Consider the following 72,089-nt stretch of genomic DNA (forward strand, 5'->3'; position numbering starts at 1 on the left):
ACCGAGATGCATGGTTGCAAATAATCGATCCCGTGCGGCTCCGTTCGGGATGAAATGTGAGCAATTAAATATTCATTATGTCGCAATACAGTGCTGTGGAAGGCGGCCGTGCAACGGCTGTACAGACACGGGGGTTACAAATCATGTAATAGGCACTAAGAAATGATTTAATTTTCATTATCACTTGGGGTTTAACTACAGATTATTATCAGTTAAGATACTCAGGTATATTACAAAAGTTAATAGGCCAAAATATTCGCAGATAAATATTTATTATTGTGTTCTTTTTAGAATCAATAGTATTCAAATAATTCTGTTTGAATATCAAAATTTCGAGAGGTTGATATTTATTATTCTATAGTTGGAAATGAGTTTGACTAACTTATTAGTGTTTGTTTCTGACCAAAGACAGAATAAGTCTTTTAAGATATTTAGCGTGCACATAATATGAACAATAGGTACTGAATATTCTTTTGGAATGCAATGCTAGTTAATAACACTTCCGTATCTTCATCGATACAACCCGGACACCTATTGATGATAGATAAAATGATTCGTTTGGCATACCAAGTAGGCCGGAAGGCCACTAAATACTATCTATAATGTGTATACGGTAGAGCCACGGGGTGATAGTTTGACCTAAACGAAGCAAGAAGACTGGCGAGCAACAGGGATTCTTCGAGGCGTCGCATGGTGTCCATATGTTCCAACTTAGGGACGGATATGGCCGAAGAAGAGGAAGAAGAATGTTACATTTAAAATTTCAACAATAACTGACAGACCCGTTTGAAGAGTTAATCTGGTGGTTACATAGTCCACGAAGATATTTTCCAGTTTATTGCAAGCTACGTCAACTCTATAGGATTTTTTATACTTGTGAAGAAAACAAGAGAATTTTCTTTCCGGAAAACTTCGATTCGTAACAGAATAAAAGTCATTACGTGCTTCGTGGTACGGTCGAACTTAAATTTTCTTTAAGCGAACGACAATTTCCATTTTATTCACCAAAGATAAACAGAGCATTTTAAAGTGCAGAGTCACCCCTTTGCTGTAAAAGAAATAAAAATTTGTTAGTTAAAGCATTTTTTAGTCTCGAGAAATAGGTTTTTAAATAATATATAATAATATTTACTTACTATTTATGGTTATTATTATTATTATTAAGTAATATATCGTCGTTTCCATTGCGAAATTGTATATCCGCAAAATATGCGATTTTACATTTTCGTATAATTAAAACCGCAAAATCGCCTTTACACACAAATAACACAATTTACATAAATTGCATTTTCGTTGAAATTATGAAAACCTTTTTTTAATTGATTCACGCCATACATTTTTAAACTGTTTTTATGTTCCCCTGAAAATTTGAGATTTTGCAGATATACAATTTTGCAATAGATACGACTATATATTATTATTAAGTCACGTTTTATTTTGCATTGCGTTGCGTAGCATCAAAGCTGAAATAATTCTAGATACTAGGATTTTTTTAACTCTGTCGACGCATCGTCCTCAAAGCGTCCCCTGGCCATTTCAAGGATGCATTCCGTAAACCGCATTAGTAGTATCGTAGCAGAGTAATGCAGGTTTAACCAGTACTCCGGAATCCAAAAAGCTGTCCGAGTGTAGAGTGATGCACGTCTATATCCAACCTTTGTCGAATAACTCACTTACAATTCATCATGAGTATGTAAAGTAGCTAGATCCAAAGGCATAAGTTGTTTGTTCTCCTGACCTACTAACCTGCCATTAGTGATGCCAATCGGGAGGACCATAACTCTGTTCAACCAAATCGCTTCGGATATTGATACATTCCACCTACGTGAGAATGAGTATAGGTGGACGGTATTTTATAAAATCTTAAAATAGGGTCCATTTAACTCATTCGGTGTACTTCCATGCTATACCTATTATTTATATTTTTTATTATCCCGGGTACTTCTACTTTGATTTAAGAAACAAAAATCGATTGCTAAAGTAGCTTGATTTGGAAGAGCGCTGATGAGTAGGTATTAAAATTGACCAATAGTTAAAATTTGTCGCAATTAGTATGTCACTGCGTAGCATAGTGGTAATGCGTGGATGGGGCGTAAGCCCGAGAGATGCAGGGTTCGATTCCCCGCCAGGGTGGCTTACTTTTTTCAAAAAAAGATTTTTTCTATTGGTTATAATATATTCTCTCAGAAAGTGTATTTCAAAATTATGTATTTTCAATAATTAGAATGATAAATTCTTAAATCTTGTGAATTATTCGTTGAATAAAATAAATAGTTAATTATATATATTTTTTTAATATTTTTTGTACCTTTTAATTTACTTTTCATACTGTTTTTGTGATACTGCATATATTTATTTCTTTTTTACACTGTTTGCTTGTTTTTAAATGTCATGTTATGAACGTCTTCAATTTATAATTTGTTGTATTTATTGTTCACGGTAAGTATGTAAAAATAAATAAATTTGAATTTGAATTTAGTTGTCTACCTCATTATCATAAAAAAAAACTCTCACATCTCACAAATTGAATGAGTATATCTCTACTTTTTATTTTAGTATTGCGTTTATATGATTACCCTGACAAAGTAGTGGACTGTAGTGTTTTATAGTGATACATACCTTTGAGATATTGGTACAACGTATCATGAAAGGAAATATTGTGGGTACCAAAGATGTCGTTAAAAATAAGTTCGCTCTCTGGAAAACTGCAGTATGACATACCTAAGGAACCCAAGGAACACTAAATTGATATCGGGCTTTTTTTTCCCTAGATGCTTTTATGGATACCTCGCATTTACTATCAAGGTTTCTTAAGGACCTTGGCACGCAAACTACTCTACTTGATGCTAGTCAAATGAAAATTGTGCCGGCTGAGAGAATATGCCTTATTGAAAACTATTCTTCTACCCGCATCGGGTATTGCTAATTTGAATTCGGCCAGGGTCTATGAAACCGCCTTGCAAAAACCCTGGAAAATTCTTTGTTGCGCAAGGCGGTGGTGATTGTTATGAATATTTTGTCGTATTCATTGGGAACTGAGGACTTCGATTTGTAGCCGAGTTTTTTTCCCGTGGTAAAAGAAATATTGCATAGGACTGAGATTATGAGCATATACTTATCCTATCTTATATGATTGCAGTCACTGGATCTGAAAGGCTAAAACCGAATGGATGATATAATGATGATTTTAGTTTATTCACCAACCTTGGATGAAAAATGACAACCCACGATGAGGCAGAAAAATTGGAGAATTGTTTCTTATTTTGTTATATCTACTGAGCTATACGATAAAGGAAGAAATTTCTTCAGCAAAAAACCTTCAACATTCCCAAACCGCTTTGCAAAAATCCTCCAAGATATTTTGAAACGTTTTGTGTACTTGGTAGTTTTAGCGGTTCACATACTTGAAGGTTTGCGTTCATACGGTAACTACACCAGGCAAGCTCCTAAGAGCATAAATCTTCCGTAAGTTGGTAAGATTTACCTGCCCCATATATGATATACGAGGGTGGTCCGATAAGGGAGGTTTATTTTACGATATTGAATATTGACCGGTTATTTATGCATCGGTTTATTTCAAAAGAGTACTGGATAATGTACAAAGTAACTGCCTACCTAAGAGTGAGTGTAATAATATTATGTGTTAGACAAAATTACTATAAGTACATGCAAATTATATAATTGTTGATCGAACATAATTAAAGAAAATAATAATAATAATAATAATAATGCATTCTAAGCTTTAGCAATCCACTGATAGATACAGTCGTTTCTAAACCGATTCTTTTAATGAAACAAATATGAAAAAAAAAAGAAAACATTAACTAAGATAAAAAGGAACGCTTTTTTAAAAATGAGACACCTCCTCAGTAATTGAGAACTTAACATAGACCCAACACTGCCTATGGTTTGGTATTGTGTTCTCCTAATCCTTTTTGACGGCGTGGAGGTATGGGTGTTAAAGCAGTAGATATATAGAGATAAGAGATAAGAGAGAGAGGATAAGAAAATTAATCACATATAAAGATTGTTTTACGACATATTTTTTTGTCACATGATGAGGTTTACCAACCATCAATAACTTAAAAACACCAAATAAAATGAAAATACATTAATACCTACTTTAATGATTGATTATTTTTTTATCAATATTGCATGAAAATCGAGAAAACTTCTAGCTGGAAAATTATCAAAAATATAAATGCTTAATTTTGTGGAGCGTTCTCAGATTAATATGGTTAAATACAAGCACATTTAACTTGACAATATAAAGAGGGCTTTTTTATGAAATTTAAGTATGGTTAATATTCATATTTTGTAAGTTGGCAGATTTAAATTGAAACATGGCGTCTTGATTATATACTACATCTTACAAAATACAACATGATCTTTTAACATACATAACTTGAAAACACCTCAGATATATACCACCTAGAAAAAATGACATTTGAAAAATACGACGCCGTACGATACGATACGAATCCGTATATTCACTGGTATCACGCCAATATGCCTTAATAAATTAAGCTACAGGCTACAGGCCTCCTATCTAATTACACCTCAGATATATACCGACATATTCTTTGATTTAAAACACAAAAACCGATAGTCAATAATAACGCAATTTGATAAGCATTTCATGTAGGACGTACTAGTTTAAATTATCGTAATTAGGTAGGAGGCCTTTAGCTTAATTGATTAAGGCATATTGGCGTAATACCAGTGGATATACGGATTCAAATTTCGTCAGAAATATGATTTTTCTAGATCCGAGGTATATTTCAAGTTATTTTCGTTCAATATAATATGGAATGTTACATTCTCAAATCTTGTGACTTATTCTTTGAATAAAAGAAATGGTTTATTAAAACGTAAACTTTGTTATTACTAAGTTATTTATATTACTTACAGAGTATACAATATGTGAAAAAATATAAAAATAAAATCACTTTAAAATTATATCACGTGACCCTCTTTGAATGCAGGTAGAGTGGTTGGTTTTTGGTATTTTGAATTTAGCTTCTTGTGAAGTTACATTTGGGAAGAAGAACTAATTCAGACTATTTCAGACGTGGAGTCAGTTATGTGATGAGCTAAACCTGAATAGATTCATGCAGTTCATAATAATTATTTTACAACATTTCTGATGTTGAATTAGAGTTTCCTACTAATGCTTACGTTGGATGTTTATTAGTAGGCACTTAATTATGTACGTAAGTTCTGTCAATTAGCGGTGAGTATATTAAACCAACCATGTAGTTACATAACAATTTGATGTATTATTAATAAACTCATGTGAAGTAATGTGCTAAATTTTAACACATAGGTACATATTATTATTATTAATACATGCGATAATATAAAAGTTTATTTTTCGGTTTACTAGTATAATATTTACATAATATAATGAGTATCTAATAATTGTATTAAAATTTACATAATTTCCGACTATAAATATTTCTGTTGTCACGCTATTGATATTGGATTAACGAGTACCATTATTAGTAGCAAGATATATTACAACGTTTTTCTTAGCTCGTATTCTTATTTTTTGGTGGGGGTTCTTTGTCCGGTACAAATCTTGCAATCGATTTTTAACTAACTTTCCGACTAGCTAGACATTTTTGAAACTTTTAGAATATATCAGAACACGATGCCAATGCATTTTTCCATCTTTAAGTAGAATTGAATTCATTTTTAGTTAATTTTGTTTTGTAAGTGATTTCGACACCATTATTGGTTGCTAGGGGTCTGGGGTCCTAGCAACTAGATTATTAATATATACGTGCGTTACTATGGAAATCAATATGACATGTCAAAATGACATTTTAGTATTATTTCTATCAAGTACAAATTTTGTTGATCGTTTAAGCTAGTCAAGTCAAGTTTATTTATGCTTCAACAGAAAATTATTTAAAAACGTTGTATATAAAAAGTTCTTTTTATCTTGTAATTATTTTTGATTTTTTATTTTTAATATTATTGTTTTCCATTATTCTTATTTCTTGATGGGAAAAATAACTATTTTTCAAAAATTTATTGAACATGATGTAAGTCGAAACAAGAAAAACTGTGAAGAAATTGTTAAGACGATACTTGTTTCGTGATGGCGACGGGGGTATTAATTCTTAAATCGTGTAAAGATGACTAAAAACGTTACCCATTTATTCGAAAAAGAAAACATGTCAATGAATATATTATTATTGTTACTAATAGAACAATAAATATAACATTAAATGGACGCATGTTGGATTTATATGACAAATTATATTTCGTTTGGCACGCATCATTTGCACAATCCGCGCATCGCCTAGCCACGATCTTTTTAGACCATGCCTCAACTAAGGTATAGCCTTAAGTAGGATTTTGTGATGGCACTCTTCTGAACGCTCGCCACGTGCTATCAGTTATGATACCGATTCACCACGTATTTGAGTTTACGTTTACTTCGGATTAATTTCCCTTGTTTGAACTTCGAATGCTGCTTTTCAATTCAGTGTCAATAAATTTCACTAAGACGCTGTTTATACTGAAGCAATCGCCCTACCAAAAACATTCCACCCATCTCTCTAAAGACTCCTCTCCATAATCGTCCGGGACCAAAAGGCGGTTTGTTAGTACCTACCTACTTTGATTAAAAATATAGCAAGCAAGACATTATATTTGTTTTTATTTTGTCTTAATAAAGTTTGAATGAATACTTGTGGAAATACAAACAATCAGAAAGGCTATCGACTAAAAACAATTTTATTGACTTATAAACTTATTCTTATTTAATATTGTCAAATAAAATAGGTACAAAGAATGGATGTTTCCGAAAAAATATTTGAATTGGCAAAAAATGCCCATAAATTTCACAGGATCAAAATGTATCAGGAGCAATTGACTAGAAAATAAATGAATAATTAGTTTTAAAATAGCAATTAGTAGCAAAGAATAAAACGTTTAGTGCAGGTCCCCAAAACGTTAATTATTGTTAATGACACCGTATAAAAAACGAGCAAAGGGACGTCAAAAAATGGTTGGAACGTTTGCCTGGATGAAAATTTGTATATTAAGCTGAGAGTAAATATCTACAAAAAATGTAGAGCCCAGAAAGAAGAATAATTAATAAATCGTAGTACTTTAACTTAAAATAAAAATAAAACTAATTATAACAAAAATCTCATGAAGTTGACATAAAAGCCAAAGAATAAGTGGCTAGAATTAAAATGCTATTTTGATTGCCTCCATTCAGAGATGTAATGAACTTGATAACGCTTTTAATCAAAACCGTATTTTGTTTTAGAGACCATAAACATAATAAATCATTCCATTTAGATACATTGAATATTCCGTTTGAGGCAAGTGTATGCCAGATATGTAAATTTTCTTTTTATTAATAATATACATTTTTTACTGCCATACTTTAAAATGAAATTTACGACATGTCATAAAAGGCACTATGAATATTTCGTTTTCAAAACTCCATAAAAATTACACTTTGGAATATGTTTTCAATATTATAGAGCAGTGATTCCCAATCTCATCCTGCAACCTCGTGTCCGTTTCCTAAATTTACATTTTTTTTTAAAATAAAATATTCAATATTTTTCCGTGACCAATTAAACATTTGTTCTAATGGATTCAAGCTCTGTACTATTCCATTTAAGTCGTTTCTCGCGACCCGGGTTTCGCCTTTCGGCATCTTCAGGCGTCGTGTACACTCACCAAAGGCAAACATTCACTGACAACGAACACTCTTGACTCTACCTTATATCGTAAATCAATACAATAAAGTAAGTAAAAACTCCATTATCTACCTATCTAGTCAGAGGTTACAAAAAAAAATAAAAATTAAAAATACAATAAACAAATTATGAATAGTTGAAGTGTCAGTAAAAAACCTAATTCGTAAAAACCCTATCTTATTAATAATAATACACTGGATAGCATATTATTATAATAATTCGTGAGACCTAATAATAGGTCATTATTCTTTATAAACAATAAAATACTACACTCAAGAGGTGTAAATCGTCAATTCTAAGAAAAATAATTAATGGAGTTATCTAATGTGATATTAGTCTTAAATAATACTCTTACATGGAGTATTAAAAACATTGGTTTTTTGAATTTTAGCTTTGTGAGATATTCGCGTGATTGAATAATTTTACACAAACAAATATTCATTCACATTCTTTTATATATTCTATTAATTATGTATAAAAATCTATAAGTAGGTACACAAAAATCTTTCACAATATTTATTTATACCGAGTATGCTTTACGTAAAGTGAAAAAGTTTGTTATTTCTGTATCCCTGTCAAGTCTAATGTCTGCAATTCTTCAAGATTTAGAAAATAAATATCTTAAGGATCCCTGTAATCAAAAAATGTTACGAATCACTGATATAGAGAGTAGATATTTCGAAAGATCACAACTTTATTATTATTATCGGAAAACCTATCAATAAATATTTACGTCCAGACATTTCCAAGTTTTGCTTTTAATTAATAATATTTTTAAAACATTCAAATAATGTTTAAAGTAGTAATTGAATATAATTGCAGCAGAACCAAATTTTTTCATAGTTTAGAATGTAGGTTCTTTCTGGAGTTACAGCATACAATCCTATATAGCAGGGGTTGCAAACCTATGGCACGCGTTTGAAGAGAAAAAAATACCTATACTAATAATAATAAATGACAGATCGCTTTGTATATAAATTGCAGGAAAATACTCTTCAATTATAAGCATTACGTTTAATTTAAAATATATTATTGGATAGGTTCCTCCTAAGATTTTATGCGCCACACTCACACTATCTCATCAGGCGGCGGAGGATGTCGCGACGCGAATCTCTATCTCGATCGATTTACAATACCACTGTAGCGAGAGAATGCCCTATCTGATTAGAGCAATTCTCGTGTCAATTTGTGCGATAAGAACCAAACTAATTAATATATTAACAAAAAATTTCATTTCTACCCACAAAAAATGACTGCTCCAAATAAGAAACAAAAACTTGGTGAAGTAATAGTAATTCTGGCAGACAGTTTCAAAATTGGTGGACCAAAATGTATGGCGTAATTGAAAAAGGTGATAAAGCTATATGTTATATTCTGTGAGAGGTATCTAGAAAAAATATTTGTTTAACAGAATTTTTTAAAACTATTTTTTCCTCGTGAAAAAAATCTTGGCACGTCAGGGGTTGAAAAATTATATTTGGGAAATTTTGGTACGCGTACATAAAAAAGTTCGCCAACCCTGTTATATAGTTTTCGCCGTCTCGGCCTCCTCTAAACCTGTTCAAAGCCGCGTCGCTCCAGTTTAGGACGCCAAATTTCCTTAAATCCAGTGTGTGGATATTCATATTATTGTTGACTGAAGCAAATCAGCGTACACTGAAGAAGATTGATGAAATTTCATTGTAGTGATCACCTACCCCAGTAATACGGATAATTTATGAAAACAATGCTTCGCACCAATAAGTTTTTAGACATCCAAAGAGGTAATGTAGTCGTTATTTTGGGTTAACACATAGCATATGACATACAACTCAATCTAACTAAATCATATTACATACAACATTCACAAAATCTCTATTTAGTGGGAGATTAAAATGATAGCGACGTGATTTTGATTATTATAAACAAATAACACTAAACCTGTCATATATATATATATAAATAGAGTCTAGCCAGCTAATTGACCTTTGGGGCTTTTCATAGAACCGAGAGTGTTTCGGGTAAACGTAAACGATTACAAATTCCACTTTTTAATGTGATTAAAGATTTTCTAGTGTTCATCCTCTTCATAAGCTCTCTATACTACAAAGGAACGCTCTGGTCAGAAAAGCTATTTGATTTAATTTAAAACTCTTTGAAACTTGGACGTTATTTATTAAATATGCTCTCATTTCACACAGAGCCAGATCGAATAATATATTATTTTGGCCAAATTATTTTACTAGTTTGAAAATTAGAACCTAACTTGGAATCGTACACATGCTTATTTGGCGAATCGCAAGATGTCAATCACGCCTCCTGGGAGTGTCCCACTTGTCAATTGAAAGAGAAGAACTACTCGAGTATGTCCAACCGTCAGTTCCACCGATCGATTATTGTGACCTGGTTTTAACTAAGAATAAGTAATAGACAATAGGGAATTACAGTACCATAAGGCAACAAGCAATGTATTTTGTCATCTAGATTCAACCGAAATGACAAAACAAGTTGAACTAGAAATCTTGCACACTAATGCATGCTTTTGATAATGACACATTTTAATGTAGGTACATTATATTACTTATTTGACGGAGTTGTTTAGCAAATGTAATGAATAAATCCACAGCTAAATTTAATTAACACTAAAACTGCTATTTATGCATTTGTCGCAAAACTTCGGGGAATTCAGCCGGTTTCCAACTCAATCCAACTTGAATCAACGATTTGATTATATTATTATCGTCACTGTACAATCAAATTGCAGTAACCCTCACTTTTCACCAAAGTGACATATTGATGGTAATGGACTTATTGCATACTCTTACACGAACTGGCCAAGTATCATAAATCCCGAAAAAATGTTTCATATCAGCATTGGTAACTTGACAAAAATATTCTAGCCAAATGCTGTAACCCTCTCTAAACGTAAGTCACATGGTAAGTACAAAGTAAGCTACTCAATTTGTAATAAAATAATAAATAAATAATATTATATAAAATAATAAAAAAATCCAATGCCCACAGTTCTATTCTCTTCCTGAACAATTTGATATTTTTGAGGGTCATGACAATTGGCCTATACAGTGACGAATGCTTAAAATTAACATACTTTATTGGGCTTTGGATAAATAAAAACAAGAACAAACACATAATGGTTTCTAAAATTACAAGAAAAACAAATAAAAAATCGAAATGCATTTTTTTAATCATATTATTTAGTGCATCATTGCTTCAAAGTAGTTACAAATCTGTTAATTAAAAATGAAATCGATTGAAAATAACTAATATCGTAGATCACTGCATACTGTAAACAAAATTAGAGCCGAGCATTAATGAATCGATGGCAACACACCGGGTTTATCCTTCTCATTAGGATTTATTAAAATGTTATAATTCTAATTCTGTTCTAATTATGTTTCATTTTAATAAATTAGTTTACGTTTTAACCATCTTATTTACATATTTACAACATATTTCGGTACTGTTCGGTTAAAGCGGATACAGCGCAAAACGCATTTTGAAAATAGCCGATAAACTGGATAATTTGTTAGTTTGGGTTAGTTTAGATTAGGTTAGGTTGGGTTAGGTTAGGTTTGGTTAGGTTAACCTAACAAATAGTCCAGTTTATCGGCTATTTTAAAAATGCGTTTTCCGCTGTATCCGCTTTAACCGAACAGTACCCATATTTCTATAATTTATTTCGGTGGTTATTATTATAGATACCTAATTAAAAACACAAATTTGTCACTGCGCCTTTCTGTTTGTTCGCTTAAAGAAAGTAAATTTATAGGAGGGCGTTGATTATTTTTTTTCTTCTGAAAGAGGGTGGTGGGTCAAATGAGTTTGGGAATCTCTAGTCTACGCGATGATCGAACCAAGTGAATAATGACGCTACGGTTTTCTGAATATATTCAGCAACGTAGAGATCCGTAGAGAGACACAACTAAGACAATAACATTGAGTAGATGATAGGAGATTTTAACGGCCCACATGCGCCATGTAGGTGAAAATGGAGATTTTATGGTATTTTCAGAGCAAAATCCTGGACATTCCTTAAACTTTGTAGAGAATCTATTTATATAATTTTGAAGCCTTATTATCCTTTATTTTTATTTTAAACATTTGATGACTGCATAAAGTATTTTTATTACATAGAATAGTATACTTTTAAACCTCTCGATCTAATGTTTGAGAATATAGTCATATTTTAGTACATCCATGTGCAGTGGTGTAAAGATTTTATAGATTTATTAACTTTTAAACAAATTTATAAAATCATTAGTAAAATTATTGTTAACATTATATAGTTAAATATTTACGATAAAAAATTATATTTATAATCTCTGTAATCCCAAATTTGATAAGAATTAGACATTTTATTATTAAAAAAATGGACACGATTAACACATTTGAAGATAGTTCCTAAAGATACTGATTATAAGCTATGTCTTTGACCATTCAAATGTGAAAAAATTCAAAATTTGATGTAATACAAATACTTTATGCAGTCATCAAATGTTTAAAATAAATATAAAGGATAATAAGGCTTCAAAATTATATAAATAGATTATCTACAACGTTTAAAGAATGTCCAGGCTTATGCTGTGAAAATACCATAAAATCTCCATTTTGACCTACGTGGCGCATATGGGCCCTTCAACAGTGTGAAATACGAAAACTTATTATTTCTAAATAAATATTTATCCTAATTCACCTCTGCCAATATTCAGTGTTGCTGTAATTCAAAAAGTTTTCTGATAATGCCATTGCCAGCGCCGGTTTTGGTAGGGCCGCGTTAAAAATGCACGTTTTTCGTTATCCCCCTAACAGCGACCATAAAAATATTATGTGAAATGGGGGTTTTTCTTACCCGCGCACCACCACACCGAAATGTTTGTATAAAAACGTTTGAAATTTTTACTGTCACGATATTCTATTGCTTTCGCATTGGTGGATATCTATAAAAATTCAGAACGATAACACATTTTGCACACGGGTATGGTGACATCAGGTTCACGGAAAATTGACCGTCTGTGCAATTATTCAGGAACTGATGATTAATAATAATTACAAGATAAAAAGAAATTTTGAATCATATAAACTTGACTTGACTAACTTAAACGATCAAAAAAAATTGTACTTGAAAGAAATAATACTGATATGATTTCCATAGTAACGCACGTATATATTAATAATTTAGTTGCTAGAACCCCAGATCCCTAGCAACCAATAATGGTGTCGAAATAACTTTTCATACAAAACAGAATTAACTGAAAATGAATTCAATTCTACTTAAAGATGGCTAAAAGTAATAAAAAATTGCATTGGTACCGTGTTTTGATTTATTCTAAAAGTTTCAAATGTCTAGCTAGTCTGGAAGTTAGTTAAAAAACGATTGCAAGATTTGTACCGGACAAATAAGAATACGAGCTAAGAAAAACGTTGTAAAATGACCCCGCGTTGAGTAGATTTCAAAGTAAGATTGTGCGATTATAAATTCTAAATAATTATTTTCAAAATTTTTGAAACTAGGTGTGGTTCTCAAATGATATATTATTCTTATGGTAAAAATATTGATATTTCTGTAAATATGTAAAAATAATATCCCAATTTTATTCACGGAAAAAACGTAATTCAGTCTTAGGAATATGATCCTTATAACTCTTAATATAAAGCAGTTGAATTCTTTTCAACGCATTATGACCCATAATTTATAGTGTGCTATTTGTACCTACCTACTTATTTAATCCTCACCCCATAAACTATTTGCCGGAGACCAAAACATTGCAATATTTGTATTCCAGGATTTTTTTCTACCATTTATTTATTTACATTTTGGTTGATGCGTAATTTGGTGGATGCAAAGGAATGGATTTAATTGACTGGAAACTAGAATTAACAATAAGTGTTGTGAAATATTGAAGTCAATTCACGATTACTGTATAGCTGTCAGTATATTATTGATCAAACATCTATTTTTAATTTATCAAATTATTCGACGGCAATAATAAATTCCCAGGGACTCATATACCGGTAAACAACTATTTACCTGTGTCGGTAGATTGATTGGCAATATTAAATACGGTATCGCAATGGAAAATTAGTCTAATATCCATTCCCATAGTATCATATTATATTATGACGGTAATAATAAATAAAATTCACAGCAACTCGTATTTAAACCGCTTACTCGTTCAATATAATTATGTACTGGAATATAATGTTTAGGTATTACTTTTGACTGTATAAATTACGAATAATGATTTATCAAAATGTCACTCGAATATACTTTTCCAGTCTGTTACCATCGCAGTCTCTATATCGCTTCGCCCAACATCTGATTGTACCGATATGCGGACCTCGGATCCATACCTACCATAAGTTTAGTATTGAAACATACTAATTGTACCAACCGTTACGCCCAATAAAACTCGCTCCTGCATACATCTTCGACTTCTTCATCATAATTCTCAACACCATAACCCACACATCGAATACCACAACTGTTTTTTAATAATATCTTGGAGATTATAATTGTTCTTCAATATGACAGTAATATTTTTTAATTAAGCTTATAAATTCTATCGGCGTGTGCAGCATTTCGTGTGATAAATGAGCATTAAACAGCAACAGAAAAACAGCATTCTCACTATTATGACGTGAACATAAATCATCCGTATCTGAAGTGATTTACGCGATTATCGCCATTACAATGGAAGAATTCCTATTCTGGTTCCAATATAAGGAAAAAAAATCCCAGGTTTCCAGAGTTCGGTTTCAGTTCCATTTTGAACTTTAGTTAAAACACTTTACCCATATAATAATATGTATATGGTGAAATTCAATATTTTATTAGTAATGCATATTTTATTGCAGGCTTTCATTTGTACATTATTCAGTCATATTTTATTATCTTACATGTGTGAGTGAACGACTTGTTATAATATGTTACATTATTTCTTATCTAGTGCATTTTTCTGTGAATTATGACGTTATAAATTTCTCCAAAGCAAAACCCGCGCGAATACTTAATGGAAATGGAAAATACTGCAGATATAATTTATAACCGTACATAATACCGCTAATGTATGTACAAAAGGAAAAATATGATATCAATTGTGGCTAGAAAATTTAATTTTCACGATGAACTAGCTGGCAACATAGAAAAATGGTTCGAATAAATAATATTCTTTTAGTTTTCCTAGTTGAATACTCGACAGATAAATTTTGTTCATATATAAATACCACAGTTGTTATAACCGCCATTTAAAAAAAAACGTTCCAAACTGGTTTGTTTCGATAGAAAAATCGAATGGGGGTCGGTTCTATCAAACTAATAAAATAAGCATATAGACACGATTTGTAGATTAGATTAGGATTAGACTAATAAATTAGTAAAAAAATATTGTCAGTTATTTAATATAATTATTGTATCGGAATACTCGTATGGAATATGTATATTGAATTAAGTATGAGTAAACGATGATAAAAATAATAGAAAAAAACGTATTAAGAGTTCCGGTCATAATTCCGATTTACAGTTCATTTAGTAGGAAGGTAAGGAAAATAAATGTACCTTACACGTATTATTATAAATATACCAGGTTTACTCCATACCAACGATTACAAATTCATGATTAAATCTAATTTACTAAAAGATTATTCTCTACCTGATCTTTTTCTCTTATTAGATTAATATCTAATTATTTCCTATAATCTATATGGTTCCAAATTCAAAACAGAAAACAAAAAATCCAGCATTCAGCAAAGATGAGTTGTGGAATTATGCCATCAAATCACTGATGTAGGACTAGATTAAAGCTTTGATTATTATTATCAACATTTATTATATAGTAAATATTTAAGTAGGTAATTCCCACAATGGCCCAGCGGTCACTTGTCTCAATGTGTATTTGGACCCAGAGTATGGGCCTGATAGGTTGGGCAAGTGGCTAACACCTATTTCTCGTAATAACAATAATATGTATAATAATACGCCCTCCGCTCTGTGGGGGTATATATTATGATCTTCTTAGATTTTTTATTTTATGGTAAATATATATTATTCTAGTAGTAATAATTGTACATGCCCAAGAAAGCACGTACGAAATACATGTGCTATGAATGATATTATTAACCATTATGTGGTGAGGGTATTCGGTTATGATATGACCTTCTTTAGGCGAGTTGGCCTGTGACGTCAAGCGGAAATTGGATATGCACTTTGACTCTAACATGCAATTAGTGGTAACTTGATTTTTGACGTCCACAGAAACGTTATAGTATACTAAAACTTTCTCATAGTTTAAGCATATCTTTAAATAATCTGATTACGAAAATTTGTGAAAAACATTTCAGAATTAATATTCTAGGTACTAAACCTTCCCAACTAAACATGTTTTCGACCTGAATTCTTTTTAGAAAACCCACTTATATGTATATAGGCATATATCAAATAAATCCACATCAATAACACTCTCAAAATAAAATTCGATACGAGTTTGTTTGTGTTTTGGATTCTAAAAGATATCTGATTTCACCTTTTCCAAAGAACAAAACGTCCTTCAGAAAAAACTTCGATATTTCAATTTATCCTACGTACACAAGACGCCTTTTAAAGTATTTCACAAACTTTTTTGTTACAAGTTACAACATTGATAAATGAAATGTTTTAGATATAAAAAAGCGTTTTTCTTATTTTTATGTTCATATGTGTGTTATTGCAAGCCATTCACAACCAAGATCTTAGAAAGTTGTTTCTAGTACGCCGCCAATGTGACATTGGAGGGCGTTTCTTGTTAGTTACGTTACGGTTTATATTATTTGCGGAGTATGGAGACGTACTAGGTGGTATAAGAAAAGCATATAATATGTTTATTTCATATAGAAACAAAGTGGATCTATTGTTTGGTCCCCGTATCAGTTCAAGTACAGCCTTATGATAGAGGGGCACAAAATAATTTGTTGAGACTCCTTTACTTGACTGAATTTATCTTTATGGTTAGGTATTTACTTTAGTCAAACTGCAACAGGAGGTCTTTATTTGGCTATGTATTTTTTCCGTAAATGAAAACTCTGTCTTTCTTCATAATATTTACATGTGTCTGTGTGTCCCATATAATATTAGAGATCCCAAGGTAGATAACTAACATACTATTGGTAATATAAATAATCACTGACTATTGAATTTATTAATGAAATATATTGTAAAATGTAAGCCTCATAACGGAGAGGATAGTGTAATCTTGCACCTGTTATGACACTATCATAACAGGTGCAAGATTCTCGATTAACGTTAATATAACTGAAAGAGATACATATATAACAGGATTGACTGAAGGAAAGCTGTAGGTAAACGAAGACATTGAGCTTTAGCGCCATAGAAGAAGTAGAATAGTCACTCTAATCCATTTTATAAGTCATTATTGTGTAGATAAATATTTTTTTTTAAATCCGTTCTGTCTTCTCACTATAACAATAATCACATCCGTTTATCATATTGTATGTATATTTAAAAAACATGATATTTTTAATGCGATCATTTTGTTTATTATTAAGTTTACTCAATAAATATTTGTAGTTATTTATGTCATATTTAAAAGAAAAAGTCAGTTTAACCCTCAGAGTAATAATATATAGAGAGGGCATATTTTTAAACAAAATGAAGCCGCGTTTCTAACCCATTTTTGTAGATATATATTTTTTTAAATCCATTTTGTCTTCTTACCATTACAATAGTCACATTCGTATATAATATTGTATATTTTAAAATACTTGATATTTTCACATTGTTTATTGTTAAGTTTATTGACTTTTTGTAGCTATTTATGTCATATTTAAAAGAAAAAATATCAATACTGGTACGGATACCAAAGTCTCGACACTTTTTGACATCGCCACTTATGGTCAAATGCGGATCTGATATCGCCGATATGTAAACTAGGTATAAGAGATTGGATACTTCATATAATTTCTTTTTTGTATTTCAATAGTAGATGTCAGAACGAGCCATAGAAAAATATATAAGGTATGTGTTGACAAATTCAAAATAGCAATCTGTTAGATAATGCACATACATACGTATTTTTTTGAAGTATTCTTTGTGATCATTCATCTCAATATTCAAAATAACATTGGTTTATTGTATAGAAAAACAGTATTGTGGAGTCTTAGTTGCACAGAAAATAGTTGAGTTTATAAATGAGTGAGAGAAAATGACTTACTTATATACTTTAAAAAACGAAAACAATAGCTGTTCGAACTTCATTTTTTGTAAACATCTTAATGCCAGCCATGCAATCAATTCATATAAACAAGTCATCAACAGCAATTCCAGACACTTTGCAAGTCGCAGCTTTAAAGCTCTCATTCACATGGAATATTCGAAAGCTCGAGGCAGTGTGGAAGTTTTAGTGGGTAAGCTCTCGTAAGCGGTTTGGGGAACATATCCCCTGGGACTAGAGCCCGGACTTGTGAGTATGAAATATGCCACAGATTAAGGATTCGCAAGAGAAAAGAGATTATACCATATCAAACAAACAAACAATCGCGCCGGTGTCTGTGACGATTTTGGGTTTATAATGATTATTCTTAGTTACACTATATTAAGCCATCTCAGTCTTTCCATATTCATTTGGTGAATGATGCAAAATTTTGATCTTCTTATTCGAATAGTAGATTACCAGACCGTAAAATTTAATAACCCGTTGTTTAATAACACACAACCAATAAACAAACAATCGGTATATTTACTTCACAAATTATTAAATGTTAATGATTGACAAATTTAAAAAATAACCAAAAAATATTTGAAAAAATTCAATATATATAGAAATAAAAAATTATACTTAATAATAACACCTTATATAAAAATTTTAACGATAGAAACAGGGAATATATTTTTTTACTTTTACAATATTGAAATCTATATCTGAAAATGTAGAATACTATTATGAAAATTTAACTAACTAACTAACACGCATTTAAGCATTTTTTTATTTAAAAACTTTTTATTTTGATAGGGGGGTTATTTTCCGGGGGGTTAATGACTAGAGAGGGTTTGTTCAAGGGATAATTTTATTGTCCTGTTAGCATGGTGGTTGCCATATTGCTTCTCCTTGATTTAATCTTTGTTTTGTACATTTTTTACCCACGCATGACGTGATCATTGTTTTTTTTAATATATACATACCGTTTTAACACTATATTTTTATTTTTTCATCTCATGTTGTGAACGTCTTGAATTTTTCATTGTTAAAGTTTGTCAATATGTAAATTATTAAACACATCGTTATAAATGATGAATAGTTATTCGTTTATCGCACCTGTGATGGTCGGTTAAAAATAATAATTAAAAATAATAATATACAATTAGTAAAGATCGAGTTGCAACTTATTACTGTGCCAAAGACTTACCTGAGATGATTGCTTAGTTAAAATATAAACGGGCAGAAATATACGTGCACTGCATAAATAATGGCTTGTAGATACTTATATTATCAAGAACGATTAAAAGACCCTTCCTTCAATATGAAAAAACAACAAACAGTTGATATCTCATTTGCATTTTTAATATCAACAAAACAATGAAGTCTGTTTCAACACGATATTTTATATTTTAAAAGGACCGTTTTGTCAAAGAAATTAATAAATAATAATTATGTGTTAACTATATTCTTCACAAGTGCAACATTAATAAAAATATGTAGAGAAAATATCAGTATTAATTTTTTTCATGTTATAAAATTATGATATAATGTACGTAAAAGTACATATTCGTAAGGTATGCAAAATTAACGAGAAAAGGGATTACCTATAATTTAGTGAATGACGTAAATACCCGTGTACATATAAAAATATTTGGTTGGGCCAATTATGGTCGCTTTCATCCTTTCTTGACTCTTACCTCAAATCCTCAGTATTGTCGCAAGACTAGGCGACCAGCGTTACGGGTCATCAGTTCACCTAGATTGTAAAACATTCAGTTACCTCAAAACAGCGGACGCGCTTAGGCTTGTTAAAGCTAAGCTAACGTTTAATGAGTAATTGCAAGAATACAGATTGATTCAAAAAGCTAAGTGCATACCACGAGCGTGTCCAGTGCAACCATGGTGGCAACCATAATTTTATCCGTTAATCTTTTAATCAAAACAGGTGGTTTGATGTTTTCATATTATCGGCACAGGGTGCCTTCTCGTTTATCATATTATCGTTCATCAAAAGTGTACCGTGACGTGACGGTATGCCTGAGGGACCAGCTTTATCCAGGCAGCAGAACATCATAAAAACTCCGTGCCTGGCATCCTACGTGTAACCGCCCCCCCCAGCATTCACATCCACCATCACAATCATTCTGCCACAAAATTATAGTTCACTATAAAAAGCGCCACCAATATTAAAAGGTAATTAGTATGCTATTAAGGTATTAAATAACCTTTAGAACAACATATTTATATGAACTGAAGTAATTTTTTGGCAAGTTAATCTGGTAATTTATGTGTACCTACCGTTTGATGTATTCTCTGTTATTGTTGATTAATCTCTGTGAACTCTGAATAAATACTAAAACGGAAGTGGTTCTATGTTTCTACATAAAAAAGCATAGGTACTATAATACTTGATAATATTAAATAAAAGTAATTAAATTTATTAGTTAAAATATATTGGAATATCGGTATTTAGGAATAAATTAAGTTGTAATTTTCTAATGATGTTTAACCGATTTACCGATACCGATAAACCGGTAAGGCATGCTCTACCTGTACTATTTCGTAAGCCATTTTCACCATTTGCAGATGGTAATTAAATTCATTCCATTGTTGGATATAATAATAATAATTCGCTGGTGTTCTAATTTATTCAAAGATCTTTGTCGTATTTTTGTCCATGGTGCTTATTAAAACTGCTGTACTAGTCTAGTGTTTGAAATTGCTCGTTGACAATATTAGAGCAAAGGAAATAAACAGAGTTTAAAATAATTCAGCAGACAAAATTAATTTTCTCTACACATCCTTAACAGATGCGCTCAGCGTTTCATGAAGGATAAAAAAGAAACTAATTTTAAATTTATTATTTTTATGTTAGAAATATTATATACTTCAATTATATATAAGTATTTTTTTTAATATATTGGAATAAAAAAGCAGTATACTTAGCTAAAATGAAAATAATAACCGGTACAATCATAATCCCTAATAATTAATTAACAATTCATAAAACCATCAAAATATGTTCAGGAACTTAACAGAACAGAATTGAACAGAACAGGAACCCATAATTATACTGAACTTATGACGAGATAATTTTTATTTTTAATCTATAATAATAAAATAATGACATATTGACCTACGAAAGGCAAAACCAAGGTCGCAAAAAAACGACTCAAATGGAATAGTACAAAACTTAAATCCATTAGAATTTAAATTCAAATTCCATCAAGTACATTCGGTCAATATTATTAATATTATAATATACCTACCATTAATACAATTGGCGTATCTGGCTGTATATTGATATGTTGTTGATATAACTCAAAAAGATCAATAAAGTAAGTAGTCGAACATTGATGAATTCTTCATAACTATATTGTTAGTACCGTATTTAATAGAGTTTTATATCGATATATGAAAATGATCTGAAATTACAAGATGAAACTTCTCGAAAATAACGTGCATGCTGCAATAAAATTTGCGCCTAGACATCGAACAATTATTTACCCTACACTCCGCAGGGTAAATAAATAAAACATGCCCGTATAAATCGAATATATATTGCGATGATCGTTTAAACATGTTCGACATTAATGAAAATTAATTTGTACCAGTTAATTAAAAAATAATAAAAGAGTTAAAGAGTTAATAAATATGATTAATAATGTTAATCAGTTAGATTCTTCATTGTGTATATTATCTTTCTTTCAATACTTTACGAGAAAGAAGTCGAGGGTGATCGCTAGTAAACAATATATAAAAAATTTTATGGTGATTCATTTTTATAATGTAAAAATGGTCAGGACTATTAGGTATTTTTTGGTTACCATGTTATTTTTTTCCAATTAATTTACCCACGATGACCGAGCTGCTTACGCGTCGATTTATAATGTCGTGGGTCCCAGATTTGAATCCTAGGTCTGGCAAATACACACATTGTATTTCGTTTTCTCAGAGTATGGACCTAATAGGTTGAGCAAGTAACTAACACCCATTTCTAGTAAAAACGAAAATCTGTTAAGGCAAACATCCAAAATGTAGAGGCTCATTAATGATCGTATTAGGATCAGACATGGTAAAAAAAATTATGACATCAAAATGTGAGTACAATTTATTAAATAGCTGTGATATTAATGTTTTTTTTGTACTGGTTGACAATGTCTCTCTATAAGAATGAAACTAGCTCAGATCGTTATCAAAGTATGTGGATAAACCAGGTAAGTACTATTTTTTGATTTATTTAATTTAATGTGAACATATAATGGCTTTCCGCCAAGAATTATTGTCAGTCAAGACCATTAAACTGATTAATATTAAAGTAAATGACTATTTCTGCTCTAAACCAAAGCATATTATGTACCTACACAGTGTGAAGATATTTTAGCGGACTTTATAACAATAACCATTAATATTTACGTTTCTTTGTATATATAGAGTAGTGTATCTAACCGTTTCTGGTTGGAGGAATCCTTATTTTAAATCTAAAGAATCCTTATTTACAAACAAGTAGTAATTATTAGATATTTATTTCTCCACTATAACTAAGTATTAGTCGAATATCTCACAAATTATTTTGTTAATAGATCCCGTGAATATGTTCCTGCTTTTTTATTTCATCACAAAAATGTTGAAAGTTGTATTTTCTTTCGAAAGCTTTTTGCTTTTTGAAAGAAAATTTCTCACAGAACTCTGAATACAGGGGTCGTGGAACCCTGGTTGGAAATCACTGATATAGAAGATAAAGTAGGAATATGTTTCAATAGCCTATGATTTCCGATCGGCTAACGCGTCGTTTTGTAATGCCTTGGGTCCCAGGTTCAAATCCTGGGTTTGGCAAATACAAATATTGTTTTTCTATGTGTGTTTGGAGCCAGAATCCATACCTAAGAGGTTGAGCAAGTGGCTAACATAAATATTTCACGTAAAAAAGATTGTTAATACAAACCTTCACTTTGTGGATGTCAATATGATCTTCTGAAGATCGGACATGATCAAAAAAAAATTTTCTAAAATAAAAGTACAAACAACTTAAAACTGGTAATTAAAAATGTCCCTAGCTTAGTTGATAAAGTTTTTTGTCTGGACTGCAATTGTTGTAGGCTTCAGGACTCCATCTTTTCTACATTTTTTTTCTAATATGTATGTCTCTACGGTGTTTCAAATTATTACGTCCTATTTTATATACCTACCTACTTAACATCGTACTATTGTTACTAAATTTGGGTTCATTTCATAAAATATTCTAAGCTTAACAATGACATTTAGAACAATATCAAAATTAAACTCAGATAATTTATTTACTGAGACAAAAAATAAATAGTCATTTGGGAGTAATAATTTACTGTTTTATCGATAACAGCTTATTTTAAATTACATTAATGGCTTTTGGACTAATTCCTCAATGCATACGAGAGATTATGGTCGATGCTAATTTACGATATTTCAAAATATGTTATAGCATTAATTACATAGTACATTAATTTTCTTTACTCTATTTTTAGCATCTTGTATAAGCTGTGGAACTTTGGGTAACGATTGTTCAAATAACTCAAAGTATTTATTTTCATTTCACCAGATATTCGTAGTACATTGTATGTAAATAATATTTCCTCTTAGAAAAACTCAACAGCTTAAATCGAGCTTTCGCATCATAAACTAACTCATAGTATCTGACTAGTCCTGCAAACTAAGCAGTTCCAAAGCGTCCTTCTTCACTCCACGGATACAGCACAGCGGACCCGTGATGAATGAATAAAGGAACAAACAAAAATGTCTATCATAATACTCTGAAGTGGAGTTGGACAGCCTTCATCGAGAACATAATAACAAAAAACCGAGAAGAGTGGAGACAACAATATGAGACTCGTTAATCAGTTGGTCGGAAATGGTTGAGATAATGATGATAACACGAAATAAACGAAGCAATAGTATGGGGAAAAGATTAGATTAAAGGTTAAAAGGCTTAACTCTTTTTGGAACCGGTGTAATATTTTATAGATTAATGAAAACATTCCTGGAATACATTCCGTCTATCTAAAAATAGATGTTGCGAGATTATAATATTTTAGGAGACAACTAGATCCCAAAAACAGACATTAACGCTTTTAGTAAAAGTCATTAACGTAATTATTAACCAGAAATAAAGCCATTGAAATGTTGATGTTAATTTTTTACCATATCCGCTCCAGTGTAGCGTATAATAATATATACCTACCCCAATACCGTATTTGGTAGTATCTTAACATTAGGCGCTACAACTATTAGAATCGGGATTTGTTTTGCGTATGTGGAAACTGTGGATTTTTGTATGTTACAGTATCAAAATTTCATTATAATTCCTTTTGAATAATTCAATTAAAAATCATGAACGTGTTGCACTTTTGCATTGTTATAATCATTGTGAAATACAAACTACTATACGGACGTTATTTTGAAAACGTCATTCGAATGTCAAATTCTGTCCAGTTGCGAGTCTTCATTGGGTAGTTTTCGACAGTGGCTCACCCATCCATTTTTTACATAAGTTTGTAGGCCTGTAATTCAAATATTTTTTTATTACCGGAATTATTCACAAGATTTAAGAATTTAAAATTGTTGAATAATTAATTAATTTAGTTTTTCGAGGATCAGTCATAAGTCATTCACTCGACGTCTTTCCGGAAAGCAAACAAAAAGATCAATAATCAGTTTGTACGTAATGTTATAATTAAGCATCTCACTTCTATTAAAAGTTTTCATGGGCGCCAAGCAAAGTATTAGGGTGGCAGAAGGCAGAGGGGATAATCTAATATGACGTTGTCTGTGTTTGAGGAACAAGAAGCGAGCAAAGGAAAGGAAAATAAACTAATTTCCCAGCTTTTTATTCTCATAATATGAAGCAAGCTTCATTCTGCCAAAAAGAAACGGTCGGAAATTGTTTCGGTAAATATTATTATGCAAGGATATACAAGTTCATTAAAAAGTGAAAATAATTTAGGAAATTATTTTATTAAAAATATTAAATACTCTTTATAAGGTATCTCAAAAGTAAATAAGAAGCAGATAAAGCAGTCTGTACAGTAACAAGGTAATTTTTAAAACAAAAAAAAAATGGAACGGGATTAAACGAGTAAAGGTCGAAAATAAAGAATTTAGGATATCTCTGAGATGAACCTGAATAACCTGTAAAGTTTGTAGGAAATATAAGTATGTCATTATGATGCTCTTTCTTTTCTCAACATTTTACGTTAATAATAAAATATATATTATTAACATTTTTCTAGTGGTTATAAATTTCTCAGAAGTGTTTTCAAATTATGTATGTTCACTAAAAGAATGTGACACTCTTAAACCTTATAATCTATTCGTTGAATAAAAAAAAGTATTATTGCAAACGTAAAAGACATCGATTCTCAAAGCTCCAAAGCCGAGACTCTTGAAGCTTAGTAAGATGCCATGTCTCACAGCCATACAGAAGCACAGGTAGCACGCACACATTAAATAAACGACATTTGGTCCTCACTCACGTTACCCATGCGGATTCCAAGCTCACTAGAAATACCACCATCATCGGCAACCGTGGCACCCAAGTATTTGAACCTGGACACCAGCTCGACGGGCAGGCTGGAAAACCGCATAGGAGTGTCGGCGTCGATGCATGCAGCACTGCACATGGATTTGGTCTTAGCTGCATTCAGATGAAGACCCACACGTTTCGAGTTCGCGGCGAGCCTGTTCACGGTCACCTCCAACCGTTCGATCGACGAGTCAAACACGACTGCGTCATCTTAGGGGTACATTGGTACGGCCGCGTTACAAACACCCGAGTTCGTGAGCAGACACAATAGCTTTCGGTGATTGAAGTTATCACGAAGAGACGCTTTACGTGGCTGTGCGTACCCTTGTGGCACAGCGTCAAGGGCTCCGTCGCCGTGGCCGGCCCCCCCTCACCCTGCAGCGGTGCTACAAGAGCGACCTACGTGCTGCAGGTCTGACATAGCGGGAGGCGCAAGCGTTGGCGATGGACCGAGGGAAGTGGCGCCAACTTGTGCTTGCCCTATGCCCCAATGTTGGGACGTGACATGGTGGAAGAAGAAGAAGAATAATCATATTAAAATAGTATAATGCCATATTAAGTATGTACATAATATCAAATATCCATCATTATGGCGCTGTAGTTATATACTATTTTGTTAATAAATTCATTATTACATACAATACGTATATTATACATAAAATAAATTGATAAGGTAATAAAAATATATTCTAGTCAAACTTTACATTGGAGTTTGCAATTAACTTTTTTTTATTGAGTTAATTTTCTTGATTTCAATTTTATGATGGCTTATATTCTTATCTCAAGATTCATTCTTTCATATTTATTTTCATTTTGAGGTAATTGGTTTGATATTAAAATATTGTGTAATGCATATAAGGCTAAAGAGATTATGGTATTGGTTCGATAATTATTATAATATTCTTAAAAATATATAATATTGAATCCTAATAAGAGATTCAGTGTTTACTTGGAGGTAATTCTTAATAATAGGTATTATAAAGTGAGTTCATTTTTAACTTTACTAAGTACAAAATTGGACTTTAAGAGCCCCATGCAGAATCCAAGATTTCGATCTTGAGGATAAGTTTCCGGAAAGCATGACTTAACTATAGACTATACTGACTATAGAGTTAAGGAATCCTTAACCAAAGACTACTTTTGTTATGAACACGCCCCCTTCTGTATTACCATTTACCACTGACAGCTGCTGTCAAAATAAATTCGCGTGTCTATAAAACAGTCCATACACTCATATTCATTTAACAATTTATCTCAATATGGATATTGACAATGTTAATTCGTTTAGCATGTACATGCAGAATATTATTTTACTTTTTATACGCCAGTCCGCAGAAATACAAGATGCCAGACAGAATGACACTGGATGCTAGTGTTTCCATGTTAAAAAAAATATCTTGCGGTGCCTGTAAAATCACGTATAATGACTGATAACGGAAACATAAGAGTATTATAATTAAATATTAATTATGTATTTATAGTTATTGCATTTTATAAAGCGCAGTTGTCATATTTTTGTCATCGTTTAACAATTACAAAATAATTTACCTAAACTATAGGAAAGAGAATTTTGAAATATGGTTTTATTTTCAATAGAAAAAATGAACGAAGCTTTTAAGACAAGGTGAACCATAGACAACACGATCTTAACTAAGTACATGTTTCTGCATAGTGTTTTCTGCTAAGAAAATTTTAGTTATGATAAATGTTTCTGCATTCCGCTCTTAGTTTACGTAGGCGTTGATAAAGCTCATCGTATGAGTAAAATACGTGTTGGAAAGCATTTTTTATATGTGGTGAATATCAAGTGATACAATTGCTTAAAAATATCTAAAGTATATTATTATGTTAAGTTACAATATACTTATTAAGGAACTTGTAAACTAAAAGCTTAACGTAGTATATAAATTTAATATATGTACTACGAAATATCTATGGTCACGTAGGACCAATACGTTAGAAAATAAATTGCTTAAAATGAGAATCCTTGACACAAATTTTCATTTATTATGTTACGAAGGCTTCCTAGATACACAATGTCATTTTACAAGCTGTTGGTTCAGAACAGTGTATTCCCAAAATAAATGAGAGTGAGATTTATGAAATTAAGAATTTTAGTGTGGTTGATTTTATAGCCATAAGAAAAATCGTCGTATGATGGAGCATAGAAAATGGCGGCTATAAATAAGATGACAGCCTGTATAGTTTTTTTGCGATTTTGTGTATATCTAAATATTATAAACAACAATGATTCATTGTGCGAATACTTGTTGTACATTTATAAAACTAATGTAATGTGTTTTTATCTCAGTGCAGGCATAGCAAATACATTCCATTACAAGAAAGTATGATGGTTGCTACAAATAGATCTGCAATGCAAAATGTAATGCAACTAAATAATTTAATCATTAGCCTCAGTGACCTTTTTTCAGCTTCAGTTTCATATACTTAGGATTCTTGCTTATACAATAGTGCTTTCTAACCTTTTTTGGTTAAACGATACCTTTAAATAATTTGTAACATCCCAGGACCCTCTACCAGACAGACACATAGGTCCAACAGGGGTAAAAATGAATTAATAAACGGGTCTAAGTTTTGGATCTACTCAGAATTTCACCTAAGGCTATTCTGCATGCTAGTAAGAAAGCTTTAAAGCTCTAAGTTCGTTAACTTTAACAAATCATGTATTTACTGTAACTTATGAGACTCTAATGAAAGCAACGAAAATCTACACGAATATATTATGGCTTTCCACGTTATATTTAAAATTCCAGGAATTTCCTTCGAATTATTTAATAATGTATTTATAGTAAGCATCTACGTTCACGTAATAGCACACCTGTGCCTAATTTTGGACAGTTACCCAAAATAATAATTACCTATTCTAATTGGCCACTTGAGTGTAATAATTCAGCGTCTAACTAAAGGTAGGAGTGTTGACCTTAAATTATTGATTTAATTTTGGTGCTCCAGCTATTTATGAAACACTTTTCAATTTTGCAAAAACATTCCGTTGCGAGATTGTTAACATAATAATTAGAATCGAGTTTTTAATTATTTATAGACTTCTTAAACAGGTAGAGCTTTTAATATGTATATACATATTGATTACATATCTTTAGGCTATATTTATAGTTTTTGTTATAGGAAGATACATATTATTATTATTATATTGTTTTCATGGTTTTCAAGTATTTTATTAGGTAAGCCTTTGGGATTGATTATAGATTTATCTTTCAATAGCTTTTGTTTTCTTAACTCTTTCTTTTAATTCAGAAACTCTCAATTATAAATTATAATATTTATTTATAAACATGTAATAAAATAATTAGGCTAGGTACCTAATGAGATGAAATAATAAATATGTAAATATCATAATTAATTAAAACTGTAGTATCTAGTAACGATAGTTTATTATCTTCTTCATTGCTGTTGCTCTCATGATTGTGAATCTTGATCACTCTGTAAATACTACTGAATTTTGGATCAGCTCTCTTGATTATTCACTATCTTCTGCAAACATTGTGGCAGATACTGTGGGATTTGCATTGACTTATTTTAACTAGTTAATCCATCTTACTGGTATTCGATCATTGCTGCTTCTATTTGGCACATTCCAAACAGTTAAACTTTTGACGTTTAACCTTGGCGAACAGATTATCAGGATAATTGCAAAATACGAAATATGCACACAGAGAGCAGAAGTTCAATGTTGTTATACTTTTGCAGTTTCGAAGCATTAATTTTGCAGTTATCCGATGTTATTCAAAAACTATGAAATATTTCTCACGTAAAATGTTGAATATGGTCGCAGAGTATGTGTACGCATGATTTGAAATAATTTTATTCTATCAGAAAGATGAGCTATAATATTATATTTTAATAAAAGTGTCATTAACATCAGCTCTAAAATCAAGTGTGAATCCTTGCTACCTCTTGGAAATTTCTTCATGGAATCTTAAGATCACTGTTTAGAAGACAAATACGAACTACCTGCCTTATAATTCGTATAATATATAAGTGTTGTATTATTCCATTTGAGTCGTTTTTGCGATCCGGGTTTCGTCTTTCGGCATCTTCAGGCTCTATGTGCACTCACCAAAAGGTAAATACACACTGGCAACGACTACAGTTAATTCTAACTTATATACTAAAATAGTACAATCAAGTAATTAAAAACGTTATCACATACCTATTAAGTCAAGGATCACGATAAAAAATTAACAAACAAATTATGCATAGTTGAAGTGTTTGTAAAAAAAAACCCCTACCTTATTACTAATAATACAATCAATAGGCGTATAAATCGTCAAAACCCTAATAATAGATCATTAGATAATATTACATTCAAGAGGTTTAAAATCGTTAATACTGGGAAAACAATGACAACCTATTGAGAATTTAATGGAGTAAACTAATGAGATATATCAATAATAAAAGCCCTTAAGGGCGGACGTGCTCAGCGTGGGTCAAAATGGAGCTTTTTTTCTATTTTCAAAGCATGATCCTGGACACACCTTAAACGTCGTAGGTAATCTATTTATATAATTTTGAAGCCTTATTATCCTTTATATTTATTTTAAACATTTGATGACTGCATAAAGTATTTTTATTACATAAAATAGTATTCTTTTAAACCTCTCGTTTTAATGTTTTAGAATATAGTCATATTTCGGTACAAAACTGTGCAGAGCTGTTAGGATTTTTTAAATTTATTAATTTTTAAACGCATTTATAAAACCATTAGTATAATTTAAGACGAGATAATTTTAGTAAAATATTTACGATAAAAAATATATTGATAATCTCTGTGATCCCAAATTTGACAAGAATTAGGCATTATATTATTCAAAAAATGGGCAAAATTAACACATTTGAAGATAATTCTAAAGATACTCATTATAAGCTATGTCTTTGACCATTTAAGTGTGATAAATATCCTTCGAATAATGATTGCTTTATAATAATTATTGACATAAGAATAAGGTAGTATTTTTTTGAAATACGCCATTTCTTTTGGTATTCCCCAGTGGTTGAGCTACAACATACAGCCATAGCCATAAATTGTCAAACTATAATTAAAGTAGGGAGTAAAATTATGTTAACGCGCGTGTTTGAACATGTACCGTTTAAAAAAAAAAGATTTTTTTTTCGGTTGGGTAAGTTTTGATAGGTACAAACTTTGTGATAATGTGAGTTTTGATTCCAAGCTACACTTATATTTACATAGTCACTTGGTAAGTAGATTAACGGAAAACTAATAAATTGCACAATATTATAATAGGTTAGAAATGGGTAAGTATATAAGAAAAATATTCTTTAGGATAATACCACATACGGGGTGAAGTTATATATATATAGAATAAAAAGATGAATAAGTACATAATACACTAAAAACATACATTTCTATCTTATAAATTTTTATATTATTGTGATGAAATATTGATATATCTTTTGTGACTTCCTTATACAATATAATATCGCGTGATAGTTTGACATAAAAAACCTAAGAAGCAAGTCTAAGAGCGTCTGATCGATCATACACATGTCTGAACTCTTTTTCGCATAAACATTATAATATATATATACGTGGTGTATATATAATATACTGTTATATTACACGGTGAAGCCATTCAGAAAAACCTCGTCTCGAATATTCAAAATAAATCTTGCGGTATCAAGTAATTTATAGCAATCACGCCACGCTGTTTTCGTATGCTTTATTTTCAAAATGGGAATGATGTATAACACTTTTTTCAAGTAATTTTTTATGGCTGAAGTATTGATTCACTGTGCCATGCCACAACATCTTGGTGTAAGGTGCAAATATTGTTTGAAAAGAAATTTAAAAAAAATACAACACGTAAACACCTACGTTACGTCAGCGTCCTGAAATTTGCGTTGAAAATAATTGCTTTTTTTTACAAACTGAAAATTGGAAATATATACTTTTACTAAAAAAATCTTTTTAATGAATTAAGAGATTTGTGCCTGAAGAAGAAGCTTCATTCAAACGCAAAGGAGAAATTCTAGATAGTTTTCACATATTATAAAACTTCTAATGAATAATACAACATACTTAGCGGGCTTTCAGTCTGTATATCGGTGTCCAGCCACCGGCGTGGCTCGAATTCCGCATTTACACATAACTAAATGGGAGCGTTCAGACGGAAGACACCGTAATATGAATGATAGACTATTAATCCTTACAGCGCTGACGGCACAGCTGTTTTATCCTCATTTGGTGGCCATTAGATATAATTAGCATGATATTTAAATGTAGTAATTAAATGTTACGCGGTGAAGCGGTTTAATGAAATCAACTCAAATCACATAATTTTGCACTTGTGGCGGTTTAGTTGCGATGGTGCGATATAAATTCAGTGGCTGCCATAGCCACTGCAGTGATTCTTTGGTGGCTGGACACCGGTGTCCCGTCTGAAAGGGGTCTTACGGTTTATTGGGAAAAAAATATATTTCCGTGAATAAAAACTAAATATTCCAAAGAGTTTTGTTGAGTTATCAAATGATAATATTTTTGCTGTTAAAAAAAAAGTCAAATGAAATATATTATTATAAATTTTCCTCCAAATATTGAAGAAATAAAATCTGTACCCGATCTATGTTTTTATACCTTATAAGTACTTTATCTCCGATTTTTGATTATATATGAAATTACTTCGCTTAACGTAGATTTTTTTCTATTTGCTAAATTACATGCGTTAATCATGTAAGGTATAGCTCACAGGCTTACAAGGAGAACGCTAACTTTATATAATTTTTTCTTGTCTTTGATTGCAATTGTAAAAAAAGTAATTGAAATATTCCTGAAAATCTCTTTCTTTGTCTATGTTTGTACTAAAAATAACAGTATTTCAATCAAACACAAAAATATCACCAAAGCAGTGATAAACTTAAGAAACTACAATAAGGATGATATCGTAAAAGCTTACATTCATATTATATTTTCGTCTCACGGATATAACAGATCATTTCACGTGTATTTTTCTTCTTCTGCCATATAGGCTCCTTAGTTGGAGCATATGAAAACCACGCGGGTCTCCAAGAATCCCTGTCACTAGATAGTCTTCTCGCATCATTCCATTTCATACCAGTGTCCTGTAGCTCCGCTGTATACCTACACTATACAGATAGAATTTATTGGTCTTCCAGAACGTCTTGAAGAATAGGCAAGCCAGGTTGAAGTTCTCTTCTAGCACCCGCATCACGTGACTAAGCCAGGCCCAACGTCGCCTTTTTACTCTCAGCGTGATGACATACTGCCCAGTATCCATTTCAAACACCTGTTCTCGAAGCTCAGTATATGGTTGCTCTCAGTGCCATGATTTGCTACCTTAATTCAGCACAGTCAGAATGCAAGAGTCAAATAGGCGAAATTTGGTTTTGACCGAGTACAATTATTGTGACATTGTGAGTGAGTTCCATACATTCCTAATCGAATTGAATGTTGCTCCAGCCATTCCCATTTGGATAGCTTGATCTCTCTGAAAAATACCATATCCCGTGATGTATACGTAAAGGTATTTGAAGCCGTCTACGCTCTCGATGTTTTGCCCAACGCTAATCAAAACGTTGGTTTTCTTCGCGTTGATTTTTTTTTTCACATTTCACGTTTGGGCTTGTTATTAATACACAAAAAGCGTTACGATACTAGGTATATAAATTTAAAGTAACCATGGCTTAGTGCGCATGTATTCTATATCCAGTTGATTTTTTTTATATCCTGTCTCCACCACACTTTTATATTATAAAAATATTGCAACTGAAAATATTTTTTAAAGTTTTATTATATTTTTGTTGTATTTTATTATATTGTTTAATTATATGTTATTTTCTCATTAAAATGTATTATAAAATGAGTGTCTCCAGTTGGCTTTCGATTTTCAATCGGTTGAAATCTTTCAAATCTGATTTTCTCAAAACATACAAAACTGGATATACAACAGGAATATATTCATAAATTATTTAAAAATTCACAATTTATTACAGTCAAGTTATTATAAATACTATTTTATATATTTTCTATCACTTTCAGGGTCTGTTATATATTTTGTTCTATATAAAAATATATCTTGTAACTGTATACAGGTATAAATAATAAATAACGTTGTTATTATTTATCACATCATAATGTCGTGTTTTCTATCCATATAATATTAAATTTGATATTAATAATAACTAGCATATTGTATACGTAGTCAATATAAAAACAATCTCTATAGAAAATATATAAACCAATTTGCTGCGAGCTAAGTAATTATCTTTTAGTAAACCAACTAAAGTGAAGCAACATGGTTTCATGATTGGTTCAATTTTCTAGACTATAATGTAACAGCGTGTATGAACAAACATACCCACGCTGGCTTAGAAACATGCGGGATAACTAGATCCAAAGCTGATGAAAATTAATTGAATTTCCACAATAATCCTCTTATCTCACATAAAAGATCATATTTTTGTTATTATTATTAAGTTTTCGTTTGTAATGGTCTTGTGTTTGTTCACTAGACTCGGTGTTAAAAACACAGTAAACATTATATTATTTATTTTGATGCAAATTTAATTCTAATTTAATTTTTAATATATTTTAGATAATAATAAGACTTCTATATACAATATAATTACATGTAGTAAGTATCAATACAAACAAACCATATAATACATAATCAAGAATATTTATATGCTATATTTCCACATTGAATTGATAAATTCGATTCTGATATCACAATCGAATTTAAGTATATCAAAATTAAGATACATTTTATATATATATATATATAACTAGAATTGAGATCACAAGGAGTGCCTTTCTCAAAATGAGACGCCTCCTTAGCAATTGAGACCTTAACCTAGGTGTGTGACTGCGTATGGTACGTTGCTATATCTCTCAATTATTTTATATGGTATGGACGCTAAGCCAAGAGTTGAAGCTTTCGAGATGTGACTGTAAATAGACGCATCCTCATAACTCCTAGAGCTGACCGGATGACAATTAATGTTGACGTTCTCAGTCGAATGGAAAAGGACCTAGAAGTTCTACGTAGTATCAAAACCAGAAAACTACAGTACCTCGGCCACAATATGAGAGGACAAAAGTACAGCATTCCCCAACTTGTGATTCAAGGAGAGATCAGCGCTCCCTAAAGACAGACATTTTCAATGATGTACTTTGCATTTTGTTTTTGAAACTTTATTTTTCTGTATTAAATTGTACTTAAGTATGTTTTGATTTAATTTTTTTCTGTTATTGTCATTATTATTATTATTATTTTCTACATTCTCTTCTTCTCTCTTGTGAGGGTAATGTTTGTTATAATCACATGTTAAATCACATGGTGTACTACGTCTTGAATTTAGATTTGTTATGTTGACAATGTTTTGTATTCTTAAATAAATAAATAATTAAATCTCTTCCTGTCTTGTAAATAACAGGGAATCGATTGACGAAAAATTCAAATCGATAGCACAACTAACAAAAATTGTAACTTTTTTGGATGAACGCTCTACATCTACAAAATGGTGACCTCACATTTGCGGTACGGAACCTTTACCAAATTTTAACAACATGTATTGTCACCACTTTGCAGTTTATGTAGGTACCGAATTTTAAGACACCGGAGTTATGAAAAATAGGCGAAAAATCCGTTGAAATCCACAGAAACACAGATACTATATACCAGCGATACTCAATCTGCGGCCATTTAAGTTTTTATGTGCGGCCCGAAACACATTTATTATCAGAAATTTCGTATATCTTGAAATTCGTTTCGACTTTGACGCACAGATAGTAACACCCGAAGAGGATTGTCATTATGGTCCACATCAGATCTGGTATAAGAGTGTTGCTATTGCACACGATTAATTTAAAAAACACGCATAATTTTTAAAATTTCAAAAATGTTTTGTAAATTGGGGGGGTTTCATGATGTTTTTCGTCACACCAGTAGTGATGCGGCCCGCGTTACTTTACAAATATATGTACTTGGCCAGAAGAAAAAAAAGGTTGAGTATAATTGCTATATACCTACATAATATAGAGCCAAGTGAATTTGATATAATTTAGTTATATGCTTTCTCGAAGCGACTTTGGGTCTGTTAAATATACATACACATTGATGCCCGTAAGTAGATATATGAGCTTCTGATAAAGAACCCGTTCAACTCAATAATGTATAAATTCAAAATATAGTAAGCTCATCTACTTAACTGTGCCGAGGAGCTAGTTTATAAACTTTGTGCGATATAATGTTTTAAAATAAACGCCTCTCACGTTAGTTTTAATAAAGTACACCTATTAAAAACACATCTAAAAAACATTAAATGCATAGCAATTTCAGATAGTCGGTAAAATGCAACATTTTGCAACAGAATGCTTTGCTGGTTTTATTTCTTCTTCATTAAAGTGGGAACTGCTTGGCGATAACGGGCGTGAAGAAAATGAAATTGATTATTTTTAATATTCTTAGTACATAACAAAAACCAGCACCCTAAATCCACATTTCAAATGTTCAAAAGCTACTGAAATTTTTCTGATATCTGTTGTGAATTTTGACAAAAATTAACACCCCATAAATTAAATAGAAATATTGCATACATCATTTGAAAACTAATATTTTTCTTATAATTGTTTTTAAATTATAAATGTTTAATAAAAGATATAAGATAGTTTTTATTTATAACAAAAAGAATACTTTGTGGCCACGTAGGACGCCAGTTATAGAATGATTTTATTTATAACTTAGAAACACTTTGGGCCCACGTTGGTCGTCAATTATAGTTTGTTATAGTCTTTATAAAATAAAAACACTTCTGGTTTTAGTATTTATTTTGAGTTCACAGAGTTTAATAATAATAGAGAATACTTCAAACGGTACACGAAGATAGATTAACAAGATAGGATGGCTCGCTCGATAAAATAACCAGATGAACTTGCACATAGGATTTGTTCAGGTCAAGTATGTATCACATTTAAAAACTAGATAGGTACCACAATCATCAGTAGAAATGAATCTCGATAGTGCAAAGTGCTTAGTCTTAAAATAGAGGACCTGTACGATCAAAAAGGTCAGAACTAATTAGACTTAACTAACTGGCTGTGAGAGATCTCAGAAAAATCTCTGAAAGATACCAAATACGGAGTTAACATAATATAGTTAAATCCTAATTCATCTATTGCGATGTCCAGTCAATGGGCAGCGCCATCTATAGATCTTTCTTTGAAGTTACGCCGCTGTATATAGAGTTAAATCCTACATAGCGCTTGCGGTGTCTAGACAATGGGCCGCACCATCTATGGATCCCTTTTCGAAGTTATGCCCGCTATAAAGAATACTACATTCTTAAATCTTTTCAATTATTCGTTGAATAAAAAAAAAATGATTATTTCAGTCAGACACTAGCCATGTGGTTAGTGAATCATCGCAAAAGATGTGTATATAATCGAGTTAGGTAAGCCCTAAAAAATAGTGTCTATGTACTATACTGCATCATTATAACCTGTATCCTATGGAAATAGACTCACGAGTCGTCGCAATTTTTTGTACATGTATTATATTAATTTGCAGGTTTAGAGTGAACAGCTTTAGCAAGAAAACATATTATGAGATTCATCAATCTTTAGAGTTGCCACTTCATGACTTTGCTCTCTATTGATGAAAATATTCTAAACATATTTTTTTTTACAGATATTATCTATTTATTTTTTTATGACTACATATTATATTAATACACGACACACGTGCATATTATCATTTCATCTAATTTTATGCAAGGTAAATCAGTCAAAGAGGCTTATCAGTGTAGTAAAAAGTGCAAAGTTATAAAACGTAAACACTACAAGTGACAATGCATGTAGAATGTTTGAAAATCTTTACGGTCACATGCACTTTGCCTTCACTACATCAGTGCATGGAATGTATATGATATGCAAAATATTAATTCTCAATTTTATAAAACCACACAAATGATATTATTTGAAACCAGGAATGGTTTTTAGCCATTCGCTCAATCTATTGACTATTTGCTATGGATCAAACAGACATTGAATAAACAATATCGGATTTTTTTGAACCTATTTAATATAATTTATATTATCATTTGTTATATACATTGCGTTAGCATGTTCTATATATACAATTATGATAAAATTATATACTCGAGAACTTGAGTATATATTTCCATGGTATCTCCGCCATGAAATTCTATGCAATAAGACTATTTAGAATTCAATTGCGTTTACACTGCATTAAAGCTCTTCTTGTGAGAGCAAAATATCTTGTTTCATTTTTGCTCAGAGAGTATTTTTAATATACCCAAAGGAGAAGTCCTCTCTGCTATAAGATTTAAATTTCATTTATTATCCATTTGTTAGGGCTATGCAGTTTCATTATGGCAACTGTTCCGGGAATATTATGTCCACTCGTACATCATAAAATTAGGGATGTCATTTTGAAAGAAAAAGTATCAATACTTAGTATTGTATAGGGACAAATATATTGATACTTAAAAGTTTTTTATAAGTATACGTTAAATATGGGGCACATGATATGACACTCAGATTACATTCGTATAAAAGCATTACATTAGTCCCCTTGCATGGTTACCAGCAACTAGAAAGTATCACTGGTCACCGTAATCACATGTCTAAATTAATGCTGATTACCTTTTTATAGGTCGTGGTTGCTGTTTATTTGAGAGAGATTGGTTGACAGTTCGTAAGGGGACTTAAGTTGATAGTACAATGGAAAAGAATACAAGGTAACAATAATAGTAAAACATTTCTATTCTATACACAAGACTACTATCGGCCGCTATCGGTGGCTATCGATGGTTGTTTATCATATTTATGTATTGAGGTATTATAAATAATAATGACCGATAGCAGTCTTGTGTGTTCAATAGATGCGCTGGTATGCGTATTTTACACGTTTTGTTTAGCGTGTAATAAAACTGGGAGCGATACTATGACGTGTATTGTGTGTGTAAAGAAAAGCAACTTACATGGTGGTAAGTATCACACTGAAAGAATTTATATTTATTTATTTATTTAACAAAACAAAACATTGTGGACATAACAAATCAAAATTCAGGACGTTCATCACATGAGATTTATTTACATTACAACAAAATAATATTATTTAAAAAAATAAAAAAAACATACTTAAACAATTTTATACTTAAAAATAATAAAAAACAAAATACACAGCACATCACTGAAAATGTATATGTCTTTAGGAAGCGCATTGACTAGTATTGCAATCCTCGTTAATGGTGCCCGATAGGTTTGACACGAGAAAACAGTTCTGACCCAGAATATGTCATGACAACGACCACGTAGGTAATTGACAAGCGTATATAAACTTGAATTCTTTAAGACTTCAGGATTGGAAACTGTTCCTCGTGATAGTAGGCAAAAATGTCTCAAGAGCTTAAATGTAAAGCTTATAAGTTATACGTAATGTCAATCAAAATTTTGGTCATGCTATATGATATCCGTTTCTTATCTGTATACATGTATTAACACCGGTATTGTCTCTGAGGAAAATATTCTTTATGAAAGCATTTAAAGTATCGGTCAAAATGTATTGATACAATTTTTGACATCCCTATAATATACAAGTAGTGCAACAGTGTCGGCTGAGTAGCCAATCCCTCATTGCAGGCTTTATTGGTACGAGGCTCGCGATATAAATAAAACTTTTATTTATTTATACAATAATATTTGTATTATTTCAAATTATATACGTATATTATTATTTATGCTTAATTTTAAGTAATTATAAACATAAGTTTGATTTCATTGCCAACCATTGTTCATCCCGCAGACATGGTTCAAGGGAAATCTACGCGTCACCATGAAGACATGTTTTATGGAAATTTGGATAATTAAATGTAAAAATGGAAATTCAAATACAATATGTATATCTGTATTATATTCATTTTAAGTAATAATAGCACTCGTTTCTACATATTGTGCATTTTACTATGAATTATTTTGTCTGAAATATTGCTTCATCGCATTTGTCGATTTAACTTATGCAATGATGGCATTCGATAGAATGAGGATGATGTCTGCGATGATCGGCTACGATAATTGAATGTACATATATATTAAATCGCCCGCGATGGCCAAGCGGCTTAAACCTTAATGTTATCGGTTAGGTTCGAATCCTGGGTCTGGCAAATATAAATATTGTTTTTTCGATTTGTGTTTGGAGTCAAAGTATGGACCTAATAGGTTGAGCAAGTCGCTAACATTGAATTCTCGTTAAAAAATCTGTTCATACAACCAATGAAGCCCATACGATTCTCTCAGGATCGAAGATGGTGAAGTAATATTAAAAAAACAATAAGTTTACTTGTGCAATGATAGCATTGCACAAGTACATGCATTGTAATGAAAATACTCATCGAATCTTTTTGATTTTGTAATATTTATTATTATTATTATAATATATTAATTGAAATTCAGCATTTTAAACAAACAACAAAACCAAAAATGACAGAGTTTCTATTCTCGTAAAATGTTGGTAAGTCAATAAAATGTCACATGTCTTTCTTAATGGTATAATTTTAAAATATTATTTTTTATCAGTATATATTATATACATACAACATTATTGAATACTTTGCTTGTCAAGATTTGAGAAAAATAGAAATTCCTATTTTGATTTACAGAACTTTCAAATTCATTAATAAGATAAATCACCACTTAAGATAAAATTATATGAAGATGTTTATTATTTACATAACGATACTTTTTATTAAAATTAATAAATGGCGAAAGTTTAAAGTATCTGGATCGGCGATTTGGCTTAGCGAGCTTTATTACGTTTTGTAGAAGTTAGCTTTTGTTTTTCTTGTAATTTCTGAGAGAAAATTTGACATTTCCATTCATTGCAGTCTGCTTCACTTCTTATTAACGAATAATTATTTATACGAACATTTCAAGATAGCAGTAATAATTATAATACGTTCGTCTCTGTATTGTAAATTCATTGTACCTATCTAATTACCTAATGTTCGTTCATATGTGTACCTATTAAATATTAGCATATTAGATTTGCGAGGCTTCATTATGTTTGTTTTCATCGATGAAGGCTTTAGGGTGTGGTGATCAATCTACAATACCCAGATCTCAGGAAAAACTGCCAGCAAGATTATGATACTTTGTTTATAGCTCAATCCAGTGATTTCCATTGTAATAATCAACACTTCGTCATGCTGAATTTATGCTACAAAAACAATCTATACGATATAGGCTTGACGTGGTTAGTACACGGAAACGTTGAACCCAGTGACTTCCCGTGGGAGTAGGTAGATTGAGCGTCGCTTGGGGGCGGCAGTTACCCAAAGGGCGGCAAATCGAGGAGAATCATTAGGTATACATAGAAAGCTACATAAACTTAGTAATAACGGAAATATTTTTCCATTAAAAAATTCAGCTCACTGGTTGGAAACAAAATTTATCTATTAATTAGGTACCTACAATAAAAGTTTTAACATTACTTAATTTTGTTGTCGGGTTCATGATGTCTAGTTTACTTTCGTTGTCCTTGGACGTCTCGTTCTTGGTGAACAGCAATGATACGTGCATACCTAATTTAAAAGTTATCCAAATATATTTGCCAGTCACTAATGAGTTTTGGACGTTGTCAGGTGTATTTTTAAATGTACCTATCTAAAATCGTAGACTTGAAATATTTTCTATAGAATCAGAGATGGCATTTAAATTTGATTTAGTGGTATACCTATATCTTGTTAGTATTGTATCCATACAACACATTTATTATATATTGAAGTCATGAAAGGGTGATAAAAGTACTGTATAAAAAAATGTGGCGGCATTTTGGTACTGCCTAGGGGCGGCATTTTGTCTAGGAAGGTCACTGGTTGAACCCAAGAATACGGCGCGACGTTGTGCTTGTGAAATGACTAATTAAGTATATTAGAGAGAGTTGAGCATGTTATAGAGAGATTATATGTATATTGCACTCTATAAGATATCTAATTTTTACTGAGGATTGCGTTAACTGAAATTATAGACATTGCCAACAATCTGTGGTGAATAGTCGCAACCGAGTGGATGAACAAATTTAGATTATCAATGAAAGTAGGTAAATTATCATTCTCTTTACATTTCCTGAGTCTGACTTTGATAACAATATAGATGGTAGGGAGAGTGACAATCCAGGAGAACGTTATGGTATTTCGTCAGGTTCAAAGTCAGAGAAGATTGACGGACCCAATTAAGAGCATTACGTAGTCACATAGTCTGTGAGTACCGGTGATTATTGAGATGGGTGAAATTGAAACACGAAGAAGGCTGATTGACGGCCAAGTCATCTTGTGGCCATGAAGTTCTAATGAAGAATACACCAATAATCATCTTCCACCTTGAACGGTTTTCAGATGGTCTGATTGCTTCGACTAAAGATTGTCTAACCGTTACTTGATGGTCGCTCTATCTCGAATGAGCATAGATTCTCATTATTTTGGCGCCAAAAGAGATCACTGATCACCTTCTTCTCCAAGCTTCGAAGATCACTAAAAGATTTATGTTGTATAGTATTTTGTTTACAATGTATTTATTTCCTGTAACAATATTGTTTTAATAATATTAAGCATCTAATTATTATCTACGTACTTTTGAGCTTGCTTAATTAATTTTAGATGCAGCAGGATGTACGGCGCGGCATCTCTGTATATGTTAAGTGCTCCTTGGATGCCACTGTATGACTGCATTTTTCCGAGTTAATTCTGAATATACTATTAAGGTAGGTATCTAAATAAGCTCTAAGCTAATTTGGCACTGCGAGAAATCTTCTCATACACCATCGATATTAACACAATGCTTACGGGGTATTTTAATTAATTTTGTAATTAACGTGTTAATTTGCATTTGAAAAGTAATTAGCAAAAACACAATTTTGTGTGGCCCGTAAGCTATGGGTTAAAATGTATTATGTTTGTTGTCCGACTTATTTGTAGTTAATCCCTTTTCTGTGAACGCTAGTGATAATAATCGCTTTTGAATCTTATTTATCTATAATCTATTTATATACTAACTATCTCGTCTTATAATTAACTAAGCTGGTGTAAAATTTATACTGTGTTTTTAATTGTATTTTAAGATAGGTATTTAAAGTGATTTAAAAATTATTTGCAAGTTATCTCAAAGTTTTTTAAGAGTTTTTTTCAAGAAAGTTGAAAGCTTTGACTTATCATGCTAATTTTGGATCTATTGTACGGCCGAAAAGGCAAAAATAAAATTGTTTCAAATTTTCTTTACGCATGAACTCTGAGCTGCGCGATGAAAACGTGGCACAGCGAATAAATCACTTTGTATGCAGAATTAAAATTTATTACTACTTTTTTTAAGAGCCTCACAGTTTTTTTCTGTACATGAACACCTACCTACATTGTTATATTTAAAAAATATGGGAATTTAGGAAAAGCCTTATAAATATTTTCCTATAAAGGTTATATGTCACTGAAAACACTTAGACATATTGAATTATTTGTGAGGTATATTTATGCTTGCGAAAGATCAAAATATATCTAAATTCTAATGGATTTAAGTTTTGTACTTTTCCATTAAGTCGTTTTTTGCGACCCGAGTTTCGCCTTTCGGTATCTTCAGGCACCGTGTACACTCACCAAAGGTAAACACACTGACAACGAACACTCTTAACTCTAGCTTATATAATAAATCAATAAAATAAAGTAGGTAAAAACTCCATTACCTACATAAGGTCACAAAAAATACAACAAACAAATTATGAATAGTTGAAGTGTCAGTAAAAAATCTAATTAGTAAAAACCCTATCTTATTAATAACAATACACTTGATAGCTTATTATAACAAATCGTCAAAGCCTAATAATAGAGCATTATTCTTTATAAACAATAAAAATATTAGATATTCAACTATTCATAATTTGTTTGTTGTATTTTTTGTGACCTTTGACTTGATAGGTAGGTAATGGAATTTTTACCTACTTTATTTTATTGATTTATTATATAAGCTAGAGTTAATAGTGTTCGTTGTCAGTATGTGTTTACCTTTGGTGAGTGTACACGGCGCCTGAAGATGCCGAAAGGCGAAACCCGGGTCGCAAAAAATGACTTAAATGGAATAGTACAACACTTAAATCCAGTAGAATTTAAATTAAAATTCCATCAAGTACCTTCAGTCGATAGTATTAATATCAACATAGATCTAGTTAACGTATAGAAAATACTATGAATGCTTCATTTAATTCTAAGAAAGATGTTGTGTTATTGGATTTGTAAAAGAACTGTGCATTATTTATACATTTCAGCAAGTTGTGATAATTACATAACTTAATTCTCCATATAATATATAAAAATGCTCCGAATTTGATGGTTTCGACCACTGCAACGGATGAGCGACCACCGTATTCCGGTTGCTCAATAGATTCCCAGAATTCACCGAAGAAATGATATGGAAAGGGTCGGTAGGGAGCTGTTACTGATGAATAAATGTATGATAGCAGTAAATGACTAAGAGTCATGGAGGCGGGAGATTGAGGAAACCAGTGCTGTAATTAAGCTGTTGTATCATCAAAGATGAATTTATGATAATTGAGAAACCTGTCATCTGGTTATATTGGTATATCTATAACTAATTTTTGTTTAAATGCGTTGATAAAAATATCGAGTGAGAATATGACGTTTAGGTATGTGGTGCACTCAACTGTGGCTAGATTGTGCTAGAACCCAGCGGCTATATCAAAATCACACGTTGATATTTTAAATAAATATCTATGTTTGGACGTAGCGCATGATTCTAATGAGTTTATGTGGAAGCTAACAATTATCCACTAGAAAATTCTGTATTTAATTATGTTAATAAATCAAACCATGGTATACTAATAAAATGCTCAACAGGGAAACAATTGAGGGATGTATTTTCAAAATGAACTTATTCCACATCAACAAATTTTTGGCAAACGCCCAAAAACCATCTACGGTGTTGATGTTAAGTGTGTTTTTAGTACTGGAATAAGTTACATTTGTAACTAACACCGATTTATTTTTTAAGTTGATTTTTCTACTGGATTGGATGTTATTAGGTTCTTCTATACCAAAAAATACTTGTTCAAAATGTTATCTTTTCAAGACTCATTTTCGCCAAGTAGTGGAATAAGTTCATTTTGAAAATATACCCCTCAATTGTAACAATTAATCGCAGTAGAGCGGATCATTATGATCTTGCGCATTTCTGGGTCGCTCGGGTATAATAAATGACCCAAGATGACAGTGCAGAAGTGAGATTGAAGACATTAGTCACGTTGGTTGGCAATGTCATCTGTATGATACCCAGAGACAGATGATTCTTGAAGATCTAAGTAAACAAAAGTACCAATTGCCACTGGATCTTGCGATATTTTTGGCTCGGCCGAATGTCAAGGCGTTACATTGTGTCCAAATGGTTCTGAGGGAGTGTGGCTTTCAAGTATAAATTGTATTTTTTCTTTATTTTTTAAATTTAAATTGTTATACTACATGTTTAATAATTGTAATAATAATATTGTAATAACAGTATATGCTATGTAATTATGTAAACGTAAAGCTAATAAGTCTCAGATGAGATAAAAACAAAAAAAAAGAATATTTTCACACTATGTAGGTCCATATACTCTTGAAACAATAATTTCTTTCCTGGCAAGTATTCCTTTTGGCGTCTATTATACCTATGAATTAAAAAAAATACACAGTATTTATTCTACATAATTAATTAACAGCGATACAAACCAGTTTCCTCCTGAACGTCGTATTGAAATAGATAAAACTGGTCTTAATTATTATTCAATTATGTGGAAGGAGTACTAACTACATAATGTTGTATTTTATTTTTATTCATACAATGTTTTTCGCCAATATTAAAAAGAACATATTATTTTATTTATTACCTATGGATTTTTAGTTTTCTTAAAAAGGATAACGACAACATCAAAAATAAATAATGCTTAAAATCATCACAGTCCTTTCTATATATCTATGGCAGTGAAACAGTAGCGTTGTAGTAGTAGTCAACCTATCACAGAAATACACAGGCATTGAGAGAATGATATAACTGGATTGTAACCTCACCGAAAATTGATCATAGAGCACTGGATAAAATGTCAGTGTCTTACGAATTAGTATTAGTAGCCGCCAGTATTATATTATATACCGATTTTTATTCTGTATAAAGTATGTCGAATTTGCACAAGATGATTATATGTTAGTTAAACATCTCTTTGTAGACTAAATTAAACTTAAGGTATTATTTTCATAATTTTAGATCAACGATTCTCATTATTGCCGTGCAACAAACTCGATACCAATCTTCTGACGTAGAGGGTCTACGGCGTAGAACACGTTAGCTACGAAATGAATTCGCTGCACTAATAATTATTATTATAATAATAAAATTGTATTCTATCTATTTATTTAATTGAAATGCATATTTTGTCTGTATATATTCTTTTTAACTAGTATTTTTTATTATAATGATCGTTGTTTATGAAAACTAGTAATATACCATTTTTCACGTATAATTAATAACTTTATTTTAATTTTAAGGTGCATCCGCTATTTGTACTTTATTCAACGAATAATTCACAAGATTTAAGAATTTAACATTCTTTTCTTGAATATACACAATTTGAAAACACTTTTGCAACAAAAAACAAAAAAATCTTTTGTGAAAAAAATACGACAATTGCCAATAGTAACGCAATTTAGAAAGAGCTTCAGAGAATATTGTTGGAACCATTAGTTAAAATTCGTCGCAATTAGATAAAATGCCTATAGCATAGTGGTCAATGCACGTGGGCACGATTCCTGGGAGACGCACGTTAAAATCATGATCTAGTAAAAGATTTTTTATATTTGTTTATATAAGTAATAAAACGTATATAATACACAGTATACATAATATTGAGGACATATATACGCATCTGAAGTATTTTAAAATCTGTCATTAATGTTAGCCATTGTTGTTAATTTTAAATTGAGGTAATAATAATACTGACTCTCTAAAAATCTGTTTTTACGTAGGTACATGTGGTAGCTAACAAATTAATAGATAGTTTATTTGTCTGTATTTTCCAAATTTAAAAGCACTGTTCACTTTTGAGTGTGACATATTAAACAGTATGACCATGTCATAACGTAAAAACTTATGCAGTTTTCAGTATATAATAGCCTCGAAAATAACATTGGATTGCATCATAAAATAACTGTTATTATACAAAAAAATTGGCCGTAAAAACGAAAATGTTTTATTAGCTTATTTGTGCTACTACTTTTAGATAAATTTAATGTATTATTAAATTCATACGTAATTATCAAAATGAACATCATAAAACAATAATTTTTGAAGCGTTAAAATAATAACCAAACCACAGGTTTTATAAACATGTTCAGATTTATAAAGTATGTTCACATTATTGTGAAGTAGCATGAAATAAAATATGAAATACAATCAGTTTTATAATAATGGTTTCGTTATCTCTATATTAATAATAAAATTGTGTGTATTTGTGATTTCGACGTAGTTGCATTTTGTTTAGTATGTTGACTATTTCCATGATACATTATGCACTAAAAATATATATACTCAAAAAATACTAGACCAAATCAATATTGACAACTTTAACAGGTTATAGAATAATATATTGTTGGTACCAATTTAGTAGAGTTTCATCTCAATATCTTGAAAGGATCATAGGTAACGGATAAAAACAACGAACTTATAATAACTTATCAGTACATTTAAAAGGGCGCGTGAATACTAGAGATGGGAAAACTGGTCGATTTTGAAGACTAAGTATACTTACTACCAGTATAAAAAATACTTAGTATAGAAACTTGTTCCAAAATACTTACTAGTATTTGGAATACTATATAGAGCATTTGGCGTGCGTATGCGACAAAAGTTTCATACTCAACTGAAACTAAAAGCAACTCCATATTAGTTTTTGAAATACGTATCGGCTCAGGGAACTCAGACTGTGTATCGGTTTCAATAGAATCGCTAAAAATATGCTGAGCTTCGCTTGTCGAAAAGTCCCATTTATTATAACACATTTTAAATTTATGAGTTGTTTTTCTATTAGGTTACAGTTAACAAAAATGTAAAACAGTGATTTAAAAAAAATTTAAACATGCTTTGAGCGGTCATATAACAAGCCTAAACCTGTGCGTCATCACACCACTGTTCTACGACACAAAATAATATAATCATAAATTCGAACGCAATAGACTAATAAATTAAAATATACCTATATTCAAGTGCTCGTCTCGTTCTCATTCGCGCGCATTTAATGTCAATAGTGTTTATTTATTTATTATTTATTTAAGAATACAAAACATTGTGGACATAACAAATCTAAATTCAAGACGTACACAACATGAGATTTACATTATAAGTCAAACATTACCCTCACAAGAGAGAAAAGAATATAGAAAAAGAAATATATATATAATAACAATAATAATAACAAAAAAAAAATATATAATCAAAACATACTTAAGTATAATTTAATACAGAAAAATATAATTTTTGAGAACGGAAAATATACAATTTTATACAGAAAAATACAGTTTCAAAAATAAAATGCAAAGTACATCATTGAAAATGTCTATGTCTTTAGGGAGCGCATTTACTAGTCTTGCACCCCTCGCTTATGGTGCCTGATAGGCTTGACGCGAGGAAACGGTTCCAATCCAGAATAAATCATGACTGCGACCACGTAGGTAATTGACAGGCGCATGGAAATTCAAATTCATTAGGACACCGGGATTGGAAACCATCCCTCGCGATAACAGGCAAAAGTGTTTCAACAGCAGAAGAGACCGACGAGATTCAAGAGAGTGAAAAGTAAGCATGCCTTGTAGAAAGGCAGTCGGAAAATAATCATCTGACGAATTATCGAAAGGAAAATAGTTAAATGTTTTAAAATAAAGACATCGAAGAAATTTCTTCTGGACGCGTTCTAAAATAAGCTTATAGGAAACCTCATAAGGACACCAGATAATCGACCCATATTCAAGAATGCTACGCACTAATGAGACGTAGAGTGTACGTAATACATTAGGATTCTTGAATGGTTTGGATTGTCGCATGATGAATCCTAGAAGCTTACTCGCACGTAGAGCCGTGGAAGTTATATGCGAGTGAAAGGATAATGAAGAATCAAAAATTATTCCAAGATCTTTCGCCTCAGATTGACGTTTTAAAGAATTTTTTGACATAATATAATTGTATTTAATCGGAGTTCTTGACCTAGAAAAAGTAATACAAAAGCATTTGTCAGTATTAAATTCTAATTTATTCTTTTTTGACCAACTTTCAATTGAACAGAGATTTCTCTGTAACATGCAACAGTCCAACTCATTCCGAATTGGTGCATATAATTTCAAATCATCCGCAAAAAGTAAAAATTCTACTCCATCCATGGCTTTAACTATATCATTGATAAATATGAGGAACATAATTGGTCCAAGATTTGATCCTTGGGGAACACCTGAAAGAGTTTGAAAGACTTCAGATGCACACCCAGCGTACTCGACATATTGACAACGATGTGAAAAATAAGATTTGAAAAAATTTACAAAATTAATAGATCCGCCTACTGCACTTAGTTTAGTTAAAAGAATATCATGATCAACTCGATCGAAAGCCTTTGAAATATCCGTATAAATTGCATCAACTTGACAATGATTGTCTAGTGAACGAGATATGTATTCAGTGTACTCCATGAGGTTGGTAACTGTTGATCGAGTAGATCGAAAACCATGTTGAGCGTCAGTCAGCTGACCATCCACATGTGTATATATATATTTATGTAAAATGGACTCAAATAGTTTGACCGGTGCAGAGAGAACAGCCACTGGTCGGAAGTTAGTTATTTCAGATACCGAGCCATTTTTATACACCGGTCGTATACGAGTTAAGCTCCAACATTCAGGGAAGGTAGATTTACTTAAACATAGATTGAAAATATACAACAAAGGATCGCTTAAAAGTTTTTTGCATCCGTTGAAAGTCTACCAAGTGGCGAGTGCACAGATCAGCGATTCGTGACGATATCATCACAAGTTTTTTGGAATAAGTTTATTGGGCCACACATACTGAGTATGGGTAGTTTCATGCGAAACTTGAGTACACAAACTGATGATAGTATTTCCAACTCACCTCTAGTGAATACAATCTATATCCATTGTGTATTTATTGTGTTTAGTCGGAGCTAATAATAATATTGCCTAATACCATATTTTCTTTAGAAAATCTGAATGTGTATAACTTGAAGTCATTTTTATTTATATTGATTTGAGCTTTGTTTTGGTTAGATGTTTAATTCGTAAATTTAAATTGTATTACGATTGAACTTTCATATTTTGTCGCTAGATGTCATGCGTGCCGGTTTGAATCTCATGCCTGTAAGGAAAATAGTACGTCATATTTATTTTATTACATGCCTCTAATATTGCCAATATTATTAAAGTCAGTGGCGCACCCAGGATTTAATATTGGGGGGGGGGCCCAAGGAGGAGAATGTAAATTAGTCCCATAGGCTCTTTTCTTCTTCATAAAATTATTTTTACATATTTTCACAATACATGCCGATATATTTGTACAGTTTCTCCTAGTTGTTATTAAATTGGAGGCATAGTGGCGGTAACTGTTGAGCGTGTCATCAGCGACTGGCGGATTGGAAGTGACTAACAGCGACCATGCTGGACATGTGCACCTAGTATGCTAAAACATTACTCAAATAATATCGGCTGTGCTACCCGCTCGGTCTAGAGCAGTGTTTCCCAAAGTGTGGTACGCGTACCCCCTGGGGTACGGGAAGAGTTTGGACACGAACATGATATATATATATATCCAACTTCATGGTGTGGAACCGCATCTCAGATTAAAATTAATAACCAGGGAATCAAATTACGATGATCTGTCGTTTCAACACGAATGTTATTTTTTATAATACAACTTTTATTTATATTTTATTTGAATGAATTTATTTTTGTTTATTATTATTTTGTTTATGTACTACAAAAGGAAAATATAAATATATTTTGATTGTTATTAAAGTACTTATATGCATTTTTCTTTGACGAAGGGTACTCAGTATTACGAGAATTATATAAGCGGTACACAGATGTCGAAAGTTTGGGGAATACTGGTCTAGAGAGCTACAATATTTATGCCGAATTCCACCGAAAAAAAATGTTCTTTTGATTTACACTACCACCGACTGTAGTGGGTGTAGTCGTTCTTTTCGCCGAATGTTTATCGTAGATTTTTGGTTTTGTAATATTGAGGTTCCAAAATATTAATTGTAAATGGACAAAAAAAAGTATTATTGCATTTAATTTATACACAACCTACTCAACACAACACAGCCTAATATCTTGTTTATCGGTCTTTTGTCTATTGCACTCGATGTACCTACACCATGGCCCCCACATCCTGAATCAGGCCCTCAGGCTAGGGTGTTTGACGGGCCCCCTATCCACCGCTTAGATTAAAGGCAGTGTGAAACACTACATTAATATTTTTCAAATTGTGTTTTAGTTCAAATGAGGGTACTTATACAGTGAATTAGTGGCGATTTTCGATACATCTACTTTAAGCATCTATTGGAGCTGTCGAGTATCGACACATAATAATCAGAAAATATATTGGACAATTATATAATTGAAAATGTACATGGTCATGAAGTATAACAGCCCCGCAGGCGACTTTTTTACTATTAAAGCTAATTTATGATGTGTGTTTATCTCACTTATCTGGTCAACGCAACACGCCGGGCCCCCAGGCTAGAACCCTGTCAGCCCTCCCCAGCCATGACCTACACCACTCTGGAATTCGGGTGGACACCGAGAAATTTTTGAGAGTTCATTAGGGAACGGGTTTCTAAAAAAACCCGACATTAGTGTTTCAAAATTAAAATCTAAGACATTTTTCTAAAAAGGATGCTGGAGAATTACAAATCATTTTTTGCCGTGTTATTTGTCTAAGCCCTAGGTATAGTTTATTGGCTTTAAATTTCAATGGGTAAAATCGTTCTGATGATTTTCATATTTTGGGGGGTGCCAGGGCCCCCTGCCCCCCCCCCTGGGTGCGCCACTAATTAAAGTTATTGATAGTCATTAATAATATCTCTAACGCCTACCTATTAAATTATCCATTAAGAGTGATATATCAGTTATAAGTAAATCGTGATTCTAGTTTGAATTCAAACCTACATTAGGTTATTAAACATGAAATATAATGATAATATTGATACATACGGCAGAGTAGAACTTCAAATAACTAATTAAAATATACTAGTGCTTAATGTAAAGACAACAAAACTGCAGATATTTGTGGGAGATGATAATTAAATAATTACAAGATAAAAAGAACTTTTTATATACAACGTTTTTAAATTTTCTGTTAAATCATATAACCTTGACAATTCTATGTATTAATAAATACTTTTTTTTGTACTTGATAGAAATACTGAATAAATATAGAATACTGAAATGTCATTTTGACATTTCATATTGATTTCCATAGTAACGTACGTATAGATTAATTATTTAGTTGCTAGGATCCCCTTAGCAACCAAGAATAGTGTTTTACTTTTTTACGAATTTTTTTCCGTAATAAATTTCCATACAAAACAGAATTAACTGAAAATGAATTCAATTCTTCTTAATGATGGCTAAAAATATTAAAAGAATGCATTGTCATTGTGTTCTGATATTTTCTAAAAGTTTCAAATGTCTAGTCAGGAAGTTAGTTAAAAATCTTCAATCGTCCAATACAAATCTTGGACAAACAAGAAAAAATTTGTACTGGACAAATAAGAATACGAGCTAATAAAAACGTAGTAAAATATTTCCCGACAAGATATCAATGGGATGATTATTTGTAAATAAACACCAAATTAAAACGTCCGAGTCCACAAAGAGTTGTCGTGCAGTGTTCACTAAATATTGTTTTAAAATTTGAATAGCCATTTTCATTTGTTTATAGGCACACAACAATAGGTACGAAAGAGGCGCCATAAGTGCTGAGTCCGCCTATCCGCTACCGCATCGCGTACAATAGCCGCAAGAGTGTCGACATATTTCATGCTAATGATTATTGTTTCCCCAGTCCCACCCTGTTTCACGTGCCCTGCAACGGTTGGAAATACTCTGAAATATTCATTCAAACGATAATTTTTATTGTAGTTATTATTTTTATTCTATACTGAATATACAACATTTTTTGCTGTATTAAAATTTTGTGTTTATCCATTCTTCAATTAAAACATTTAAATTATTCACTGACAGTGTAAGAACGTCACTCAAAAAAATTCTAGTAGTCCAGACGCCTTCTATGAATCAAATTTAGTAGATTAATTTACTATAAATACTCATGATCTGCGTTTATTCATGTTTTACACCTGGAACGTATATATCTACTACACTTTTTGGTATCGTGTTGTAAAAATAAGGAATGACCAAAGTAACCAAATCCGTGGTTGAGCCAAAAAACCAAGAACAAACATAGCAATCCGTTATTTTGCGGAAGTTACTAAGTAAATCTATTATTAACTCATTAAGTGTTAACACCGCGACTGGCGCGTTTGGAGTCATTGGCCATTAGATATAATTAACGTGTTATTTAAATGTGGTAATTAAAGTAAATAAAAGGTTAATAGTGTTAATAAGCCTTCATAACTTAAACGGAAACAACTACCTACGTCATAATATAGGTATTTATTTTAAGAGAAAAAGAGACTATATTGACTAGTTTATGATCATCAGATAATGTAAAAACAAAACCGACAATTTTTACCTATTTTATTGATATGAAGAGATCTTCCCCGAAAAAATTAAAGTATTTTTTTTAGATGCTTTGTTTTTATTTTAGGTAATTAGGTTAGGCTATTAGAATTAGACGTCAATCCAATTTCATCAAGATGAGGGCAGTGAGCTTTATGGATTAAGCTTAAATTGCTATTTATATGAAGAGATTGACAGCTTACATTACTTGAAGTTTTATATAAAGTATTGTAAATATTCGCGACCACCTTTTATAATTTTAAATCAAAGTAGTAACATTGTCCACTTATTTACCCAATATTAATAATATGATTTCTAGAGGATGTGATCGGCATTCTGAAATTTAGCACATTAAATTATGCGATTCTGACGAAGCATGTAGATAAACAACTGTGTCCGGTTACAAATTGAGAAGTCCAATTATCAAGAGTCAACTGATTAACAAATAAATACGTAAACCTGTCCATAGAAAAGAAATTGGCTCACATTTCTAATTACGAGGGTTGTCCAAGAATTAAAGACCTTTATTCATTTTTGGCGACGCAGTGTTATTTATCAAAAGATGGCAGCACTGGCGTGTAGCGTAAACCTCCCTATCCAGAACGAGTGGTGAGTCGGCTCGGTAGCTGCTTCAGTATGACCTTTGCATCCGTTTGAGATGGACGCTCTGCAGTCGAATCCCCACGCCTGCGATGTGCGTTCAACCATTCGGTTTGTCGACCAGGAGGGAGTCCACCCTGTTGAAATCTATCGTCGCCTCACATACAATTATGGTAATGTGATGAACCAGTGGAATGTCAGGAAGTGGTGTACTGAGTTTTCGAGTGGTAGAACGAGTGATCATGTTGAAAAGGAAGGAAGGAGGTCCTCTATTGGTGACTTTTTGTTGAAGAAAATCAATGATAAAGTTCGTGAAGATCGCCGTCTGACTGATCCCAGACGCCAGTAAGTCTATCATCCAAACAATTTTGAAGGGAAAATTGGGGTTTACAAATGTGTGCTCGTTGGGTGCCCAAAATGTTGACGTAAGCCCACAAACAAAATCGTGTGAAAAACGATTAGGTCTTTTTGAACCTTTTGGACTCATTCTAATAGGATGTCCTCCATCATCCTGCGCATAGCCCCGACCTGGCATCGAATTATTTCCATCTTTTTCTTCACCTGAAGCATTATTTGGCCAGAAAACGCTTACCGACGAGGACGTGGAGGAAGAGGTGAGAACATTTTTGAGGACGGCGGAGGCGGAGTTCTACGACAAGGGAATCAAGGACCTAGTGCCACGGCTCACCAAATGCATCGGTCGTAACGAGGGCTACGTCGAAAAATATTGGGGATATTTATCTAAAATTTCGTTTGCTTTTTTTATAAAACTAAATTTTTCCAGATTTTTAAAATAATAAAGGTCTTTAATTCTTGTCAACCCTCGTATATAGTGGTTTCTCTGAACAGAAAAATATTACTTATAAATTTATTGTTGACAATTTTGTTTTGGTGTTCCTTGCATATCTCTACTACATTATTTTTGTAGCGCTATTTTGCTATCTGGTCGGTTGTCATGAAAAATTGGTCCTCTTCACGGTTTTTGGCTGTCGGATGCATATATGCGATGCGTTTGATATATTGCACCACATATATACGAGGGGTGATACAAAACGAAAAGAATCAAGTATAGCAATCGCAATATTATTTTCATCAAACAAAAGTTATTTTTGAAAAAAAAATCGTCACTAAAATTACAGCGTTGAAACATATTAAATACATCTTTCGTTAAACGATTGTTATCTTTTTAACATAATATTATAAATTATTTGTAATACTACATGACATTTATATATGCGTTCCAACCCTTACAAATTAAAAAAATATTTTTAAATTTACAGAGTACTGTGTATAGCAGTAGCGAAGGGTGGAGGAAGGCTGTTAAGATCCGCCATAAATAGTGCACATTACATTTTGTTAGTTATACGTATTTGTTAAATTGAACTAATACTACAATTTCCAGATGGTATTGGTTATTTTTTAAAAATCCATTAAACCCTGCCTAACCAAACCATAATAGTTTAAGTATATTTAGGGCGATACGACAAAATTTAGCACACTTTTTATTCATAATTATTTGTTTTCGTTCGATTAAGAATACATATTCAACATTTATTGTTGGTTCATTTTTTTTTAAATTCATTAAGCCCTGCCTAAACCAAACTATAATAGATAAAAAATATTATTATAACTATAATTAATTGCCTAACTTTAGATATTTTATAGATATATGAGTATTTTTTTTACTATTATCTATTATGGCCTTGTTTCCGCAAGGTTTAATTGAATTTAAAAAAAATACCTACACCATCTGTAAATTGGGGTCGTATTTCAATGAAAACAAATAGGTACGTGAGACTGACAAAATTTAGTGTGCACCATTTATGGCGGATCTTAATAGCCTACTTTCACCCTTCGCCACTGGTGTATAGTAATTACCAAATAACAAAATATGTGGTAGGTAGCATATTATTCAATAGTGATCAGGAACAGTCTAATCAGGTTAAATTGTCAATGTCAACTGATAAGAATTTCGTTAAGTACCTACTTATATTATATTAATCAAACATCTGTAGAAATTAATACCTCGGGTGAATCGATACCGATTGTTATTCAATTAATATATCTCTTTCGCACCAAGAATTTACAGTTAACACCTTTAAAGTAGGTAACTCACAGTAAAGTGTTTTATGTAGAGTTGGTTAGAGAAAATCCAAAATGAATAAAGAATTACTTACAGAAGTATATTATTACGACTTAAAATAATAAGTAGATCGCCTTAACCATGTAATGCGGAAAAGTTAACATACTTTATTAATTTTAACATTAATATATCTGTGTGTGAAAAAAAAATATAGATATATCTAAAGTCATTAGTTTTCAGGAGAGCCAAAAGAAAATTACGTTTTGGATAACCTTATAAATAGGAAAATCTACTGAATATGCGATTAAAAAATATATTTCTAAAGGTATTCTTATATATATTTAAAAATATACATGTATTTACATTTTATCTCACATAATTTTGCAATTTCGTAGAATTCGGTTGAGCAAACTGAAATCTATGACTTATATCATATTATAAAATTGTAAACTATATACAAAAAAGCAAACTGCAAATCATTCACAATGAGACCGTAAAAAAGTTAAAATCAAGTTTAATTAAATAGTAAACTATATTCACAATATGTATATAAAACATTGTCGGCGTAATTACACAATGAGAAAACTTTAAAATTAAATTTATTAAAATTATTACGAATATTTAATATTCGTGTAATAAATAGATCAACTACGTCTAATTGACTTTCCGTTCTTTTGTTATATTTATTCATATCCGTATGAAAATTATTCTGAGGAACTTTTGCTATATTTTAGATAAGCTTGAGATAAAACATTTTCCGAAAACCATTGGATTGTTTCTTCCTTTATTAATTTGATGTTATGTGTATATTATTAATCATTTTTTACGAGACTACGACATTACGTACATTTTTCTTTCTTTGCGTTTGGATTGTAATACATAATTACAAGATAAAAATAGCTTTTTATATACAACGCTTTTAAATTTCCTGTTCAATCATATAAACTTGACTTGACTAGCTTTAACGATCAAAAAAATTGTACTTGATAGAAATAATACTGAAATGTCAATTTGACATGTCATATTGATTTCCATAGTAACGCATGTATATACTAATATTAATAATTTACTTGCTAGGACCCACTTAGCAACCAATAATAGTTTTACTTTTTACGGATTTCTTCCGAAATAACTTTTCATAGAAAACAGAATTGACTGAAAATGAAATCAATTCTACTTAATGATGGCTAAAAGTATTAAAAAAATGCATTGACACCGTGTCTTGATATATTCTCAAAGTTTCAAATGTCTAGCTAGTCGGAAAGTTAGTTAAAAATCGATTGCAAGATTTGTACCGGACAAATAAGAATACGAGCTAAGAAAAACGTTGTAAATAAAAATAGCTAGGTATTGTTGAATGAAAAATAATGACTTAATAAAAATGTTATATTAAATTCATATGTACGTCCCTATTCAACATTTTATTGTATGCAAATATATGCAAAATGGGACGATGCGTATTGTAGGGTGAAGTAAGGTTATTTGGTGATAATTTTTAAAAAAGCTTCATTTACAATCTTATTTTTTTGTATAGAAAAATAAAAGACGTCGAAATATCAGGACAATATATAATTAAACCCTTACAAGAAATACATATTACACAAAATCCAGGGAAATACACGATTTTTTATGGTTTAAGTACTTACAAACGGTATAAGTAATTTGGTGATAGCATAAGTAATTTGGTGATAGCATAAGTAACGAAGTGAAGAAACTCGAGGGCATCCACGTTGTTTTACCACAACTACTCGTTCTTCTGCAGCTACGTCTGGTTGTTCCTCTCCTTTTCAGGCATTTTGCCGAAGAATATATTTTCTTTTTCACAAGAACACGCACTGATAAACTATATCTGGCTTAAAATTTACTCCACCACCACTTACTGGCTGAATCACTTTCCGAGATTAACAAAGCATCGCGACCCACAGACTTGTCAATTTTATGAGCCATCTCCCTTATCTCCAAAACGGTCAATCCGAAGTCCAACACCTGCATATTATTTATATATGAGACCAATTTTTGCTAATTTTCTACTGTCAATGGAAAAGGCTTTCCTATTTTTGAAAAATCTTCTTCTCCCTCGTTCTAAGAAATATATTTTTTAAAGACGACCATGGAATACCCATGGCTTATGCCACTTTATATAATGTCAATTTTTGATCCCTCACCAGGTCTGCCGCTTTTTGTATATCAACAAATGAATACGTTCTGTAACATTTGTCGTCACCTTCACTTCTCTTTCCTCATTTAGGTGCAAACAAAAAATGTGGTAGGTAATTTGGTGATAGTCTATATAACCTGGAATTATTTTTTAAAACATAAGTAAGCACCCGTAAGACAATATAAAATAATTTGTTGTAATTTTTTTCACTGGTTTATTCATTTTTAAAAACACCTAATAGTGACCTAAAAATGAACTGTCGAAAAATGACAAATCTCCTAAAATTTCTATGATATTTGTAAGCCTGTAAAGTTTTAATTCACTAAATAATAACAAACCCGTATTAATGGATAAATATAATAGGCAATGCATAATGAAAAACCATTATAAAAACATAAATAGTATGAATATTACCTTGATACAGCTTAAATATTGAAAAAAGAAAGATTTTATTTGAAAAATGTGTCAATTCTCCGAAAAGCGTTCTATACAAACACGTGTATGTCAACTTATAACTTTGAAAATAATTTTCCAAGGCAAAGAATAGTATAGACATCTATGACTTATTCTTGAAAGTTTTTGGACGGCAGGTTATTTGAATACACGTAATAATACAAACTATCACCAAATTACCTGTATCGCCACATTACCTTACCTTACCCTACCTAATATATTGAATTGAAATGATGAATATTATTTCTTCATGGCATATTTTGGCTTTTTGAAATCACAGGTAATTGGAATTCATCTTTCACTTCACACGGTGATTAGTTAAACATAATAATTATATAATCTAATTTAACAGTAAATTTACAGGAATTTGTATTATATGTTTCGAAATTTTATCACTATTGTACGACAACATCTTTTCGGCTACGTGTTAAACTGTGAACTAACATGCACATTTTTACCCGGAATTCCATTATAAACTAACAAGCTCCTCCCATTTAGTAGACAGCAGCGTCTAGAAGCGTAACCAAGAAGATGTTGTCGTACAATAGTTGTCCCTAGTAGTACTACAGTAACACTACACTCCACCTTAATAAGTTCACATCTCATAAAAGCGAATAAAATAAATAGAAATACTTATAAGTACTTGTTTAAGCTTCCGGTTATCTTTCAATAACCGAGGGAGTTGTGAGTTGTGATTTCACTACAAATGTAGAGTATAAATTAAAACTATAGTGCGTCATTTTTTCACAGTCAGAAACTCATCAATATGTATTTATTAGTATCAAAAACAACGTTACATTACAACATATCTATTTAATTACAGATTAGGGATTGGGACAGTGGTGGTGAACCTATGGTACGCGAATGTTTTATTTTGAAGAGAAAAAATATACCAACAATCTCCTATATATTATTATCCTAAGAGATTTTGGAAAATTCACCAACAGCTCATTTAAGCGACATTTTATTGTTATTTTTACATCTTCACTTCAAAATGTGCGCTACCGATTCATCTACCGTTTGAATTGACCACATTTCAGAAATTTTCAATGATTTTACAGGTACGTGACGTTTATAACTGATATTTTCTCATACAGCGTATACAATTCGCCATACTTCTTTTAACATACAGCAGAATGACGTCTTCGTCGCTTAAGACCTTCTAATCCTTTATTTGACAAACAAATTCGATTATTTTTATTCAAATATCGTAATGTAGGCATTGGCGCACTTTTTTCCGGTGAAAAAACCATAATCTTGCTACAATTCAGTACGTAAATAAAAATCTGACAGGTGTGTCCGCCACTGGCCGTTATATCATAGATAACGTGATATTCCAAATTTGATTTTTTTAAAATACTTTGTGGCTGTTCACCCACTATTTTTGTTATTGAATAATTACCTAGGCTACTAATTTCCATACTAAAAAAGTTGCCATTGCAAACAATGAAAGAAATTAATACGAATTGTTATAGTTATCAAAATGTGTGATATTGTATAATATCTACATATTTTTTTCGTCCCTTTCATCATCAATCTTGACCTATACACTGCTGGATGAAGGCCTCCTCAGCCTTATTCTACTCCTTACTTACACATGAATTGTTATATTTATCAAAATCAGTGATATAATATTATTATCTACCTATCTATATATAATGCCATTATTATCACGAGCCTCAATAAATCCACTGCTGGATGAAGGCCTCTCTACGTTGATTGTATTCTTGACAGTATTAAATTTCTAATGTTATTTATCTACATATTCATATCGTCATCATAATCATCATCATCATCATCATCAACTAGGATCAATCCACTACTGGATGAAGGGTTCCGCAACCTGATTCTACTACTATCGGTTTAACGAATTTGTGATATTATACCTATTTCTATCATTCTTATATCATCGACCTGAACCAATCCACTGCTGGATAATGGCCTCCCTAGCCCGGTTCTACTCCTTTCTGTCATATGAATTGCAATATTTATCAAAATCGGTGATATTATATTTAAAAACATATTTATATCGTCATCATCATCATCAACCAGGATCCATCCACTGCTTAATAAAGACCTCCCTAGCCTGATTCTACTCCTTTTGTCATATGAATGTATGTATTTATCAAAATCTGTGATATTATATGTATCTACACATTCATATCGTCATCATCATCGTCATCATTATCATATACCTGAACCAATCCACTGCTTAATAAAGACCCCCTTAGCCTAATTCTCCTCCTTTCTGTCATATGAATTTCTGTATTTATCAAAATCGGTGATATTATATTTATCTACATATTCATATCGTCATCATCATTATCATCATCGACCTGAACCAATCCATTGCTTAATAAAGACCTCCCTAGCCAGATTCTACTCCTTTCTGTCATATGAATTTCTGTATTTATCAAAATCGGTGATATTATATTTATCTACATATTCATATCGTCATCATCATCATCATCGACCTAAACCAATCCACTGCTTAATAACGACCTCCCTAGCTTGATTCTACTCCTTTCTGTCATATGAATTGCTGTATTTATCAAAATCGGTGATATTATATTTATCTACATATTCATATCGTCATCATCATCATCATCATCGACCTGAACCAATCCACTGCTTAATAAAGACCTCCCTAGCCAGATTCTACTCCTTTCTGTCATATGAATTTCTGTATTTATCAAAATCGGTGATATTATATTTATCTACATATTCATATCGTCATCATCATCATCATCGACCTAAACCAATCCACTGCTTAATAACGACCTCCCTAGCTTGATTCTACTCCTTTCTGTCATATGAATTGCTGTATTTATCAAAATCGGTGATATTATATTTAAAAACATATTCTTATCGTCATCATCATCATCAACCAGGATCCATCCACTGCTTAATAAAGACCTCCCTAGCCTGATTCTACTCCTTTTGTCATATGAATGGATGTATTTATCAAAATCTGTGATATTATATGTATCTACACATTCATATCGTCATCATCATTATCATATACCTGAACCAATCCACTGCTTAATAAAAACCCCCTTAGCCTAATTCTCCTCCTTTCTGTCATATGAATTTCTGTATTTATCAAAATCGGTGATATTATATTTATCTACATATTCATATCGTCATCATCATCATCAACCAGGATCCATCCACTGCTTAATAAAGACCTCCCTAGCTTGATTCTACTCCTTTTGTCATATGAATGTATGTATTTATCAAAATCTGTGATATTATATGTATCTACACATTCATATCGTCATCATCATCATCATCATTATCATATACCTGAACCAATCCACTGCTTAATAAAGACCCCCTTAGCCTAATTCTCCTCCTTTCTGTCATATGAATTTCTGTATTTATCAAAATCGGTGATATTATATTTATCTACATTTTCATATCGTCATCATCATCATCATTGACCTGAACCAATCCACTACTTAAAGACCTCCTTAGCCTGATTCTACTCCTTTCTGTCATATGCATTGCTGTATTTATCAAAATCGGTGATATTATATTTATCTACATATTCATATGGTCATTATCATTATCATCATCATTGACCTGAACCAATCCACTGCTTAATAAAGACCTCCCTAGCCAGATTCTACTCCTTTCTGTCATATGAATTTCTGTATTTATCAAAATCGGTGATATTATATTTATTTACATATTCATATCGTCATCATCATCATCATCGACCTAAACCAATCCACTGCTTAATAACGACCTCCCTAGCTTGATTCTACTCCTTTCTGTCATATGAATTGCTGTATTTATCAAAATCGGTGATATTATATTTATTTACATATTCATATGGTCATTATCATTATCATCATCATTGACCTGAACCAATCCACTGCTTAATAAAGACCTCGCTAGCCTGATTCTACTCTTTTCTGTCATATGAATATCTGTATTTATCAAAATCGGTGATATTATATTTATTTACATATTCATATCGTCATCATCATCATCATCGACCTAAACCAATCCACTACTTAAAGACCTCCTTAGCCTGATTCTTCTCCTTTCTGTGATATGAATTTCTGTATTTATCAAAATCGGTGATATTACATTAATCTACATATTCATATCGTCATCATCATCAACCAGGATCAATTCACTGCTGGATGAAGAGTTCCGCAACCTGATTCTACTACTATATTATACCTATTTCTATCGTCCTTATCATCATTGACCTGAACCCATCTATTGCTGGATAAAGGCCTCCCATGCCTGATTCTACTCCTTTCTGTCATTTGAATTGCTGTATTTATCAAAATCGGTGATAATATATTATATCTATTTATATTTCCATTATCATTATGAACCTGAATCAATCCACCGGTGGATGAAGGCCTCTCTAAGTTGTTTGAATTTCTGTCGGTCATATGAATTACTATAATTATCAAAATTGCTGATATTATATTTTCCCATTCATAATATCGTCATTATCATCATCAACCAAGATTAATCCACTGCTGGATGAAGGTTATCCCAACCTAATTCTACTCTTCTTGGTCATATAAACTGCAATATTTTTTTAAATTTGTGATTTTATATACCTACCCATTTATATCGTTATTATTGTCATCAACCTGTATCAATCCACTGCTGGATGAAGGCCTTTTTAAGCTGATTCCATATCTTTAGGTCTTATAAATTCCTATTCTTATCAGATATAATATGTATTACTTCATTATTTATCAACATTTGTCTCGATATGAATGTCCCGCACCGGGAAACTATATTGTTTAAGGTTAATTTTTAAAATATTATTCTGTGGCTCCAAGCATTTATTTTTTATAGACAATGAAACAAAATAATGTTTAAATTTATTTTTTATGCTGCTAACCGTTTTCTATTATGTAAATGGGACCCGAAAGAGATTAATATTCGCGTTATATTTGATCGCTATTTATGATAATCACGATTGAGATGTATAACTATTTATTATATTTAAATGCACATACCTACACATATATTGTATTAAAATTAAAAAGACAGTGGTAGCAATCGGCGATTGCCAGCTGTTTTGCTAGGCTTAGCAGCCTGAAATGGTGTCAGATGATATTGAGAAGGCCAGACTCCAGAATAGACTACGCACATGACTCCAAATTTGTATTTGCAGTGACGACATGCATATCGTAAAACTGACAAATCAGATAAATTTTCAATTGTCTGACGTGAATGAAAATCCATCCCGAAGGGAAAACTATGGCGCCGTCTATACACATTTTACAATTATTATATTAAAATCCAACACCAAGTCACTATGATGAAAAGCTGTCTGCAAGACCTAGCGAGACAGACTGGCGAGAGCCAGCTGGCTCAGCTAGTAATAATGAATGACAGATCACATTGCATAAATGTTATTAGTAATAGTTAGCATTTACTTGGTAGAATTCCATTTTACAAGAATTGAAAATATAATTAATATTAAATTCTACAGGATTCAAAAAAAATCTTTTAAAAAAGTCTTGATAATGGTGTTACAACCGAAATAGCTATCGACAAAACCTTTTTAAAAACTAGTAGAATTTAATATTAATTATATTTTCATTACTTGTAATAAGCACTACGTTTAATGTAAACATATGATTGCATAGGTCAGTCATTAGGATTTATGGAAATAATACAAATAATTTTATCGCACTAACCTCATCAGGCGGCGGGTAAAGCCCGACCACGAACCTCTGATTTTGATCGATTTACAATGCTTGAGACCACTATAGCAAGAGAATGCGTCATCTGATCGGAGTAATTGATGTCTATTTGGGCGTAAAAAACCAAACTGAGTAATACAGTGTACAAAAAAAAATCATTTCTATCCACAAAATAGGTGTACCAAATAAGAAACTAATACTTAGTGGAGCTTGTAGTAATAATTCTTGCAGACAGTGTCAAAATTGGTGGACCAAAATGTATGGCGTAGTTGAAAAAGTGATAAAGCTATTGTAATATGTGTATTATATTTTGTGAGTAGTATCTAGAATAGCACATTTTTTAATATAATTCCTAATAAACTATTTTCCCCCACGAAAAATAGCTACTCGGCACGTCAGATAGTCGAAAAATAATATTTGGTAAATTTTGCCACGCGTACGTAATAAGGTTCGTTAACACTGAGTTAGGAGAATGGTTCCATATTCCTACTGGCTTACAAAAGGTTATACATTTTTTTGAATCTTTACGTTTCGCTAACAGTCTGTTTATGAAAAGCGTTGAAACTAATGCCACAGCTAAGGGATCAAGGGTGATTGCCCGAGTCCAGCCACATGGAAAACTACGTGAAATTACATTTTTTTCAAAAATTAACTGAGAATGTTTAGGCCAAATTGCTCCCAAACATAATAAAATAATAATACATTATCTCACACGCCTTGACGGTGGATTATTGTGTTGGTAGCAGTATCTATCTATATGTATATAAAAATAATATTAACACGGTGCGATTCACTTTTGTATGTCACTAATAAATATTGCATTTCTTCGACCAATCCGTTAATGTAACCGAAGCTTTTAGTGTGTATGAAAATCCGAAAAGCACCGAAGAGCATAATATATCAAACGAGCTTTTTATCTAGCAAAATACCATCAACGGTTAACTGATGTTTTGAATGATTTAATGGTTGGCTGGGGTGCTATTTCACAATGATACAAACATGATCGTGTGTGGAGAGCTTTTTCCAAAGCTTTTGACCTGAATAATAGAAACGGTCTTTTATTCATAAATAAAGTAAAAAAAAACTCGTGTAAAGTTCAGTTAATTTTAATTGTATTACCAAATCAACTTGTGAAACGCAAATGGGCGGTGCTGTGTAATTTACTCGTTTAAAGATTTAAAATAGGTGAAAAAAACGTTTTCACCAATGTGGTATTGCGGTAAGACAAAACTGGAAATATGATAGAATTAACTGTGGAAAAGCTATTTAAAAGAAAAATATTACTAAATGTGGCATGTTATTTCACATTATTTTTTGGAAACATTTATGTACTTGCTATAATTATTACAGTTTAAGTATAATAAATTAATATTAATAATATTTAAACTACAAATATAGCTGCGTCGGTTTGATCATAATAATAAAGGCTAATTTACATCCATAGTCTTAATTATGGTTTTATTATCGAAATAGAAATAGATTAAATTACTAAATTACTAAATTTATGAAAATTTTATATATTACCTATTAATGTGACGATATGTTCTTTCCATTAAGAGATGTGTAACAGTTTAAAAAATAAATAAGAATAATAGAGGTGATATGTATTATAAATACATTATTTTTCATAACATGGTACATTCTTAAATCTATTAAATTATTATTTTGAATAAAATATTATTATTGTTTTTTTTTAATAATAATAACTAGTATTTGCTTTTTGAGACAGACCCAATTGGTCAAGTACATAGCTAAAAACCCTTTATAAGATAACATCCACTTAGAGAAATAATAGTAATTTACTATTTTCAAGCCAATATGGGAAGATTTAGTTATAACCGCACATTAATACAATCACAGACAAATGTTGGAATGTTGGAAATTAATCTTTTATTTTTTTCAATAATAGCCAGTACTTATTCATTGAGGTGCTGAAAATATGAATTTATAAAATGAAAAACACATCCGATATTCAATTAAACCCATTAAATTGACTGATATCACCTCTAAAGGTAATAATAATTATCCCTTTCAATCAATTTCGTCATATTTTTGCACTGAAAAAAGTGTCACTGAATATTTATTAACGTTTTCCATCAAAATAGAGTGCTTTTGTCTGCGCTGGAATATCGGAAAATTGAAATTGCAATTTTTCAGAAGGGAATTAAAATGATTATTTTTTCATTATTATAACGTCGACGCATATATAAGTACATTATAGTTACAAACTTTAAAAAACTTAAAACCAACATAGTGCGATATATTTCAAGAAACTTTGAATCTTTGGCGGATAAATTTATATTTACTATTACATCAATGCTAAATACTCAGGTAGGTATATATTATTATTATTGTTGAATTGAAAACACATATATTTATAATATAAATTAACAGGAGCACGTTTATTTAGCTATTAATTATTGGTTATGCCAATTGTGGTCGCACTCATTCCACTATTTTTATCCTACCTCTAATCGATATTATTGTCGCCGTCCAGGCGCTCAACTTAATTACGGAGTCATCAGTCGACTGTGATTGATAAACAGTTAGTTACATCAAGACAACGAGAGCATCAAGATATGATACAGTTTGACCGTCGTGAGTCTCATTACAAACTCAATAGAGTACACACCTGGCAAGCCATGCTACAGTCATGTGAATTAATCGTAAACTTTGTGAAAATTATTTTATATTTTTAATATTCATGTCAGACTACATGCCTTATATATTATAGAATGTACTAATATTTTTTTTCGATCAAGTCCGATCCTAATAGGATCATAATATGGGCCTCCACAGAGTAGAGGTTTGCATTAACAGATTTTGTTTTTTACGAGAAATGGATGTCAGCCACTTGCTCAACCTATTAGGTCCATACCCTGACTCACACACAAATTGAAAAACAATATGTGTACTTGCCAGACCCAGGATTCGAACCTGAGACCCACGGCGTGATAGTCCAACGCTTAAGCCGCGCGGCCACCGTTATACCACCTTAATAATAATGTAATAAGATTAGTATTCTTTATGTTTTGTCTTCGTTTCTTCAATCTTAAATCTCAATTTTAATTTAGAAAAGAATTTAGAATCGGTAATACTTTTCTTTGTGTATGTAGCAATGTAGCCACGACGCGACTAAGTAAAAACATTGTTTCGTATATTTACCGTATTGCCGACTACACAACTTTTTATATACCAGAACACATTTGCGGAGAATAGGACGTAAAAAGAGAAACATTTATTTCATCTCCCAGACATTCAGAAAACTTTTAACCTGATACAAGAAGCAACATGGGAAAAGAACATTTTGTGATTCGCCTAAATATGAATTATTTATTCACATGCTCGTTTTCCACCAATTTCTCCTGGAAAATTCGTTGCGGCTCTGCGTACGTTTTTTTTTTTGGTGCGCCTTGCGAAATTTAATCATATTGTCCGACAGAATGCCTCGAGCCGGATCTGTAAAGCAGTTTGTGGCAGACGGGTGTAGCCAGGTGAAAATGTTATGTACCCTACTATCTTAATAGTTGTTTCGGAATATTTGAGATAGAGATAAATCTCGATAAAATTTGATAATAGATGTGATATTGCAATACAATTTGTTTATCATAAAATAATACTATCGACCATACAACGATATACAACATTTAAATGTAGGTATGTGGATATAGGTATGTATGCGGATGTAGGTATGTGTACGTGTGTATATACATATAAATATATATATAATATATTCTTCTTCTTATTGTGCCATCCCCTAGCGGAGGTCGGCCACCATCAAGGCGATCTTATCTTTGTCGTATGCTACCCGAAACAGTTCAGTGGAGCTGCACTCGTACCAATCACGGAGGTTGTTACGCCACGAAATGCGGCGCCGTCTTCTGCTACGCTTCCTATTGATCTTTCCTTGAATGACAAGTTGGGGAATGCTGTATTTTTGTCCTCTCATAATGTGGCCGAGGTACTGTAGTTTTCTGGTTTTGATACTACGTAGAACTTCTCGGTCCTTTCCCATTCGATTGAGAACTTCAACATTTGTCACCCGCTCAGTCCATATATAATATAGTAGGTGGGTTTATTTGAGGATTTTTTATATTTAAAAAAATAATATTATAAAAAAGTAGGTATCATGGAAGAATATTATTGAATATTAATTGTTTAACTAATAACTTTTAAAGACTGATATCATAGATATTTCCCAATACGTTACCATTGTTCCCAGAATGGACGATTTTACACCTCTTGAGTGTGGTAATCTTATTGTTAATAATTACAACACTTCAACTATTCATAATATTTTGTTTGTTATATTTTTTGACTTAATAGGTACATGATAAAGTTTTTATCTACTTTACTATATTGATTGATTATATATCGAAAACCGAGTCGCAAAAAAACGACTCAAATAGAATAGTACCCAACTTAAATCCATTAAAATTTTGTTTTACGTTGGTCAGTGGCTTAATTGGTACGCTCAAACCAAATCTTCTATTTCATTCTCCGTCAGTTTATTGCAATTTTCTGTAAACTATAAAAGTGTATAATGTCATGAGAAAATGATGGAAAACTGTACGTTTGTCAGGATGTCCCAATAAATTCAGCAAACTGATTTATCTAGAAATATACCCATAGAGAAAAATTCAAATTCTAGAAAAATGAGAATGTGAGACTTTTTTTTGAGAGTTTTCAAAGTCTTAAAAAATCTAATGTATGCATAGGAGAAACTTTTCGCACCCCAAAATATGTGGACTAACAAGGGCTGGAAACTTTTTTTGGTACAAATTTGTTTTGTGTATTACATAAAACAGAAAGAATATCCAACCGTTTGGTCAATTTTATGTATCATAGATCTAATATTTCAGGCTACCATGTTTGGCGAGCTCCTCAACATATCGCTAAAGTTAAGGGCATTGTAATGTTCTACAGTAGTGTACCCCAAATGGTACCTATTCCGCTTAACTTCAGAGTTCCGTGCAAAATATTGGGTATTCTGTGTATTTTTTTTAGCATTTTTTGTTATTTTTTTTTAAATACATTCACTTGAATAGTCGGCACTCGGCACCATTTATTATGAAGCACCGATCGCGACCCTTTTTTGTCATAGCTAAGTAACATGCGACCCTTCGCCATATTGGATAAATAGTCATTTTTATTAGTCAGAAAACACACTAAAAATAATTATAAAATAAAATTCTATCCGTCAAATACCTCGCAGGCGACTTTTTTTTACTATTACAGTAAATTTGTGGTGTGTGTTTATCCCACTTAACTGGTCGACCTGCCACCCTTAGCCCGGGCCCCTAGCGTAAAGTCCTGTCAGCCCCCGCCCTTGTGGGGGCGATGGATACAATATAATATAGTTACGTAAATTTCGTAAGAAAAAAATTTCATGAAAGGATTAAATCGAACATAAAAATTGATGTATCACATTGATTGGGCGGTGCTTAAATTCACACATCAAGCGAATTGGCAACTGTTCTGCGGACAATTGGCAACAGCGGTGGCGAACTTATGTATGGTTTATCATAATATGCGGTAATTCTGCGGTCATACGAAAGAATTGTATAACTTTGGCTAGAAATAGTGGCTGGAATTAACCAGGAAAAGAAAACCACGCCGGTATTAGCGCTTAACCAAAGTTAAAAATACTATTCCTTATTTAAAATTTTATAAATCCCTTGGGAACCATCCATTATTAATAATATTTATTGAATTTTTTGGCACCTAACCATAAAAATGTTCGCCATCCATCTACTTGAAAAATCATTCAATTAAACAATAGAAAAATGAACAAATAAAAATATAGAAACATTTTATTATTATGCGTCGACTAGACGGCAGCGACTTACCTATGTGGTATAACGACTTGCCTGCGCGGTATAGTTTGTGCAAACTACTTTTACTGCGCTTTTTGGTTTGCGCGAGATACAGTTTTCCCGTCCATACACACGGGCTTCCCGATACAAACCAGTTTGCACTTTGCATGTGGTAAAGCATGAGCGTCTAGCCGGCGGTTTATGAGAGAGTTTTATTTTATTATATAATACTAGCTGACCCGGCGAACTTCAATAATCAATAATCTTGGATATGGTCAAAAGAAAAAAAAGAATGTAATTCACGTGACAGCAAGGCATTTGCTTTATTGAAGCGAATCGAAATGATTCGCGTAGCACTGTTGCAGTACTTTATGTTAAACTATTTGGTGGATGGGTTGCACTCAGGTCGATTCCCTTCATTGAAACACCTTGTGATATACGACATTTTTCGTTTTGTTGTCAGGTGCGAAAACGAACAAAGCAGATGGTTTGCCGACACATGAACATTTACGTACAATTGACCGTGAAAGAAACATTTATTTTATAGATTCAGGCCACAAACACTCAAGGATTGTAATTGTAATTTGTTGATCGTCATTCCGAATGCAAGATGAATTGGAAATTGAATTCGTTTAAACTTGAGTGGCATATCAGTTGGGATCATCGAAATTCTCGGAATGAGAACTTCCTCACCTTTGAGCATTCCTTTGATTATCGTCACGTGAATCAAATTGCCCATGAATTTTCTCACCACCAAACGCGGTGAACAAAAATTCAGCGGAAACGAAATCAATCCGTTCGATGCATCGGCCGTTACCGATAGTCAGCGATTGCTTGGAGAAATTTTCGGCAGATGGATCGTTTAGCAATGCAACTCGCATGTTTGTCGTCAGGTGAAGTTTCTTCACATAGCGCCACAGAGTCGATGATTTGAGGCAAGCATTTATTTCATCGGCAGCCACCGATCTTGGAATGACTGGTAGTGTTTGGCGGAAATCGCCAGATAGTAGAATCATTACGCTTCCAAAACTTCTTGAGTCATTACGCAGATCTTTCATAGTTCAATTGAGTGCTTTCAATGCGCGTTTGTGTACCACTGTGCATTCATCCCAGGTGATGATTTTAGTTGCTAACAAAACTTTAGCCATTACTGAGTGTTTTGCAATGTTGCATGTCAGTTTTTCAGTCATTTGCAGGTTTAAGGGCAATTTCAACTTTGAATAAGGCGTTCGGCATCCTTCTAGCAACGTGGCCACTATCCCAGAAGAAGCAACTGCTACAGCATTTTCGGATCTCGCACGAACAGTAGCCAAAATCAATGACATGAGGAATGTCTTCCCAGTTCCACCGGGCGCGTCGAGGAAAAATAAGCCACCATCTCCATCATTAATTGCCTTCATTAATGTATCATACACTTCTGTCTGTTGGGGGTTCAACAGTGGTACATTCGTCCGAGCTGATTAGTTCAATGCAATTCTCGATTGAAAGCGTCGTTCATTCCAAGATGTGGCGTTGGCGTTCCTAACTTGACAAACAAACTGCCGCACATGAGGTAACACATGTATTCGATCTTTAAAAGCAAAGCCTGGTTATGTATCTTCTCATTCACGATGAGATCGGGATTCCCTGAACTGACACGAATTCGATGTAAAATGTCTTCTGACATGTCATCCTTGTACTTGTTCCACAGTTCAGGTGGATTCGATGGGAAGCATGTCGAAATAATGATAGAAAATAATGTGCGTATCTGATTTGGAGATGTAAAAATAACTGCTTCAGCGATTGTCATATCCCAATGAGTATCGTTTTCAAACAAATTGAGCTGTTGACATGAAGCACGAAATGTTGGGCACACTACACCATTGACAGTAAATTTCGACTATCATTCTTTCTTTTGTTTGTTTGTTTCTTGTTTATTGTTTCTGTCATGGATCAGAGATGGCGTTGTATACGGAT

This window comes from Rhyacophila brunnea, unplaced genomic scaffold (genome assembly GCF_057557595.1).
Source record: "Rhyacophila brunnea isolate RB1 unplaced genomic scaffold, BYU_Rbru_1.0 scaffold_12, whole genome shotgun sequence".
NCBI classification, from domain to species: Eukaryota; Metazoa; Arthropoda; class Insecta; order Trichoptera; family Rhyacophilidae; genus Rhyacophila; species Rhyacophila brunnea.